The sequence below is a fragment of the Anolis sagrei genome, chromosome 12, assembly GCF_037176765.1.
Source record: "Anolis sagrei isolate rAnoSag1 chromosome 12, rAnoSag1.mat, whole genome shotgun sequence".
NCBI classification, from domain to species: domain Eukaryota; kingdom Metazoa; phylum Chordata; class Lepidosauria; order Squamata; family Dactyloidae; genus Anolis; species Anolis sagrei.
Window position 1 is genome coordinate 20,078,341 of NC_090032.1, and position 64,269 is coordinate 20,142,609.

General features: G+C 38.6%; 3 protein-coding genes across 4 annotated transcripts in view; all 3 read left to right on the forward strand.

The window, feature by feature from the left end:
* The window catches only part of MAP4K2 (mitogen-activated protein kinase kinase kinase kinase 2), a 73,048-nt gene extending 63,683 nt beyond the window's left edge, over positions 1-9,365 (forward strand). Inside the window, exons 26-31 of the mRNA XM_067472541.1 lie at positions 3-174; positions 303-371; positions 2,227-2,313; positions 4,372-4,442; positions 6,171-6,226; positions 8,465-9,365. Coding sequence (XP_067328642.1) covers positions 3-174; positions 303-371; positions 2,227-2,313; positions 4,372-4,442; positions 6,171-6,226; positions 8,465-8,552 — 543 coding nt within the window. The 3' untranslated portion in view covers positions 8,553-9,365. The remainder of the gene's footprint in view (positions 1-2; positions 175-302; positions 372-2,226; positions 2,314-4,371; positions 4,443-6,170; positions 6,227-8,464) is intronic.
* Positions 9,366-24,710: 15,345 nt separating this feature from the next.
* On the forward strand, positions 24,711-60,746 carry MAP3K11 (mitogen-activated protein kinase kinase kinase 11). Of its 2 annotated transcripts, XR_010910400.1 has the most exons (11): positions 24,711-25,513; positions 41,370-41,550; positions 41,704-41,852; positions 46,019-46,194; positions 48,047-48,287; positions 48,450-48,563; positions 50,918-51,047; positions 54,110-54,201; positions 56,220-56,588; positions 58,596-59,854; positions 59,947-60,746. XR_010910400.1 is itself a non-coding variant. In XM_060758320.2 (10 exons), exons 1-10 carry the CDS (start codon positions 24,802-24,804, stop codon positions 58,940-58,942), a joined length of 2,511 nt encoding a protein of 836 aa, XP_060614303.2. In that variant the 5' UTR covers positions 24,711-24,801; the 3' UTR covers positions 58,943-59,931. The 2 variants fall into 2 exon arrangements, 1 of the variants encoding a protein (XP_060614303.2); XM_060758320.2 differs by lacking the exon at positions 59,947-60,746 and having other exon boundaries at positions 58,596-59,931.
* Positions 60,747-63,901: 3,155 nt separating this feature from the next.
* KCNK7 (potassium two pore domain channel subfamily K member 7) overlaps positions 63,902-64,269 on the forward strand; it is an 11,811-nt gene continuing 11,443 nt past the window's right edge. The window contains exon 1 of the mRNA XM_060758319.2: positions 63,902-64,269. This exon is cut by the window's right edge and continues 806 nt beyond it. The gene's annotated coding sequence lies outside the window, so the exon portion shown is untranslated.

Here is a 64,269-nt window from a genome sequence, read left to right on the forward strand (position 1 = left end):
AGCACGTCCCAGTGTTGTTGCCCAGTCCCTTGACCTTGTTTGAACTCTTGGTGGTGGAGGCAGAGGAATTCCCGCAGGTCTGCTTGGGGGTCGCCGGTAGCGACCAGCCGGGCACCGAGCTGCATTTCAGCATCCTTTCACTCAGCACCGGGCTTTGCACCGCAACTCCCTCTGGTAGGTTTAGCATTGGGGAAGTCAAACAGCAGAGTTTCTGAATTCCCAGATAATGAGGTCAGACTAGATGACCTCAAGGGTTTGTTTCCAGTAGTTCATCAACCCTTTTGTCCCCCTCTTCCTTGCAGGTCGGCCGCTTGTTTTGGCCAGCCACGTCACGCAGATGGACCGGGACACCGTCCTGGTGTGTTTCGAACGTACGTACGTTGCTTAGTTTTTTTGTTGCCCTTGGGTTGTTGTCTCTGTTGTGGAGTTGAAAGAGAAGAAAGAGTAACACACACATACAACACCTCTGCTAGTTAGGTATATGCATTCCTTCTCTCATTGCCTCCTCCAGCTGTGCAATTGGATGTACTATCTCAAAGGCAAGTAGTTAGTTACAATCCCCGGAATATTGCAGAGTCTTGGTCACAGTTGGCAGAGATTTCATAGCACAGCCTCTGGACCTTGTATCTCACCAGTTTGAATAAGCACACTTCCTCTATCATGTCCTACTCTTCTAGCTGCGCAATGGGATGGACTTTCTCAAAGGCAAGTAGTTAGTTCCAATCCCTGAAATGTTGCAGAGTCTTGGTCACAGTTGGCAGAGATTTCATAGCGCAGCCTCTGGACCTTGTATCTCACCAGCTTGAACAAGCACACTTCCTCTATCACTTCCTCCTCATCCAAATGCGCAATGGGATGGACTTTCTCAAAGGCAAGTAGTTAGTTCCAATCCCCGGTATGTTGCAGAGTCTTGGTCACAGTTGGCAGAGATTCCATAGCACAGCCTCTGGACCTTGTATCTCACCAGCTTGAATAAGCACACTTCCTCTATCACATCCTCCTCCTCCAGCTGTGCAGTGGTATGGACTTTCTCAAAGGCAAGTAGTTAGTTCCAATCCTCGAAATGTTGCAGAGTCTTGATCACAGTTGGCAGAGATTTCATAGCGCAACCTCTGGACCTTGTACCTCACCAGTTTGAATAAGCACACTTCCTCTATCATGTCCTACACTTCTAGCTGCGCAATGGGATGGACTGTCTCAAAGGCAAGTAGTTAGTTCGAATCCCTGGAATATTGCAGAGTCTTGGTCACAGTTAGCAGAGATTTCATAGCACAGCCTCTGGACCTTGTATCTCACCAGTTTGAATAAGCACACTTCCTCTATCATGTCCTACACTTCTAGCTGCGCAATGGGATGGACTTTCTCAAAGGCAAGTAGTTAGTTCGAATCCCCGGAATATTGCAGAGTCTTGGTCACAGTTGGCAGAGATTTCATAGCGCAGCCTCTGGACCTTGTATCTCACCAGCTTGAATAAGCACACTTCCTCTATCACATCCTACTTCTCCAGCTGCGCAATGGGATGGACTGTCTCAAAGGCAAGTAGTTCGTTCCAATCCCCGAAATGTTGCAGAGTCTTGGTCACAGTTGGCAGAGATTTCATAGCACAGCCTCTGGACCTTGTATTTCACCAGCTTGAATAAGCACACTTCCTCTATCACTTCCTCCTCTTCCAGCTGCGCAATGGGATGGACTTTCTAAAAGTCAAGTAGTTAGTTCCAATCCCTGAAATGTTGCAGAGTCTTGGTCACAGTTAGCAGAGATTTCATAGCACAGCCTCTGGACCTTGTATCTCACCAGCTCGAATCAACACACTTGAGCTCTGCCTTTCGTCCAAACTCCTTTGGAGGTTGACTCTTCAGTCGTTGCTACATACAACTATTTACAGGTCTGCTATCAGCATACAGGGATAGTCACAACCTTAGCAAGACACTCACACGACGAGGATGGTGATGGATTGACAGATGCAGAGAGAGCATGGCAAGGAATCAAAGATGGCAGAGAGCAAGCACAGGGCAAAGAGGAAGTGCACGTAGAAGGGAGAAATGACTCTAGGATCCCATCTCCACTCTCTTAACCTTTTAGTGGACTGTGCTGTGAACACATGTCCATCAGAACTGTATTTTGCCATACACTTGGAGGAAGAAGCAATGCATTCTGATCTATTGCAGCATTTTCTCCCTGACAGTCTCAGTGTCTCCCTTGACTCTCTTTCTCTCCTTCCCATAGGCTGCGTGAGGGTGGTCAACCTGCGAGGGGTTCCCCAGGGCGCACTCACGCCGGAGCTCACCTTCAACTTCCCCATTGAGACCATTGGTAGGTTATTCCTCCATGCATGAGTGCCCCTCACCTGGAATGACCCCTGTGGTGCAGAGTCTTGGTCACAGTTAACAGAGATTTCATATCACTGCCTCTGACCTTGTATCTCACCAGTTTGAGGCCCCTTCTACAATGATATATAATCCAGATTCTCAAAGCAAATAATCCACATTATTTGCCTAGAACTGGATTATATGGGTCTGTCTACACTGGAATGACCCCTGTGTCCTTGAGCCAACTATGTGGTGCAGAGTCTTGGTTACAGTTAACAGAGATTTCATATCACAGCCTCTGACCTTGTATCTCACCAACTTGAGGCCCCTTCTATCCTGTTATATAATCCACATTATTTGCCTAGAACTGGATTATATGAGTCTGTCTACACTGGAATGACCCGTGTCCTTTAGCCAACGATGTGGTACAGAGTCTTGGTCAGTGTTAACAGAGATTTCATATCACAGCTTCTGACCTTGTATCTCACCCACTTGAAGCCCCTTCTGCAATGTTATATAATCTAGATTCTCAAAGCAAATAATCCACATTATTTGCTTAGAACCAGATTATACGAGTCTATCTACACTGGAATGACCCCTGTGCCCTTTTGCCAACTTTGTGGTGCAGAGTCTTGGTCACAGTTAACAGAGATTTCATATCACAGCTTCTGACCTTGTATCTCACCAACTTGAGGCTCCTTCTATACTGTTATATAATCCACATTATTTGCTTAGAACTGGATTATGTGAGTGTATCTACACTGGAATGACTTCTCTGTCCTTGAGCCAACTATGTGGTGCAGAGTCTTGGTTACAGTTAACAGAGATTTCATATCACTGCCTCTGACCTTGTACCTCACTAACTTTGGCCTCTTCTCCAGTGTTATATGATCCAGATTCCCAAAGCAAATAATCCACATTATTTGCCTAAAACTGGATTATATGAGTCTATCTACACTGGAATGACCCCTGTGTCCTTGAGTCAACAGTGTGGTGCAGAGTCTTGGTCAGTGTTAACAGAGATTTCATATCACAGCCTCTGACCTTGTATCTCACCAACTTGAGGCCCCTTCTGCAATGTTATATAATCTAGATTCTCAAAGCAAATAATCCACATTATTTGCTTAGAACCAGATTATACGAGTCTATCTACACTGGAATGACCCCTGTGCCCTTTTGCCAACTTTGTGGTGCAGAGTCTTGGTTACAGTTAACAGAGATTTCATATCACAGCTTCTGACCTTGTATTTCACTAACCTGAGGCTCCTTCTATACTGTTATATAATCCACATTATTTGGTTAGAACTGGATTATAAGAGTCTATCTACACTGGAATGACTCCTGTGTCCTTGAGCCAACAGTGGTGCAGAGTCTTGGTCAGTGTTAACAGAGATTTCATATCACAGCTTCTGACCTTGTATCTCACCCACTTGAGGCCCCTTCGATACTGTTATATAATCCACATTATTTGCTTAGAACTGGATTATACGAGTCTATCTACACTGGAATGACCCCTGTGTCCTTGAGCCAACTATGTGGTGCAGAGTCTTGGTCACAGTTAACAGAGATTTCATATCACAACTTCTGACCTTATATCTCACTAACTTGAGGCTCCTTCTATACTGTTATATAACCCACATTATTTGCTTAGAACTGGATTATATGATTATATGAGTGTATCTACACTGGAATGACCCTTGTGTCTTTTAGTCAACTATGTGGTGCAGAGTCTTGGTTACAGTTAACAGAGATTTCATATCACTGCCTCTGACCTTGTATTATCACGTGTTTACTGTATCTAAAACCACAGATTTCTCTCTCCCTCATTCATTATTATTATTATTATTATTATTATTATTAAATAATTAAAAATTAAAAATAGATCTAAATCCACAGATTTCTTTCGCTCCCATTTATTATTATTATTATTATTATTAAATAAATAAATAAATAAATAAATAAAAATTAAGAATAGGTCTAAAACCACAGGTTTCTTTCTCTCTTATTTATTGTTGTTGTTGTTGTTGTTGTTGTTGTTGTTAATGTATGGATTTCCCCGCAGTGTGCCTTCAAGACAGCGTCTTGGCCTTCTGGAAGCACGGCATGCAAGGACGAAGCCTAGAATCCAATGAGGTGAGCTCAAAACAGCATGAGATATACCCTAAGAGTAAAATAATAGCACTGCATCACATCGCTGGTTCACATCTCTCCGAAGCTCTAGGTGCTCTTACTGCCTATTACAGGGAAAACCAACTGATCCCTAATCCATCTAAAACACAGACGTGCGCCTTTCACCTTAAGAACAGACAAGCATCCCGAGCTCTGGGGATTATTACTTGGGAAGGAATCCCACTGGAGCATTGCAGCACACCCAAATACCTGGGAGTCACTCTGAACCGTGCTCTGACCTACAAGAAGCACTGCCTGAACATCAAACAAAAGGTGGGGACTAGAAACAATATCATACGAAAGCTGACTGGCACAGCCTGGGGATCACAACCAGACACAGTGAAGACATCTGCCCTTGCGCTATGCTACTCTGCTGCTGAGTACGCATGCCCAGTGTGGAACACATCTCACCACGCTAAAAGAGTGGGTGTGGCTCTTAATGAGACATGCCACATTATCATGGGCTGACTGGCACAACCTGGAGATCACAACCAGACACAGTGAAGACATCTGCCGTTGCGCTGTGCTACTCTGCTGCTGAGTACGCATGCCCAGTGTGGAGCACATCTCACCACGCTAAAACAGTGGGTGTGGCTCTTAATGAGACATGCCGCATTATCATGGGCTGACTGGCACAACCTGGAGATCACAACCAGACACAGTGAAGACATCTGCCCTTGCGCTATGCTACTCTGCTGCTGACTATGCATGCCCAGTGTGGAACACATCTCACCACACTAAAACAGTGGATGTGGCTCTTCATGAGATATGGAGTGTTCGCGCGCCACACCACTGGAGAAATTACACTGCTTAGCCGGTATTGCACCACCTGACATCCGCCGGGAAGTAGCAGCCAATAGTGAAAGGACCAAGGCAGAGACACCTCCAGCTCATCCCCTGTTTGGGTATCAGCCAGCACGTCGATGACTTAAATCTAGAAATAGTTTTCTAAGATCTACAGAGACACTCGCTGGAACACCCCAGCAAGCGAGAGTCCAAAAGTGGCAGGCCCAAACCCAGCACCTCAATTCATGGGTGATACCAGATGAGAGACTCCCCCCTGGGCACACAGAAGACTGGGCGACTTGGAAGGCGCTGAACAGACTGCTCTCAGGCACCACGAGATGCAGAGCCAATCTTCAGAAATGGGGCCACAAAGTGGAATCCTTGGCATGCGGGTGTGGAGAAGAGCAAACCACTGACCACCTGCTGCAATGCAACCTGAGCCCTGCCACATGCACAAGGGAGGACCTTCTTGCGGCAACACCAGAGGCACTCCAAGGGGACAGATACTGGTCAAAGGACATTTAACCAACTACCAAATTTGCAAAATCTGTGTGTATTTTTTTCCTTTTCCTTTTTAATCTGTGTGTTTGTTTTGCTCTGTTAGAATTGTAATACAATGGTTGCTGATGACACGACAAATAAATAAATATAACTGCATCACATTATGATTTTTGTCCCTGGGTTGTAAATCTCATTTCCTAATTGGTTCTATCATAAAAATATGGGGAAAGTTTATGAATGTCCAATTTCCTATCTAACTCCCACCCAATTTAGGTTCAATTGTTTACCTGAAATTCTTGGGACTAGAAGTGTTCCATATTTTGGAATTTTTGGATACTTGCATATTGATATCATAACCAAATATACAGGAATTTCCTGCTAAGTTTTGACTTTGTTCCTCAACAGGTAACACAGGAGGTAACGGACGAGTCCAGAGTATTCCGGGTTTTGGGAGCTCATAGGTGAGTCTATCAGCAAGTGGGATAATAATCGTCATTATTGATTAATAATAATAATAATAATAATAATAATTGATAATAATAATTCACTTTATTTCCTATTAATATAATATTTATAATAATAATAATCATTACTGATTAATAATAATATAATTTGGTAATAATAATTCACTTTATTTCCTATTAATATAATATTTATAATAGTAATAATCATTATTGAATAATAATAATATAATTTGGTAATAATAATTCACTTTATTTCCTATTAATATAATATTTATAATAATAATAATCATTATTGAATAATAATAATATAATTTGATAATAATAATTCACTTTATTTCCCATTAATATAATATTTATAATAATAATAATCATTATTGAATAATAATAATATAATTTGATAATAATAATTCTCTTTTTTCCTATTAATATAATATTTATAATAATAATAATCATTATTGAATAATAATAATATAATTTGATAATAATAATTCACTTTATTTCCTATTAATATAATATTTATAATAATAATCATTATTGAATAATAATAATAATGTAATTTGGTAATAATAATTCACTTTATTTCCTATTAAGATAATATTTATAATAATAAATTAATATTGTTAGGAAAATAGAAGGAAAATAATAATGGGAAATTTTATTTTAACTATTTTCCTACTAGCTGAATAATTTAATAAACATATAAAAATGTAATAATGAAATCTAATAAATAATATTAGTTCACTCTTATTTATTTCTCATTAAAGTTATTATTAGCACTATTGTTAAATTATTATTATAACATTATTCAGCTAGTAGGAAAATACTTAAAATACAGATTACCATTATTATTTTCCTACTATTTTCCTAACAATATTTATTATTATTATTATTATTATTATAAATATTATATTAATAGGAAATAAAGTGAATTGTAATTATCAAATTATATATTATATTATATTATATTATATTATATAATTATTATATTATATAATTATCAAATTATATTATTATATTATATATTATATTATATAATTTAATAATAATTTAACAATAGTACTAATAATTATTATATTAATAGGAAATAAAGTGAATTGTAATTATCAAATTATATAATTATTATTATTAATTATTAATAATATAATTATTATTATTAATATAATTTAATAATTATTTAATTAATAATTATTTAATAATCTTATTAATATAATTTAATAATAATTTAACAATAGTACTAATAATTATCATTGAATAATAATTCACTATTTATTTCTCAATACAGATATTATTATTAAACTCATTATTATTATTATTATTCAATAAGAATTCACTATTTATTTCTCATTAAAGTTATTATTATTAAAATCATTATTATCAAAGTATTAGTATTTTATATTATTATTAAATTATTGAGCTAGTGGGAAAATATTCTCATTAAAGTTATTATTATTAAAATCATTATTATCAAAGTATTAGTATTTTATATTATTATTAAATTATTATTGAGCTAGTGGGAAAATAATAATTTCATATAATAATTTAATTTAATGTAATAATAATATTGATTACAAATAACTAGAGTGAATTATTATTATTATTATTATTTGCTCTATTTAATAATAATAATAATAATAATAATAATAATGTAATAATAATAACATTGATTACAAATAAGTAGAGTGAATATTATTATTATTATTATTATTATTATTATTTGCTCTATTTATTTCTAGTTAAAGTGGAGTCAAACTACATTCATTCTCCAGCGTAGACTCACTCAGGCAATATAATTGTTCTCTGAATTGTGTCCGGAAACGAAACGGAGCTGTTGTAACAAGGGTATCATGTGTTTCCTGTATCCAAAGCCCTGCTTTTAAAAGCTCTGTGAAGTTTCTGCACACCATTCAAAGGCTGCCCGGCCATTGTGTTGCCGTAATCCGAACAGGATATTGTTCAAGCTTTCTGTCGCTGTGCCCAGATCGGATGCACACAGTTGGAAATGTGCAAAGACATTGCCAGTTATTAGGGCTGCTTGAACGAAAAATGCCTTTTTTGGGTTGGTCTGGATGGCCTTTGGGGGTCCCTTCCAACTTTATGATTTTGTGTATTATTATTATTATTATTATACTTTGGATGCAGCAGGGTGGCTATCAGGACGGCAGAACTGGGTTGGTCTGGATGGCCTTTGGGGGTCCCTTCCAACTTTACAATTATGTTTTTCTTCTCCAAACAAAGGGACATCATCCTCGAAAGTACTCCCACCGACAATCCAACGGCGCACAGCAACCTTTATATCCTGACGGGTCACGAGAGCAGCTACTGAGCAAAAGTTTCTGAGAACTTTCCGAAAAGTTTCCGAAGAGTTTTTGAAAAGTTTCCGAAAAGTTTCCAAGAAGTTTCCGAGAAGTTTCCAAAAAGTTTCCGAGACGTTTCCGAGAAGTTTCTGAGAAATTTCCAAAAAACTTCCGAAAAGTTTCCAGGAAGTTTTAGAGAGGTTTCCGAGAAGATTCTGAGAAAAGTTTCTGAAAATTTTTTGAGAACTTTCCGAAAAGTTTCCAAGAAGCTTCTGAAAATCTTCTGAAAAGTTTCCAAGACGTTTATGAGACGTTGCCGAGAAGTTTCTGAGAAATTTCTGAAAAGCTTCCAAAAAGTTTTCGGGAAGTTTCCGAGAAGTTTCCGAGAAGATTCTGAGAAAGGTTTCCGAAAAAATTTCGAGAACTTTCCCAAAAGTTTCCGAAAAGTTTCCAAGAAGCTTCTGAAAAGTTTCTGAAAAGTTTCTGAGATGTTTATGAGACATTGCCGAGAAGTTTCTGAGAAATTTCTGAAAAGCTTCCAAAAAGTTTTCGGGAAGTTTCCGAAAAGTTTTCGAGAAGTTTCCGAGAAGTTTCCTAGAAGATTCTGAGAAAAGTTTCTGAAAAAAATTCGAGAACTTTCCCAAAGGTTTCCAAAAAGTTTCCAAGAAGCTTCTGAAAAGCTTCTGAAAAGTTTCCAAGAAGTTTATGAGACGTTGCCGAGAAGTTTCTGAGAAATTTCTGAAAAGCTTCCAAAAAGTTTTCGGGAAGTTTCCGAGAAGATTCTGAGAAGATTCAAAAAAGCTTCCAAAAAGTTTCCGAAAAATTTCTGAGAACTCCGAAAAGTTTTCGAAAAGTTTCCGAGAAGTTTCTGAAAAGCTTCTGAAAAGCTTCCGAAATGTTTCTGAGACGTTTCTGAGAAGTTTCTGAGAAATTTCCGAAACACTTCCGAAAAGTTTCCAAAAAAATTCCGAGAACTTTCAGAAAAGTTTCCAAGAAGTTTCCGAAAAGTTTCTGAAAAATTTCCGAGAACTTTCTGAAAAGTTTCCGAAAAGTTTCTGAGAAGTTTCTGAGAAGATTCTGAAAAGCTTCCGAAAAGCTTCCGAAAAATTTCTGAGAACTTTCCGAAAAGTTTCCGAAAAGTTTCCGAGAAGTTTCCGAAAATCTTCCGAAAAATTTCCGAAGAGTTTCCGAAGACTCGCACATCTTATGCAACAGACGGTTGTTGTTGTTGTTGTTCCTGCACCTGTACGGAAGGAGATACTCCTCCTATTGTTGCCAAGAGGACAGACACTGTTTTTGGGATTCGATTGGGATTCGATTGGGATCCGTTCGGGATTTTCCTGAGATCCCGTCACCTCTCCGGACGGATCCAGCATCTTCCTGAGATATTTTTGTCGCAATAAAACCGACGGCTCGTTGTCGTCGTGGTCGGTTTTGGGGGGGATTTTGCCACCTCCCCTGCCTGATGCCTTAGGATTTGCTTGAACGCTCCCCCTTTTTTCATTTTTCACTATATGCATCCACGTGCAAGACAATCGTGCGCCACGACCCCTTCCTTTCTTTTGCACTGGAGCTTTAATTTAAAACACGTACCGTTCAGGGCACTTTTTTGAGATTCAGAGTTTATTTTCGGACGGACAAAAAGAGAGAAAAAATAGGTCAATTTATGTCTGCACTGCTGAATTACTGGATTATTGGGGTGAATAATTTATAGGATCGCGGGGCCATCGTTTTGCAGCCCTTGGCTCTTTATTGTGCTCTTTTCCTGGGCTGGAAATGCATATAATCCGCCCCAAAAAGGTTCTGAAAGTCTATATTTTGCCTTAAGATAATATGCATTGTGTTGATATGCAAACCCCACTTTAGAAGCCAGAGATTAGCCAACCAGGAATATGTTCCCTTTACTAGCATTAAAATTAACATGTATTAGATTTTCGGCCAAACCCTGCGTGCGTCTACATTGCAGAACAGTTTCTGAAAAGCTTCCGAAAAGTTTCCGAGAAGTTTCCGAGAAGTTTCTGAGACGTTTCAGAGAAGGTTCTGAAATTTTTTTTGAAAACCTTCCGAAAAGTTTCCGAAAAAATTCTGAAAAGTTTCTGAGAAGATTCCGAAAAGTTTCCAAAAAATTCCGAAACTTTTCCGAGAACTTTTCGAAAAGTTTCCGAAAAGTTTCTGAAAAGCTTCTGAAAAGCATCCGAAAATTTCCAGGAAGTTTCCAATAAGTTTCCGAAAAGTTTCTGAAAAGCTTCTGAAAAGCTTCCGAAAATTTCCAGGAAGTTTCCGAGAAGATTCAGAGAAGATTCTGAAAAGTTCCCGAAAAGTTTCTGAGAACTTTCCAAAAAGTTTCCGAAAAGTTTCCAAAAAGTTTCCGAAAAGTTTCTGAAAAGCTTCTGAAAAACTTCCAAAAATTTCCAGGAAGTTTCCGAAAAGTTTCCGAGAACTTTTCGAGAAGTTTCTGAAAAGTTTCCGAAAAATTTCTGAAAAGTTTCTGAGAAGATTCTGAAAAGCTTCCGAAAAATTTCCAAAAGATTTCTGGGAAGTTTCCAAAAAGCTTCCGAAAAATTTCCGAAACTTTTCTGAGAACTTTCCGAAAAGTTTCCAAAAAGCTTCTGAAAAGCTTCCGAAAATTTCCAGGAAGTTTCCGAGAAGATTCGGAGAAGATTCTGAAAAGTTCCCGAAAAGTTTCTGAGAACTTTCCAAAAAGTTTCCGAAAAGTTTCAGAAAAGTTTCTGAAAAGCTTCTGAAAAACTTCCGAAAATTTCCAGGAAGTTTCCGAAAAGTTTCCGAGAACTTTTCGAGAAGTTTCTGAAAAGTTTCCGAAAAATTTCTGAAAAGTTTCTGAGAAGATTCTGAAAAGCTTCCGAAAAGTTTCCGAAAGATTTCTGGGAAGTTTCCAAAAAGCTTCCGAAAAATTTCTGAAACTTTTCCGAAAAGTTTCCAAAATGTTTCTGAAAAGCTTCTGAAAAGCTTCCGAAAATTTCCAGGAAGTTTCCGAGAAGATTCGGAGAAGATTCTGAAAAGTTCCCGAAAAGTTTCTGAGAACTTTCCAAAAAGTTTCCGAAAAGTTTCCGAAAAGTTTCTGAAAAGCTTCTGAAAAGCTTCCGAAAATTTCCAGGAAGTTTCCGAAAAGTTTCCGAGAACTTTTCGAGAAGTTTCTGAAAAGTTTCCGAAAAAATTCCAAAGACTTTCCGAATCACTGGAGTTGTAGTTGGACTAAAGCACGAAAAGTTGCCGATAACTTTCCAAGAAGTTTCCGAAAAGTTTCTGAAAAGCTTCTGAAAATTTTGCATAGCCTTGGGTCATGCCAAAGTGGCACCAAACCGCATTAATTCTGCAGTGTAGACGCACCTCTTGTTGATTCCCGGCTTCCTGTGTGAATGTGTGTTCTGTCTCTGTGTCTAAATACTAGTCTCAATAGGCTTTCTGCTTGCCACTCCGAATTTTTGATGCTACGATGGAGGGAATAATAATAATAATAATAATAATAATAATAAATTATATATTATTACAAATAATATATTTCTTATTATATTATTTCTTATTGTTATGTAATTTATTATTTATTATTACTATATAATTTCTTATTATTTTTATCAAATAAATTATTATTATTTCTTATTATTCTTATTTATTATTATTATTAATCCCCAAATAATAATAAGAAATAATTTATATAATAAGAAAAAAATTATATGTCAACAAATTTATTATTAATCTGTGATTTTTATTATGATTATAAATAATAATAATAATTTATATATTATTATAAATAATATATTTCTTATTATATTATTTCTTACTATTATTAATCCCCAAATAATAATAAGAAATAATTTAGATAATAAGAAATAAGAAGAAATTATATGTCAACAAATTTATTATTAACCTGTGATTTTTATTATGATTATGATTAATAATAATAATGATATATATTATTATAAATAATATAATTTTATTATATTATTTCTTATTTTTATGTAATTATTTCTTCTTATTAAATAATTTCCTATTATTTTTATTATATAAATTATTATTATTTATTATAATAATAATAATAATCACAGATTAAAAATAAATTTGTTGACATATCATTTCTTCTTATTCTATAAATTATTATTTCTTATTATTTGGGGATTAATAATAATAAGAAATTATATATTAATAAGAAGAAATAAGAACAATGTATTGTTATTTCTTATCATTTGGGGAATTATTATTAATAATAAATTATATAATAAAAAGAAATAATAATGTATTATTTCTTATTAGTATAATTTTTAGAAATTATAAGAAATTATAATTTGGGGTTTATAATAATAATTATTATATTATCTTTATTATGTAAATTATTATTATTTATAATAATAAAAATCTCAGATTAATAATAAATTTGTTGATATATAATTTCTTATTCTATAAATTATTATTTCTTATTATTATTTGGGGATTAATAATATTAATAAATTATATATTAATAAGAAGAAATAAGAACAATTTATTGTTATTTCTTATCATTTGGGGAATTAATAATAATAATAAATTATATAATAAAAAGAAATAATTTATAGAAATTATAAGAAATTATAATTTGGGGTGTATAATAAAAATAATTATTATATACATTATTATTATTTCCTATAATATTATTATAATTTGACAAATTACTAATAATAATAATAATAAATTATATAATAATAGTGAAAGAAAAAAGTAATATTTTTATAATTTATAATTTTATTATTATTATTTGGGGGATTAATAATAATAATAGATTATTATGATGATTATTTAATTTATTTTTCTTATTATTTCCTCTGCTGGAAACTCAGAGCATCAGGTGCCAAGGACTTTTCCCTTCCCCGAAGGCTGCTAATGAATTTATTTTGTGTTTTCTAATGGCTAAAGCTGGAATTTATTGTCCTGAGCAAACAAACTTGAACAGAAAATGAATATTTATCAAATAAATCAATATTAAAATGGAATGCATGAGGCTCTTTTTGCATTGGGAGGGATTCAATAAGGAAGGTTTGCTTTGCTTTGCCCAGAACTGGGCACAAGGTTATTCCAGGTCATACATGATATCTCAAAGCGAACCCAGAAGTGCACTATCCAGACGTTGGTGGTTACCTCTATATTTTATTAGATCTGTGTATTAGCAGGGATTCAGTAGGCGGGGAAAGGAGACAGGCTTGGCGCATGCGCACAAAGCTTCCCTAATCTCGGCCTTAACCAAACTCTAGTTCTACGCATGCGCGCCAAGCCTCCAGCAGGCGGGAAAGGGAGGCAGGCTTGGCGCATGCGCAGAGAGCTTCCCTAATCTGCCTTAACAAAATAGCTTCGGGTTCTACGCATGCGCGCCTAGCCTTTAATAGGCGTGACAAAGCAGCAGGATTGGCGCATGCGCAGAAAGCTTCCCTAATCGGCCTTAGTAACTCTAGTTCTACGCATGCGCACCAAGCCTCCAGCAAGCGGGAAAGGGAGACAGGCTTGGCGCATGCGCACTAAACTTCCCTAATCTCAAAACTAGCTTCGAGTTCTACGCATGCGTGCAAGCCTTTAGTAGGCGTGACAAAGCGGCAGGCTTGGCGCATGCGCAGAAAGCTTCCCTAATCGGCCTTAACGAAACTCTAGTTCTACGCATGCGCACCAAGCCTCCAGCAAGCGGGAAGGGAAGACAGGCTTGGCGCATGCGCACTAAATTTCCCTAATCTCAAAACTAGCTTCGAGTTCTACGCATGCACGCCAAGCCTCCAACAGGCGGGGAAGGGAGACAGACTTGGCGCATGCGCAGAAAGCTACCCTAATCTTCCTTTTCTAGGTTCGCGTTCTACGCATGCGCGCCAAGCCTCCAGTAGGCGTGACGGGGCAGGCTTGGCGCATGCGCAGAAAGCTTCACTTTCGGGTTTGGCCTTTTTAAAAAGCCTGCCTTAACAAGGCTCTAGCTTCGGGTTCCACGCATGCGCGCCAAGTCTCTAGTAGGCGAAGGATGGAGGCAAGCTAGGCGCATGCGCAGAAAGCTTCCCTGAGCCACACTTCCGGGTTAGGCCTCATTTGTAGTTACCTCAGTTGCTTCCCCTCGCATGGAGAAGTTTTCCTTCGGAAAGGCTTCGAAATATGCGGAAGGGGCAGAGGAAAGGCGGATTTGTTACTATTTGTTACTATTATGGTATAATTATAGAGTTATTCGTCGCACTTTTGGGCAGAGAAGGCTTCAGCCCTCGTACAAACTAGAACTCCCACAGCCTGGGCCTTGGCAGTTCCAATTGTTTCCAAGGGACCCTCCTCTTGAGCCCCTTCCTCTTTCCCTTCTTTTACTCTTCCTTTTTAATCTCTCTCTATATAATACAATATAATAATATGATATTATAATTCTATATTTTATATATATTTTATATTATCCGCTGGAGAATGGAGAAAGGCAGGGAGCTTCAGAAAAACATCTACTTCTGCTTCATTGACTACTCTAAAGCCTTTGACTGTGTGGATCATCATAAATGGTGGCAAGTTCTTGGTGTTCTGGGCATCCCAAGCCCCCTTCCCTCTCTCCTGAGGAAGCTGTACAAGGACCAAGGAGCAACAGTCAGAACTGACCACGGAACAACAGACTGGTTCAAGATTGGGAAAGGCGTACGGCAAGGCTGCGTACTCTCGCCCAACCTTTTTAACTTGTATGCAGAACACATCATGCGAGGATATGCGGGGCTTGAGGAATGCAAGGCTGGAAGAAACATTAACAACCTCAGATATGCAGATGACACCACTCTGATGGCCGAAAGCGAGGAGGAGCTGAGGAGCCTTCTAATCAAGGTGAAAGAAGAAAGCGCAAAAGCCGGGTTGCAGCTAAACATCAAAAAAACCAAGATTATGGCAACAAGAATGATTGACAACTGGAAAATAGAGGGAGAAAATGTGGAGGCCACGACAGACTTTGTATTTCTAGGTGCAAAGATGAGTGCAGACTGTGGCCAGGAAATCAGAAGACGCTTCCTTCTTGGGAGGAGAGCAATGTCCAGCCTCGATAAAATAGTCAAGAGTAGAGACATCAGACTGGCAACAAAGATCCATTGCCTAGTCAAAGCCATGGTCTTCCCTGTAGTCACCTACAGATGTGAGAACTGGACCTCAGGGAAGGCTGAGCGAAGGAAGAGAGATGCTTTTGAGCTGTGGTGTTGGAGGAAAGTTCTGAGAGTGCCTTGGACTGCGAGAAGATCCAACCAGTCCATCCTCCAGGAAATAAAGCCCGACTGCTCACTGGAGGGAAGGAGACTAGAGACAAAGTTGAAGTCCTTTGGCCACATCATGAGGAGACAGCCAAGCCTAGAGAAGGGAATGATGCTGGGGAAAGTGGAAGGCAAAAGGAAGAGGGGCCGACCAAGGGCAAGGTGGATGGATGGCATCCTTGAAGTGACTGGACTGACCTTGAAGGAGCTGGGGGTGGTGACGGCCAACAGGGAGCTCTGGCATGGGCTGGGCCATGAGGTCATGAAGAGTCGGAGATGGGGTCACACTCCCCCTGAAGACGCAGGTTCGCAGCTTGGGTGTGACCCTGGACTCATCGCTGAGCCTGGAACCCCAGGTTTCAGCGGTGACCAGGGGAGCATTTGCACAACTAAAGCTTGTGCGCCAGCTGGGCCCGTACCTTGGGAAGTCTGACTTGGCCACGGTAGTCCACGCTCTGGTTACATCCCGTTTAGACTACTGCAACGCTCTCTACGTGGGGTTGCCCTTGAAGACGGCCCGGAAGCTTCAATTAGTCCAACGTGCGACAGCCATGATTCTAACAGGAGCGGAACACAGGGAGCATACAACCCCCCTGTTGCACCAGCTCCATTGGCTACTGATCTGCTACCAGGCTCAATTCAAGGTGCTGGCGTTAGACTATAAAGCCTTAAACGGTTCCGGCCCAAGCTACCTATCCGACCGCATCTCTGCCTATGAACCCACTAGGACTTTGAGATCTTCCGGGGAAGCCCTGCTCTCGATCCCACCTGCTTCTCAAGCACGGCTGGCGGGGACGAAAGATAGGGCCTTCTCGGTGGTAGCTCCTTGGCTGTGGAATGCCCTTCCCACGGACATTAGACTAGCACCATCTCTAATGGTATTCCGCAAAAAAAGTGAAGACCTGGCTGTTTGAGCAGGCGTTCGAATAATCAGTGCAGTGAGTGGTAATGAACATAGGAATGGAACAATGGATGACAAATCTGGATTATGTTTTTGATGATGAGACAATAGTGAATGGTTATTGTAGTAATTGTTTATTAATTGTGTAATGTGTTAGGTTGTTAACTGTTTTTTACACTGTAGCATTGAATTTTTGCTGTTCTTATTTGTTGTGAACCGCCGTGAGTCGCTTTCGGGCTGAGAACAGCGGTATATAAGTAAGGTAAATAAATAAATAAATAGATAGATATGTAGGTAGGCAGATATGTAGATCAATGTGTAGACATATAGATCGATATGCAGATAGATATGTAGGTAGATAAGACATGCAGATATATAGGTAGACATGTAGATCGATATCTAGATAGATATGTAGGCAGATAGGTATGTAGGTAGACCTGCACGTAGACAGGCAGATATGTCAGTAGACATGTGGATAGATAGATAGACAGAAGGAGAGGGACAGAAGGAAAAGGAAGGAAGGAAAGAGGGAGAGAAGGAAGGATGGAAGGAGAGGGAGAGAAGGAAAAGAAAAAGGATGGAAGGAGAGGGACAGAAGGAAAAGGAAGGAAGAAGAGGGAGAGAAGGAAGGATGGAAGGAGAGGGAGAGAAGGAAAAGAAAAAAGGAAGGATAGAAGGAAGGAGAGAGACAAAAGGAAGGAAGGAGGGAGGGAGAGAAGGAAAAGAAAAAGGAAGGATGGATGGAAGGAGAGGGACAGAAGGAAAAGGAAGGAAGGAGAGGGAGAGAAGGAAAATAAAAAAGGAAGGATAGAAGGAAGGAGAGAGACAAAAGGAGGGAGGGGGAGAGAAGGAAAAGAAAAAGGAAGAATGGAAGGAAGGAGAGGGAGAGAAGGAAAAGGAAGGAAGGAGAGGGAGAGAAGGAAGGATGGAAGGAGAGGGAGAGAAGGAAAAGAAAAAAGGAAGGATAGAAGGAAGGAGAGGGACAGAAGGAAAAGGAAGGAAGGAGAGGGAGAGAAGGAAAAGAAAAAAGGAAGGATAGAAGGAAGGAGAGACAAAAGGAAGGAAGGATGGAAGGAGAGGGAAGGAAGGAAAAGAAAAAAGGAAGGATAGAAGGAAGGAGAGGGAAAGAAGGCAAAGAAAAAAGGAAGGATAGAAGGAAGGAGAGAGACAAAAGGAAGGAAGGAGGGAGGGAGAGAAGGAAAAGAAAAAGGAAGGATGGATGGAAGGAGAGGGACAGAAGGAAAAGGAAGGAAGGAGAGGGAGAGAAGGAAAATAAAAAAGGAAGGATAGAAGGAAGGAGAGAGACAAAAGGAGGGAGGGGGAGAGAAGGAAAAGAAAAAGGAAGAATGGAAGGAAGGAGAGGGAGAGAAGGAAAAGGAAGGAAGGAGAGGGAGAGAAGGAAGGATGGAAGGAGAGGGAGAGAAGGAAAAGAAAAAAGGAAGGATAGAAGGAAGGAGAGGGACAGAAGGAAAAGGAAGGAAGGAGAGGGAGAGAAGGAAAAGAAAAAAGGAAGGATAGAAGGAAGGAGAGACAAAAGGAAGGAAGGATGGAAGGAGAGGGAGGGAAGGAAAAGAAAAAAGGAAGGATAGAAGGAAGGAGAGGGAAAGAAGGCAAAGAAAAAAGGAAGGATAGAAGGAAGGAGAGAGACAAGGGGAAGGGGAGGGAGGGAGGGAGAGAAGGAAAAGAAAAAGGAAGGATAGAAGGAAGGAGAGGGACAGAAGGAAAAAGAAGGAAAGAGGGAGAGAAGGAAAGGAAGGAAGGAAGGAAGGAAGGAAGGAGTGATCCTAAACTTTGCTAAGTGCAATCTCTCTTTTTGGGGCTGGGCCACTCTTTTGTTCCTCCCAAGCAGGAAGGCAGGCGTGGAAAAGAGGAGAGATCCAAAGAGATCCGCCTTCTCTAGGGCGGTCCGAGGGATCCAGAGCCCTCCCTTGCCCTTCCTGCTCAGTCTGGCAAGAGGAGGAAGAGATCCACCCTCCCCTAAAAGAGATCCCAAGAAGTTGCCTGGGTCTGTTTCCCTTTTGTCTTCACTTCCTTTTAGGCACCCCAGGAAGAGGAGAGGAAGACTGAACCAAGGAGGAAGACTCTGAACCAAGGAGGACCTTTCCATCAGCAAGTTCAGCAACTCAAAGAAGTTCTTGGAGGACTTTGACAGGCAAGAGCCCCAACTTAGGAAGTTTGGGGGCTTTGGAGGGAAGGGGAAGAGTGACCCCCAGGTCCAAGCGGAAACAGGAGCTCTCCTATTTACTTTGGAGGAGACCCTTTGGGGGAGGTCCAGTCGTGGGAAAATATCTCTGGAGACACTTTCGCCCAGGCAGAGGCCCTCCAGGTGTTTTGGACGTTTTGGGACTTTTACCAATATTTTGGACTTTAACCAATATTATTACTATATTATATTATATTATTATTATTAACACTGTATTATTAACACTGCATTATTACTTTAACACTATGCTATAATAATATAATATAATAATAATAACATTATTATTATTATTATTATTAGATGTATTTATATCCCGCTTTATCTCTCCCGAAGGATATTATTATTAACTATGTTATCACTTAATAACAGTAATAATAACAACATGTTAATAATAATATAGTAATAACTATATAAGTGATATAAGTTATTACTATTATTATTTAACACTGCATTATTACTTTAACACTATGCTATAATGATAATAATATAATATAATAATAATAACATTATTATTATTATTAGATGTATTTATACCCCGCTTTATCTCTCCTGAAGGATATTATTTTTAACTATGTTATCACTTAATAACAGTAATAATAACATGTTAATAATATAGTAATAACAATATAAGTGATATAAGTTATTACTATTATAATAGTAGTAGTAACAATATAAGTGATATGTTATTACTATTATTATTATTATCTCTCCCAAAGAAGACTCAAAAGTTATTACTATTATAATATAGTAATAACAATATAAGTGATATAAGTTATTACTATTATTATTATCTCTCCCAAAGAAGACTCAAAAGTTATTACTATTATAATAGTAGCAATAACAATATAAGTGATATAAGTTATTACTATTATAATATAGTAATAACAATATAAGTGATATAAGTTATTACTATTATTATTATCTCTCCCAAAGAAGACTCAAAAGTTATTACTATTATAATAGTAGCAATAACAATATAAGTGATATAAGTTATTACTATTATAATATAGTAATAACAATATAAGTGATATAAGTTATTACTATTATTATTATCTCTCCCAAAGAAGACTCAAAGCGGTTTACATGAAATTATTATTATTATTAGATTTATTTATATACCATTTTATCTCATCCGGAAGAGACTCAAAGCGGCTTATTCCTATTTCTATTATTATTATTATTATTATTATGTTTATATATACCCCGCTTTATCTCTCCCGAAGGATATTATTATTAACTATGTTATCACTTATATTGTTATTACTATATTATTATTAATATGTTATTATTACTATTATTAACATATTATTAACATATTATTACTATTATTATTATCTCTCCCAAAGACGACTCAAAGCAGTTTACATGAAATTATTATTATTATTATTATTATTATTATTAGATGTATTTATATACCATTTATCTCATCCAGAAGAGACTCAAAGCGGCTTATTCCTATTCGTATTTGTATTTTTATTTGTATTATTATTATTATTATTACTATTATTATTTCTCCCAAAGAAGACTCAAAGCGGCTTACATGAAATTATTATTATTATTAGATTTATTTATATGTAGCATTTTATCTCATCCGGAAGAGACTCAAAGCAGCTTATTCTTATTTGTATTATTATTATTATTATTATTATTATTATTATTATTATGATGTTTATATATACCTCACTTAATCTCTCCCAAAGGAGACTCAAAGTGGCTTACATGATATTATTATTATTATTATTATTATTATTATTATTAGATTTATTTATATACCATTTTATATACCATTTTATCTCATCCGGAAGAGACTCAAAGCGGCTTATTCGTATTATTATTATTATTATTATTATTATTATTATTATTATTATTATGTTTATATATACCTCACTTTATCTCTCCCAAAGGAGACTCAAAGTGGCTTACATGATATTATTATTGTTATTGTTATTATTAGATTTATTTGTATACCATTTTATATACCATTTTATCTCATCCAGAAGAGACTCAGAGCGGCTTATTCTTATTATTCGTATTATTATTATTATTATTATTATTATTATGTTTATATATACCTCACTTTATCTCTCCCAAAGGAGACTCAAAGTGGCTTACATGATATTATTATTCTTACTATTATTAGATTTATTTATACTTCATTTTACACATATTATATTGATAATAATGTTGTAATCCAATACAATATAATACTACTAATAATACAATATAATAAATATAGATTTTATATTACCTGTATTATTACTAATAATATTATAGTATGGTGGTATAGTACAATATTGGAATGTATGGTACTAATATTTATATTACATGTATTATTATTAATAATATTATTATAGTATAGTGGTATAGTACAATATTGGAATGTATGGTATTAATATTTATATTACATGTATTATTACTAATCATATTCTAGTGTAGTGGTATGGAATCTATGGTACTAGTATTTATATTACATGTATTATTACTAATAATATTCTAGTATAGTGGTGTAGTACAATATTGGAATGTATGGTAGTAATATTTATATTACATGTATTATTATAACTAATAATATTATGTTATAGTGGTATAGTACAATGTTGGAATGTATGGTACTAAAGTTTATATTACATGTATTATTACTAATAATATTATAGTATGGTGGTATAGTACAATATTGGAATGTATGGTACTAATATTTATATTACATGTATTATTATTAATAATATTATAGTATAGTGGTATAGTACAATATTGGAATGTATGGTATTAATATTTATATTACATGTATTATTACTAATCATATTCTAGTGTAGTGGTATGGAATCTATGGTACTAGTATTTATATTACATGTATTATTACTAATAATATTATAGTATAGTGGTATAGTACAATATTGGAATGTATGGTACTAATATTTATATTACATGTATTATTACTAATAATATTATATTATAGTGGTGTAGTACAATATTGGAATGTACGGCACTAATATTTATATTACATGTATTATTACTAATAATATTCTAGTATAGTGGTGTAGTACAATATTGGAATGTACGGCACTAATATTTATATTACATGTACTAATATTTATATTACATGTATTATTACTAATAATATTATTACAGTATAGTGGTATAGTACAATATTGGAATGTATGGTATTAATATTTATATTACATGTATTATTACTAATAATATCTAGTGTAGTGGTATGGAATGTATGGTACTAGTATTTATATTGCATGTATTATTACTAATAATATTCTAGTATAGTGGTATAGTACAATATTGGAATGTATGGTACTAGTATTTATATTACATGTATTATTACTAATAATATTATTATAGTATAGTGGAATAGTACAATATTGGAATGTATGGTACTAGTATTTATATTACATGTATTATTACTAATAATATTCTAGTACAGTGGTATAGTACAATATTGGAATGTATGGTTCTAATATTTATATTACATGTATTATTACTAATAATATTCTAGTATAGTGGTATAGTACAATATTGGAATGTATGGTACTAGTATTTATATTACATGTATTATTACTAATAATATTCTAGTATAGTGGTATAGTACAATATTGGAATGTATGGTACCAATATTTATATTACATGTATTATTACTAATAATATTATTATAGTATAGTGGAATAGTACAATATTGGAATGTATGGTACTAATATTTATATTACATGTATTATTACTAATATTATTATTATAGTATAGTGGTGTAGTACAATATTGGAATGTACGGCACTAATATTTATATTACATGTACTAATATTTATATTACATGTATTATTGCTAATAATATTATAATATAGTGGAATAGTACAATATTGGAATGTATGGTACTAATATTTATATTACATGTATTATTACTAAGAATATTCTAGTATAGTGGTATAGTACAATATTGGAATGTATGGTACTAATATTTATATTACATGTATTATTATTAATAATATTATAGTATAGTGGTATAGTACAATATTGGAATGTATGGTGCTAATATTTATATTACATGTATTATTATTAATAATACTATAGTATAGTGGAATAGTACAATATTGGAATGTATGGTACTAATATTTATATTAAATGTACTATTACTAATAATATTCTAGTATAGTGGTATAGTACAATATTGGAATGTATGGTACTAATATTTATATTACATGTATTATTATTAATAATACTATAGTATAGTGGAATAGTACAATATTGGAATGTATGGTACTAATATTTATATTACATGTATTATTACTAAGAATATTCTAGTATAGTGGTGTAGTACAATATTGGAATGTACGGCACTAATATTTATATTACATGTACTAATATTTATATTACATGTATTATTGCTAATAATATTATAGTATAGTGGAATAGTACAATATTGGAATGTATGGTACTAATATTTATATTACATGTACTAATATTTATATTACATGTATTATTACTAATAATATTATTACAGTATAGTGGTATAGTACAATATTGGAATGTATGGTATTAATATTTATATTACATGTATTATTACTAATAATATCTAGTGTAGTGGTATGGAATGTATGGTACTAGTATTTATATTGCATGTATTATTACTAATAATATTATTACAGTATAGTGGTATAGTACAATATTGGAATGTATGGTACTAATATTTATATTACATATCATATTATAGTATAGTGGTGTAGTACAATATTGGAATGTATGGTACTAGTATTTATATTACATGTATTATTACTAATAATATTCTAGTATAGTGGTGTAGCACAATATTGGAATGTACGGCACTAATATTTATATTACATGTATTATTGCTAATAATATTATAGTATAGTGGAATAGTACAATATTGGAATGTATGGTACTAATATTTATATTACATTCATTATTACTAATAATATTCTAGTGTAGTGTTATGGAATGTATGGTACTAGTATTTATATTACATGTATTATTACTAATAATATTATATTATAGTGGTATAGTACAATATTGGAATATATGGTACTAATATTTATATTACATTCATTATTACTAATAATATTCTAGTGTAGTGTTATGGAATGTATGGTACTAGTATTTATATTACATGTATTATTACTAATAATATTATAGTATAGTGGAATAGTACAATATTGGAATATATGGTACTAATATTTATATTACATGGATTATTACTAATAATATTCTAGTGTAGTGTTATGGAATGTATGGTACTAGTATTTATATTACATGTATTATTACTAATAATATTATATTATAGTGGTATAGTACAATATTGGAATGTATGGTAGTAATATTTATATTACATGTATTATTATTACTAATAATATTATGTTATAGTGGTATAGTACAATGTTGGAATGTATGGTACTAAAGTTTATATTACATGTATTATTACTAATAATATTATTATATTATAGTGATATAGTACAATATTGGAATGTATGGTACTAATATTTATATTACATGTATTATAATATTATAGTATAGTGGAATAGTACAATATTGGAATGTATGGTACCAATATTTATATTACATGTATTATTATTATTAATAATATTATAGTATAGTGGTATAGTACAATATTGGAATGTATGGTACTAATATTTATATTACATGTATTATTATTAATAATATTATAGTATAGTGGAATAGTACAATATTGGAATATATGGTACTAATATTTATATTACATGTATTATTACTACTAATATTATTATAGTATAGTGGTATAGTACAGTATTGGAATGTATGGTACTAATATTGTGCTGTGCCTATAAATGTCGTAAATAAGGCATAACATTTGTCCCCATTTCAGGTCTGCCAATGACCCCACATCGCGAGAGGGAAGATGTCCCGCCTAAGGTGATGTTGGCGACCTAGTTGTGGGCATGAGATGAGGTTCCGGCAACGCCATGGAGCCCTTGAAGAACATGTTCCGGAAGGCGACTCCGGCCACCTGGGGCTCCAGCCTCCGTAGCGGCGGTCCCGTAGCCTACGCAAACCCGGTCTGGACGGCACTCTTTGACTACGAAGCGGCCAGCAGCGACGAGCTGACCTTGCGGAAAGGCGACCTGGTGGAGGTGCTGTCGTGGGATGCGGCCATCTCGGGAGACGAGGGCTGGTGGGCCGGCAAGGTCAACGACAAAGTGGGCATCTTCCCTTCCAACTACGTCTCGCCCAAGACAGGGGGCTACGTGGGGCCCGAGGGGCCGCCCGAGGCCGACTTCCGCGACCTGAGGCTGGAGGAGGTCATCGGGGTCGGGGGCTTCGGCAAGGTCTATCGGGGCACATGGTGCGGGGAGCTGGTGGCGGTCAAGGCGGCCCGCCAGGACCCGGACGAGGACATCGGCACCACGGCCGAGCGGGTGCAGCAAGAGGCGAGGCTCTTCGCCATGCTGCAGCACCGCAACATCATCGCCCTCAAAGCCGTCTGCCTCCAGGAGCCGAACCTGTGCCTCGTGATGGAGTACGCGGCCGGGGGTCCGCTGAACCGGATGCTGGCCGGCCGCAGGATCCCCCCACACATCCTCATCAACTGGGCCGTCCAGGTCGCCCAGGGGATGCAGTACCTCCATTGCGGGGCCATCGTGCCCGTCATCCACCGCGACCTCAAGTCCAACAACGGTAAGTGGTATTCTGGCATGAGTCTTTGTGGCTGGATGGCCATCTGTTGGGAATGCTTTGATTGTGTCTTTCTGGACCAGATGACTCTCCCGTCTCTAGGATTCTACACTGGCCATTTAATGCAGTTTGAAGCTAGCTACATAACAAATTATTATTATTATTATTATTATAAACTACAAGAGAGGAGATTCCATCTGAACATGAGGAAGAACTTCCTGACTGTGAGAGCTGTTCAGCAGTGGAACTCTCTGCCCCGGAGTGAGGTGGAGGCTCCTTCTTTGGAAGCTTTTAAACAGAGGCTGGATGGCCATCTGTCAGGGGTGATTTGAATGCAATATTCCTGCTTCTTGGTAGAATGGGGTTGGACTGGATGGCCCAGGAGGTATCTTCCAACTCTAGGATTCTATGATTATTGAGTTGTAAGTTTTTTTGGCAGTATGTCCATGTTCTAGAAGCATTCTCTCCTGACGTTTCGCCTGCCTCTGTGGCAGGCATCCTCAGAGGTTGTGAGGTCCTGACAACCTCTGGGGATGCCTGCCATAGATGCAGGTGAAACGTCAGGAGAGAATGCTTCTAGAACATGGCCAGACAGCCCGAAAAACCTACAACAACCCAGTGATTCCAGCCGTGAAAGCCTTCGACAATACATCATGGGTTGGTCTGGATGGCCTTTGGAGGTCCCTTTCAACTTTATTATTATTTTGTGTTGTTGTTGTTGTTGTTGTTGTTGTTATTATACTTTGGATGAAGCAGATTGGCTATTAGGATGGCAGAACTGGGTTGGTCTGGATGGCCTTTGCGGGTCCCTTCCAACTTTATGATTATTTGTTGTTGTTGTTGTTGTTGTTGTTGTTATTATTATTATTTTGGATGCAACAGGATGGCTATCAGGACAGCAGAACTGGGTTGGTCTGGATGGCCTTTGGAGGTCCCTTCCTACTTTATGATTATATTGTGTTATTATTATTATTATATTTATACCCCACTTTAACTCTTGCAAAGAAGACTCAAAGCGACTTACATTAAATTGTTATCATTATTATTATTATATGTATTTATTTATTTATACCCTGCTCAATCTCTCCCAAAAGAGACTCAAAGCAGCTTACATTAAAGTATTATTATTATTTGAGTCAAAGGAGACTTCCATTAAATCATCATCATCATCATCATCATCTATTTATATTATTATATTTACTTATATCCCACTTTGTCAAAGGAGACTCAAAGCTGCTTACATTAAATAATAGTAATAATAAAAATTATTACATTAAATTATTATTATTATTATTCAATTATATTATTATATTTATTTATACCCCACTTTATCTCTCCCAAAGGATACTCAAAGCGGCTTACATTAAATAATAGTAATAATAATAATAATAATAATAATAATATTTATACCCCACTTTATCTCTCCCAAAGGATACTCAGTGGCTTACAGTAATAATAATAATAATAATAATAGTAATAACAATAATAATTGGGTTGTTGTAGGTTTTTTTGAGCTATATGACCATGTTCTAGAGGCATTTTCTCCTGACGTTTCGCCTGCATCTATGGCAAGCATCCTCAGAGGTAGTGAGGTAGGAGAAAATGCCTCTAGAAAATGGCCATATAGCCCGAAAAAACCTACAACAACCCAGTGATTCTGGCCATGAAAGCTTTCGACAATTCAATAATAATAATAATAATAATAATAATAATAATAATAATAATAATGATAAATTTATACCCCACTTTATCTCTTCCAAAGGAGACTCACAGCAGCATACATATAATAATAATAATAATAATAATAATAATAATAAATTTATACCCCACTTTATCTCTCCCAAAGGATACTCAAAGCAGCTTACATTAAATAATAATAATAATAATAATAATAATAATAATAATAATATATTTATACCCCACTTTATCTCTCCCAAAGGATACTCAAAGCAGCTTACATTAAATAATAATAATAATAATAATAATATATTTATACCCCACTTTATCTCTCCCAAAGGAGACTCAAAGCAGCTTACATTAAATAATATTAATAGTAATAATAATAATATATTTATACCCCACTTTATCTCTCCCAAAGGATACTCAAAGCAGCTTACATTAAATAATAATAATAATAATAATAATATATTTATACCCCACTTTATCTCTCCCAAAGGATACTCAAAGCAGCTTACATTAAATAATAATAATAATAATAATAATAATATATTTATACCCCACTTTATCTCTCCCAAAGGAGACTCAAAGCAGCTTACATTAAATAATATTAATAGTAATAATAATAATAATATATTTATACCCCACTTTATCTCTCCCAAAGGATACTCAAAGCAGCTTACATTAAATAATAATAATATATTTATACCCCACTTTATCTCTCCCAAAGGATACTCAAAGCAGCTTACATTAAATAATAATAATAATAATAATAATAATAATAATAATATATTTATACCCCACTTTATCTCTCCCAAAGGATACTCAAAGCAGCTTACATTAAATAATAATAATAATAATAATAATAATAATAATAATAATATATTTATACCCCACTTTGTTTCTCCCAAAGAAGACTCAAAGCTTCTTACATTAAATTATTATTATTATTCAATTATATTGTTCTATTTATTTATACCCCACTTTATCTCTCCCAAAGGATACTCAAAGCGGCTTACATAGAATAATAATAATAACAACAACAACAACAACAACTCAACAGCCAACCGAGTGTGTGCTGTGGACACATCTTGTTCTTTCTCAAATAATAATAATAATAATAATAATATTTATACCCCACATTATCTCTCCCAAAGGATACTCAAAGCGGCTTACATACAACAACAACAACAATAATAATAACAACAACAACAACTCAACAGCCAACCGAGTGTCTGCTGTGGACACATCTTGTTGTTTTTCAAATAATAATAATAATAATAGTAATAATAATATTTATACCCCACATTATCTCTTCCAAAGGAGACTCACAGCAGCTGACATTAAAGTATGACCATACCATAAAAATATACATGCAAACATTAAAACAGCATTAAAAACGACAATATTAAAAATTCACAGTCAAAAACACACTCAGAAGCTTAAAATGCCCCCGAAAGCGAACCTTAAGGAAGCCTAACCCTAAATTGCTCTGTGGCTTGTTATCATCACCATCCAAGCCTCAATGGTTTTCCTATGTCATCGTCTGCACAACAAAAACACTTTGAAACTGCATTAAATTCCACTACGTAACAACATTTGGGGGACAAAAAAAGATGGCAAATTTTTGGCAGTTTAATAAACTTTTCCCCATTTTTTTTTATGATAAGACCCAATTAGGAAATGACATTTCTGACCCAGGAACGAAAAATCCAATGTTTTGCAAATATCTGGACGGGCCATATAGGGCAGTTGGTTAGCCATTGTACTCTGTCCGTGGCTTTCAAATGGCCACGGAGGAAGGAAATGACCAGAGCCTGCCTCCTTTTCCTGTTGCGGTTCTCCAGGAACAACATTGTCTTTTCCCTTTGCTTCGTCAACACAACTGTTCTGTCGGTGGCCATTATTATTATTATTATTATTATTATTATTATTATTATATTTATTATTATATTAATTTATTATTATTATTATTATATTATAATTATTATTATATATTATATATTATTATATATAAGATACTCCGTATCTTCCCCTTGCCAATATTATTATATTATTAAATATAATAATAATAATAATAATAATAATAATTGGGCTTCTCGGCCCGTAAGCTTTAGGTAAAAATGGCCGTTTGGAAACTATCTTTGAGATAAACACAGATCTTGATAAGCGTGTACGGTCCTCTCGAGATAACGATACGGAATCAAAACAGAGTAGAGGCCAGGCAGGATAAACAAAGGAAACAAAAGGAAACGGAGAGATATAAACTGAAATAAATCTCTTTAATTTTCTCGTATGAGGCTGGATGGCCATCTGTCAGGAGGGTTTTGGTTGTGTCTTGCGTGGCAGAGGGTTGCACTGGATGGCCCTTGGGGTGTCATCCCAATCTAGGATCGTATGAGTGGGTGGATTGCCCTTGGGGTCTCTTCCAACTCTGGGATTGTATGAGGCTGGATGGCCATCTGTCAGGAGGGCTTTGATTGTGTCTTGCGTGGCAGAGGGTTGGACTGGATGGCCCTTGGGGTCTCTTCCCAATCTAGGATCGTATGAGACTGGGTGGATTGCCCTTGGGGTCTCTTCCAACTCTGGGATTGTATTAGACTGCATGGCCATCTCTCTAGAGGGATTTGATTGTGTCTTGCGTGGCAGAGGGTTGCACTGGATTGCCCTTGGGGTGTCTTCCCAATCTAGGATCATATAAGGCTGGGTGGATTGCCCTTGGGGTCTCTTCCAACTCTGGGATTGTATGAGGCTGGATGGCCATCTGTCAGGAGGGCTTTGATTGTGTCTTGCGTGGCAGAGGGTTGGACTGGATGGCCCTTGGGGTCTCTTCCCAATCTAGGATCGTATGAGACTGGGTGGATTGCCCTTGGGGTCTCTTCCAACTCTGGGATTGTATTAGACTGCATGGCCATCTCTCTAGAGGGATTTGATTGTGTCTTGCATGGCAGAGGGTTGCACTGGATTGCCCTTGGGGTGTCTTCCCAATCTAGGATCATATAAGGCTGTGTGGATTGCCCTTGGGGTCTCTTCCAACTCTGGGATTGTATGAGGCTGGATGGCCATCTGTCAGGAGGGCTTTGATTGTGTCTTGCGTGGCAGAGGGTTGGACTGGATGGCCCTTGGGGTCTCTTCCCAATCTAGGATCGTATGAGACTGGGTGGATTGCCCTTGGGGTCTCTTCCAACTCTGGGATTGTATGAGACTGCATGGTCATCTCTCTAGAGGGCTTTGATTGTATCTTGCGTGGCAGAGGGTTAGACTGGATGGCCCTTGGGGTCTCTTCCCAATCTAGGATCGTATGAGACTGGGTGGGTTGCCCTTGGGGTCTCTTCCAACTCTGGGATCGTATGAGACTGCATGGTCATCTCTCTAGAGGGCTTTGATTGTGTCTTGCGTGGCAGAGGGTTGCACTAGATGTCCCTTGGGGTCTCTTCCCAATCTAGGATCGTATGAGACTGGGTGGATTGCCCTTGGAGTCTCTTCCAACTCTGGGATCGTATTAGACTGCATGGTCATCTCTCTAGAGGGCTTTGATTGTGTCTTGCATGGCAGAGGGTTGGCCCGGATTGCCCTTGGGGTCTCTTCCCAATCTAGGATCGTATGAGACTGGGTGGATTGCCCTTGGGGTCTCTTCCAACTCTGGGATCGTATGAGACTGCATGGTCATCTCTCTAGAGGGCTTTGATTGTGTCTTGTGCGCCTGAGGGTTGAACTGGATTGCTTTTGGGGTCTCTTCCCAATCTAGGATCGTATGAGACTGGGTGGCCATCTATCAGGAGGGCTTTCATTGTAATTTGTGTGGCCGAGGGTTGGACTAGATTTCTCTTAGGGTCTCTTCCAAATCTAGGATCGTATGAGGGTGGATGGTCATCTCTCGGGAGGGCTTTGGTTGTGTCTTGCATGGCAGATGGTTGGACTTGATTGCCCTTGGGGTCTCTTCTAACTTGGGATCGTATGAGACTGCATGGCCATCTTCTGGGAGGGCCTTGATTGTGTCTTGTGCGGCAGAGGTTGCACTGGATGGCCTTTGGGGTCTCTTCCAACTCTAGGATCGTATGAGACTGCATGGCCATCTCTCAGGAGGGCTTTGGTTGTGTCTTGCATGGCAGATGGTTGGAGTGCATTGCCCTTGGTGTCTCTCCCAACTCTAGGATCCTATGAGACTGCATGACCATCTGTCAGGAGGGCTCTGATTGTGCCTTGCATGGCAGAAGGTTAGACCGGATGGCCCTTGGTGTCTCTCCCAACTCTAGGATCCTATGAGACTGCATGACCATCTGTCAGGAGGGCTCTGATTGTGCCTTGCATGGCAGAAGGTTAGACCGGATGGCCCTTGGTGTCTCTCCCAACTCTAGGATCCTATGAGACTGCATGACCATCTGTCAGGAGGGCTCTGATTGTGCCTTGCATGGCAGAAGGTTAGACCGGATGGCCCTTGGTGTCTCTCCCAACTCTAGGATCCTATGAGACTGCATGACCATCTGTCAGGAGGGCTCTGATTGTGCCTTGCATGGCAGAAGGTTAGACCGGATGGCCCTTGGTGTCTCTCCCAACTCTAGGATCCTATGAGACTGCATGACCATCTGTCAGGAGGGCTCTGATTGTGCCTTGCATGGCAGAAGATTAGACCGGATGGCCCTTGGTGTCTCTCCCAACTCTAGGATCCTATGAGATTGCATGGCCATCTGTCAGGAGGGCTTTGATTGTGTCTTGCATGGTAGAGGGTTGCACTGGATTGCCCTTGGTGTCTCTTCCAACTTGGGATTGTATGAGACTGCATGGCCATCTGTCCGGAAGGCTTTGATTGTGTCTTGCGTGGCAGAGGGTTGCACTAGGTGTTCCTTGGTGTCTCTTGCCATTCTAGGATTGTATGAGGCTGGACGCCCATCTGTTGGGAGTGCTTTCATTGTGTCTTGTATGGCAGAAGGTTGGACCGGATGGTCTTTGGGGTCTCTTCCAACTCTAGGATCGTATGAGGCTGGATGGCCATCTGTCAGGAGAGCTTTGATTGTGTTTGATTGTTATGCTCCATAACTATAGCACTCCCAGAATGTCAAGAGTTGTCTGGCGCTGACTCAAAGGGCACTTCCTGTGGGTTTCGTACTGGGAAGGCGGCGGGCGGTTTGGGCGCAAGACCCAGCATGTCCCACTTGTGCAACACGGCTCCCCGCCTCCCGCTCCGGGGTTTGGGAGCGTGACCTCCGTCACCTGGCCCGGAGGATGTGACGCGGGTTGTGCGTCCCGTTTCCTCTTGCGGGGCTTTTCCCTCTTTCTCGAAAAACAAGTCGTGCCGGACGAACCGTTCTTGGAGAGAGTTGGAGATGGAGGAAATGCTCTAGAAATAGCATATGCCGATGATATCCTTGTCAAGCATGCCAATGTTTGATGGTTTTGTAATTGATTGAGTGGTCAAACCCATAGTCCAACTCTATCGGCCCAGGTTATAAGTAGGAGTCGTTTCTGTATTTTACAAAATGCATCAGGTTGTGTGGGTGAACTACAACTCCCATCGTGCCAGGTTATCCCCATCAGTACTTCAAGTTTGATATGTTGGGCACATTTGCTCTATATCAGGTATGGACAAACCCAAGTCTGGGCTCTTTTCTCAGCTTCTATTCTTTCTCACAATTCTATCCTTCCTTCCTTCTCTCTTTCCTTCCTTCTCCCCTCCTTCTTTCTCCTTCCTTCCACCCGTTCGTCCGTCTTTCCTTCATCCCTCCTTCCCTCCCTTACCACCCACCTTCCTTCCTTCCTTCCTTCCTTCCTTCCTTCCTTCCTTCCCTCCCTCCCTTTTGTCTTTCCTTTCTTCTCTTTCCTTTATCCTTCCCTTCCTTCCTTCTCTTTTTCCTTCCCCCTTCCCTTTCATCTTTCCTTCCTTCCTTCCCTTTTCCTCCCTTCCACCCTTTCATCCTTCCTTCCTTCCTTCTCTTTTCCTACCTTCCACCCTTTCATCCTTCGTTCATTCCTTCCTTCCATCCCTCTCTTCTTCCTTCCTTCCTTCCTTCCTTCCTTCCTTCCTTCCTTCCTTCCTTCCCTTTTGTCTTTCCTTTCTTCTTCCTTTCATCCTTCTCTTCTCCCTTCCTTCTTTTTTCCCTTCCTCCTTCCCTTCCATCCTTCCTTCCTTCCTTCCTTCTCTTTTCCTCCTTTCCACCCTTTCGTCCTTCCTTCCTTTGTTCATTCCTTCCTTCCCTCTCTTCTCCCTCCTTTCCTTCCTTCTTTCCTTCCCTTTTGTCTTTCTTTTCTTCTCTCTTTCCTCTATCCTTCCTTTCATCCTTCTTTCCCTCTCTTTTCCTCCCTTCCTTTTCTTCTTCCTTCCTTTCTTCCTTCCTTCCTCACTCCGCTCCCCAGACCCGAACCTGCGATCTTTCGGTCAGTAAGTTCAGCAGCTCAGTGGTTTAATCCACTGGGCCACTGGGGGCTCCCAATAATAATAATAATATAAACAACAACAACAATAATCATTTACTATTATTATTATTATTATTGACACAAAAGCACAGTATGTCACAGCAAATGAGATCTCTATGCTGGATTTCGTATCACAAAATCACAAGTCGAACACTTCCCAAGCGTCTAGGACCGCGTGATGTGTTGTTATTATTATTATTATTATTATTATTATTATTATTATTATTATTATTATTATTTGTCATAGAGATAAAAGCATACAAATAAATATATTATTATTAATATGTTAATATATTAGCTATGTTTTAGTGTCTAAAACATAGCTAACATATTATTAATAATAATATATTGATTATTAATATGCTAATTCAGGCTCTAATATGATCCTGAACTTTTGACCTGAGGTTTGGGCATCATTGCATTGGCTATCGGTGGCCAAAGTGACCATTTTCCATTTTGCCCAATCGCAAACCGGAACTCCCGGACGTCTCGGTCAGACCGCACTGTTGTGAAACCACACGCCGAAAGTCCCGGCTTTTCGGTTGTGCAACCGTCACCCTGGGAAACCTCAGGTACACACAACATTAGACTTAGGTGGAGTCTCTTTCTCTGGCTGTTTTGAAGCAGAGGCTGCATGGCCATGTGTCGGGGGGGATCGAATGGAATCAGGCTGGCTGTTCTTTGGGGCTGGGCAACAAATCAGCCTTTTTCTTGCTCAAGTGAGGCAGAAAAAATCCTATAATTTGAGTAAGGATAGGCCTGCAAACAACCCACAATTTACTGCCGTCTTGTTGTGTCCAAAATAAGAGAGTTGCCCGAAGCAACCGCCTCACTCCGCTCGAACCAGGAAATCACGAGGGCCCTTGAAATTGTAGGCTTGAGCATGCTACAAAGGTCTCCCTTGCCTCTTGTTTTATGCTAGCCGTCCCCTGTCATGGGTTGCTGTGGCCCAGTCCTTGTATATGTGTTTATGTCTGTGTATATATTTGTGTATATGTGTATTTATGTGTGTATATATATATGTGGTTGTTAGGCTTGGGCAATCCATGGTTCTAAATGGTTCTAAAGTACTTACAAAACTAAAGTTCTGGTGGTGAAAATTTCAGAACTCTAACAAAACTCTCAAAATTTCATAATAAATGGCAGTTCCTAATTGGTTCTGTCATTAAAATCACCAATAATGAAATAATAATTAAATTTTGAAAGTTTTGTTAGAGTTCTGAAATTTTCACCACCAGAACTTTAGTTTTGTAAGTACTTTAGAACCATTTAGAACCATGGATTGCCCAAGCCTAGCGGTTGTATTTATGTTTGTGTATTTGTGTTTATATGTGTATGTATGTGTATATGTGTGGAGGTGTATATGTATGTGTATATTTGTGTGTGCTTGCATATATATGTGTGTGTCTGCATGTATGTGTTCACGTGTATATGTATATTTCTGTGTTTATATGTTTATATATTGTTTAACTGTATGCTTGCGTATATGCATATATGTGTGCATGTATGTGTATATGCATATGTGTATGTATGTATGCGTATATGTGTGGTGTATGTGTATGTGTATATTTGTATGTGATTGCATATATATGTATATTTCTGTGTTTATATATGTATACTGTGTATATGTGTGTGCTTGTGTATATGCATATATGTGTATATGCGTGTGTATATTTGTGTATATGTGTGTAGGTGTATATGTATGTGTATATTTGTGTGTGCTTGCGTACATGTGTGTCTGTATGTATGTATGTATGTGTGCATGTGTATATGCATATTTCTGTGTTTATATGTATATGTATATTGTGTTTATGTGTATGCTTGTGTATATGCATATATGTGTGCATGTATGTGTATATGCATATGTATGTGTATATGTGTGGTGTATGTCTATGTGTATATTTGTATGTGATTGCATATGTGTGTCTGTATATGTATATTTCTGTGTTTATATATTATACTGTGTCTATGTGTGTGTATGTTTGTGTATATGTGTGTAGGTGTATATGTATGTGTATATTTGTGTGTGCTTGCGTATATGTGTGTCTGTCTGTATGTATGTGTGCATGTGTATATGTATATTTCTGTGTTTATATGTGTATATGTATATTGTGTATACGTGGGTGCTTGTGTATATGCATATATGTGTGTATGTATGTGTATATGTATATATGTGTGTGTTTGTGTATATGTGTATATATGTGTGTAGGATATATGTATGTGTGTGTATATATATATTTGTGTGTGCTTGCGTATATATATATGTGTGTGTATGTATGTGTGTATGTGTATATGTATATGAATGTATGTGTATATGTATATATGGTTTATTTTTGGGAGTTTAAAGTCCGTTCTTCTGGGGTTTTTGTGTGTTTTTATGAGTGATGGTCACTTGTTGGCCTGACAGATATATTATATCCAAATTTGGTGTCAATTCGCCCCGTGGTTTTTGAGTTATGTTAATCCCACAAACGAACATAACATTTATTTGTATTTATATTTATATATATACACACACACATATATATACATACATATATACATTTTCACAATATGCGGCATGAATCCAATTAATCTATATCTAATAAAAGTCAATGATTGTATGTGTGTATGTATGTATGTGGCAGCTTTCTGATTGGCTGCCACTTCCACCGGCCACTGCGACCTGCACGAGCAACGGTCCTGGACCAAATTCACATATCCTGAGACCACTGCGACACTCACCAATGGCGGATCAAGATCGAACTTGGCACACACAGCCCCCATGACCCACTCTACATCCTGGTGTGGTTTGGAAGAATTTGGACCATAGATGATGGGAATTGTAGTATCTTCATTCATTTCTTGAGACCATTGCGACCCACACCAATGAATGATCACGATGAAACTTGGCATAGAGAGCCCCCATTTCCCCTACAGCCTGGTGCAGTTTGGAGGAGGATGGACCATGGATGATGGGACTTCCAGTACCTTCACTCACTTCCTGAGACCACTGCAACCCTCATCCAATGACTGATCAAGACCAAACTTCGCACCATGACTCACTCTACATCCTGGTGCGGTTTGGAAGAGTTTGGACCATGGATGATGGGAATTGTAGTATCTTCATTCATTTCTTGAGACCATTGCGACCCACACCAATGAATGATCACGATGAAACTTGGCATAGAGAGCCCCCATTTCCCCTACAGCCTGGTGCAGTTTGGAGGAGGATGGACCATGGATGATGGGACTTCCAGTACCTTCACTCACTTCCTGAGACCACTGCAACCCTCATCCAATGACTGATCAAGACCAAACTTCGCACCATGACTCACTCTACATCCTGGTGCGGTTTGGAAGAGTTTGGACCATGGATGATGGGAATTGTAGTATCTTCATTCATTTCTTGAGACCATTGCGACCCACACCAATGAATGATCACGATGAAACTTGGCATAGAGAGCCCCCATTTCCCCTACAGCCTGGTGCAGTTTGGAGGAGGATGGACCATGGATGATGGGACTTCCAGTACCTTCACTCACTTCCTGAGACCACTGCAACCCTCATCCAATGACTGATCAAGACCAAACTTCGCACCATGACTCACTCTACATCCTGGTGCGGTTTGGAAGAGTTTGGACCATGGATGATGGGAATTGTAGTATCTTCATTCATTTCTTGAGACCATTGCGACCCACACCAATGAATGATCACGATGAAACTTGGCATAGAGAGCCCCCATTTCCCCTACAGCCTGGTGCAGTTTGGAGGAGGATGGACCATGGATGATGGGACTTCCAGTACCTTCACTCACTTCCTGAGACCACTGCAACCCTCATCCAATGACTGATCAAGACCAAACTTCGCACCATGACTCACTCTACATCCTGGTGCGGTTTGGAAGAGTTTGGACCATGGATGATGGGAATTGTAGTATCTTCATTCATTTCTTGAGACCATTGCGACCCACACCAATGAATGATCACGATGAAACTTGGCATAGAGAGCCCCCATTTCCCCTACAGCCTGGTGCAGTTTGGAGGAGGATGGACCATGGATGATGGGACTTCCAGTACCTTCACTCACTTCCTGAGACCACTGCAACCCTCATCCAATGACTGATCAAGACCAAACTTCGCACCATGACTCACTCTACATCCTGGTGCGGTTTGGAAGAGTTTGGACCATGGATGATGGGAATTGTAGTATCTTCATTCATTTCTTGAGACCATTGCGACCCACACCAATGAATGATCACGATGAAACTTGGCATAGAGAGCCCCCATTTCCCCTACAGCCTGGTGCAGTTTGGAGGAGGATGGACCATGGATGATGGGACTTCCAGTACCTTCACTCACTTCCTGAGACCACTGCAACCCTCATCCAATGACTGATCAAGACCAAACTTCGCACCATGACTCACTCTACATCCTGGTGCGGTTTGGAAGAGTTTGGACCATGGATGATGGGAACTGTAGTATCTTCATTCACTTCTTGAGACTATTGTGACCCACACCAATGACTGATCAAGACCAAACTTTGCACCATGACTCACTCAACATCCTGTTGTGGTTTGTGGGATGATGGACTATGGATGATGGGACTTGAAGTACCTTCAGTCACTCCCTGGAACCACTACGACCCACACCAATGATGGATCACGACTGAACTTGGCATACAGAGCCCCCATGACCCACTCTACATCCTGGTGTGGTTTGTGGGATGATGGGCCATGGATGATGGGACTTACAGTACTTTCACTCACTTCCCAAGACCGCTGCGACCCTCATCCAGTGACCGATCAAGACCAAACTTCACACAGAGCCACCATGACCCACTCTACATCTTGGTGCAGTTTGGAGGAGTATGGATCATGGATGATGGGACTTCAAGTACCTTCACTCACTTCTTGAGACCACTGCGACCCTCATCCAATGACTGATCAAGACCAAACTTCACACCATGACTCACTCTATATCCTGGTGTGGTTTGTGGGATGATGGACCATGAATGATGGGACTTCCAGTACCTTCACTCACTTCCTGAGACCACTGCGACCCTCATCCAATGACTGATCAAGACCAAACTTCACACCATGACTCATTCTACATCCTGGTGTGGTTTGTAGGATGATGGACCATGGATGATGGGACTTGAAGTACCTTCACTCACTTCCTGAAACCACTGCGACCCACAACAATGACGGACCACGACCAAACTTGACATATGGAACCCCCATGACCCACTTTACTTCCTGGTGCAGTTTGGAGGAGGATGGATCATGAATGATGGGACTTAGAGTATCTTCTCTCACTTCTTGACACCACTGCAACCCTCATCCAGTGACCGATCAAGACCAAACTTCACACACAGAACCACCATGACCCACTCTACATCCTGGTGTGGTTTGTGTGATGATGGACCATGGATGATGGGACTTGAAGTACCTTCACTCACTTCCTGAAACCACCACTATGTCAAGAAGTGCAAGCACAACTCTGCAAAAGTTATGGGATGTCAGAAGGAGGGCGTGATGTTATTCCAAAGGGGTTTTCCCTTGTCTGGAGTGTGTGTGTTTTCCTCCCCTTTTTTTCCATCGCAGTCTCCGAAACAATGACCCTCGGCTTCCTCCGGTGCCGCTTCCTGCGCCAAGTCCATCCTGGCTCCTTCCCAAAACCCAAGGAAAAGAGAACAAGGCATCCAGGATGCCGAGCCGCTCTTGGGCCAAACGGGGTTTGGAGGGCTTTCGGGCCGGGGTGGCCCCACCTCGGCGTGGGCCACAATGGGACGATTCTCCGGCCAGCTTCTCCGGCACAATGGACCGCTCAGTGACGCGGCCTCCCGGGGAAATGCTTGAGTCGCCTACGGGTCACGGGGCCGAGTCGCAGCATCAGGGATGGAAAGTGCATTCGGCTTCGGGGCGGCCCTTGGAGATGCCAGACACTGGAGGAGGCCTTCTTAAACTTTTCCCACTCGTGATCCCTATTTCACCCCAGACATTTTTATTTTTATCCTAGCAACTACAACTCCCAAATGTCAAGGTCTATTTTCCTCATACTCCATCAGTGTTTATACTTGGGCATATTGAGTATTTGTGCCAAGCTTGGTCCAGATCCATCATTGTTTGAGTCCAGAGTGCTCTCTGGATGTAGGTGAACTACAACTTCCAAACTCAAGGTCAATGCTCACCAAACCCTTCCAGCATTTTCTGTTGGTCTTGGGAGTTCTGTGTGCCAAGTTTGCTTCAATTCCATCATTGGTGGAGTTCAGAATGCTCTTTGATTGTAGGTGAACTATAAACCCCAGCAACTACAACTCCCAAATGTCAAGGTCTATTTTCCTCATACTCCACCAGCGTTTACACTTGGGCATATTGAGTATTTGTGCCAAGCTTGGTCCAGATCCATCATTGGTGGAGTTCAGAGTGCTCTTTGATTGTAGGTGAACTATAAATCCCAGCAACTACAACTCCCAAATGTCAAGGTCTATTTTCCTCATACTCCACCTGTGTTTACACTTGGGCACATTGAGTATTTGTGCCAAGCTTGGTCCAGATCCATCATTGGTGGAGTTCAGAATGCTGTTTGATTGTAGGTGAACTATAAATCCCTGCACCTACAACTCCCAAATGTCAAGGTCTATTTTCCTCACACTCCACCAGTGTTTACACTTGGGCATATTGAGTATTTGTGCCAAGCTTGGTCCAGATCCATCATTGTTTGAGTCCACAGTGCTCTCTGGATGTAGGTGAACTACAACTCCCAAAACTCAGGGTCAATGCCCACCAAACCCTTCCAGTATTTTCTGTTGGTCTTGGGAGTTCTGTGTGCCAAGTTTGCTTCAATTCCGTCATTGGTGGAGTTCAGCGTGCTCTTTGATTATAGGTGAACTATAAATCCCAACAACTACAACTCCCAAATGTCAGAGTTTATTTTCCTCATATTTCACCAGTGTTTACACTTGGGCATATTGAGTATTTGCGCCAAGCTTGATCCAGATCCATCATTGGTGGAGTTCAGAGTGCTCTTTGATTGTAGATGAACTATAAATCCCAGCAACTACAACTCCCAAATGTCAAGGTCTGTTTTCCTCATACTCCACCTGTGTTTACACTTGGGCATATTGAGTATTTGTGCCAAGCTTGGTCCAGATTCATCATTGGTGGAGTTCAGAATGCTGTTTGATTGTAGGTGAACTATACATCCCAGCAACTACAACTCCCAAATGTCAAAGTTTATTTTCCTCATATTCCACCAGTGTTTACACTTGGGCATATTGAGTATTTGTGCCAAGCTTGGTCCAGATCCATCATTGGTGGAGTTCAGAATGCTGTTTGATTGTAGGTGAACTATAAATTCCAGCAACTACAACTCCCAAATGCCAAGGTCTATTTTCCTCATATTCCACCAGTGGCACAAGACCACCAGTGTTTACACTTGGGCACATTGAGTATTTGCACCAAGCTTGATCCAGATCCATCATTGGTGGAGTTCAGAATGCTCTTTGATTGTAGGTGAACTATACATCCCAGCAACTACAACTCCCTATATATGTACGCAATGCTCTGAAGCTGCCACTAGAGGGAAATGTATACATAGTAAATATAACCTTTAATTTATTGTTGAAGGCTTTCATGGCCGGAATCACTGGGTTGTTGTAGGTTTTTTCGGGCTATATGGCCATGTTCTAGTGGCATTTTCTCCTGACGTTTCACCTACATTTGTGGCAAGCATCCTCAGAGGTAGTGAGGTCCTTTAATTGCCTTTCCTTTATGTTTCCCTGCCTGTAGTCTTGCTGGCGGAATATGTGGACGATGGGGACGTCAGTGGGAAGACTCTGAAGATCACGGACTTCGGCCTGGCCCGAGAGTGGCACAAGACCACCAAAATGAGCACGGCCGGCACCTACGCCTGGATGGCCCCCGAAGTCATCAAAAGCTCAACTTTTTCGCGGGGCAGCGACGTCTGGAGGTGAGAGAGCGAGGCCACCCCTTTTTCAAAGCATGAGTCTCTTGAAGGGAAATAATATCTATTCACTGCGCCTTGCTTTGCTCTTACGGCTTCGACCGCAAGAAGGTGGGGGTCCGGCCTTCATTGCCTTTCCCTGTCTCCGTTCCTTAACAGTTACGGGGTCCTCCTTTGGGAACTCCTGACCGGCGAAGTCCCGTATCGGGGCATCGATGGCCTTGCGGTCGCCTACGGTGTTGCCGTCAACAAGCTGACGCTGCCTATTCCGTCCACCTGCCCAGAGCCTTTCGCGCGCCTCATGGCAGGTAAGCAAGGAAAGCACAACAGGGGGAATTTTATGTATTTCTGCAAAGGCCGATTATATGTCTGAAAAGTCGCAACTGGACCTGAAATCACCCAAAAAGCCCTTCCTAGTTCCTTGTGGCCAAATTTGGTGGCCATTCGTCCAGCGGACAGAGCATTTTTATATATATAGATTATTATTATGATATATAATATCCCTCTCACTTCCTGTTGTCGGATGTTTAACTTGAATGTGCACAGGGACTGCCTGTGTTTGTCTCTGTGTGTATACACACACACACACACAATATATATAATAATTATAATTATAATTACAACAATATTAATAATAATATTCCTCTCACTTCCAATTGTTTCGCCCCTGTTCTATGAGTCAGATGTTTGTAACTTGGGGAATCTCTATATAAAATAATAATAATCCCAGGGAGAAGCGCAACCCTGGAGAAGGTAGGAAGTGGTAGGCTCCATGACAGACCCCTTGGTCTTAAGGTCCTGCTGATCAATGCCAGATTCATCAATGGAAATACCGCTGCCATTCAGGACCTGATCCTGGATGAGAGGGCGGATCTGGCTTGCATTACCGAGACCTGGTTGGACGAGCTGGGGGGGAGTAAATCTCACCCAGCTGTGCCCACCGGGTTTTGGAGTGCATCAGCAGGCCAGACTGGGGGGGGGGGGGAGGAGGGGTTGCAGTAATCTATCAGCAATCCATCGCCATGGTCAAATGCTCTGTTCCGCAATCACCTGGGTTCGAGTGTGTCCACCTGAGGATGGGAAACCGTGACAGCTTGGGGTTTCTGCTGGTGTACTGCCCACCCCGCGACCCAGCAGTTTCCCTGCCTGAGCTAGCAGAGGTCTCTCCAATTCAGCCTTGGCCTCCCAGCGCCTGGTGGTGTTGGGAGATTTTAACATCCATGCTGAGTAGGGCTGGGCGGTTTCATTCGTTAATTTCATAATTTGTTATTAATTCGTATTTAAATTAGATGAAGGAATTAGATGAAGGAATAGTGTGAGGAGTAAATTAGATTCGAAACAATTTTTTCAATTTATTTCGTAATTATTTTGTTATTATTTCGAAATTTTTTTGTAATTTTTTCATAATTTTTTCGTAATTATTTTCGCATGTCTGGTGCAAGTTTTATAGTTGTTGTTTGTTTTATCACACCAACAGTCAACAACACAAGGAGAGGGAAACTTCAGAAGTTCCCCCTGTCCCATTTGGAGGTTTTTTTAGCATATTGCGCAATCGCATCCGCCATTAACGAATCGATTCGAAATTAACGAAATTTCGTAAATAACGAAACTTTGAAATCTCAAATTTCGGAAGTCTTTAGAATTTAGAAACGCTAGCGCTCCCTGGAAACGAATCAAGTTTAGAAACAATTTTTTCCGTGGTTACCCAGCCCTAATGTTGAGACCTCTTTGACTGGTATGGCTCAGGACTTCATGGCCGCCATGACGACCATGGGGCTCTCACAAATTATATCTGGACCCACCCATCAGGTTGGACATACACTCGACCTGGTTTTTGTGGCGGACAATGAAATGATCAGAGTGGAAGAACAAAACATCCTTTGTCATGGTTTGATCACTATCTGATCAGTTTTAGACTTTATGCGACCCTTAACCTCCACGGGGTGGAGGACAAATTAAGATGGTCCGCCCTAGGAGACTGATGGATCCGGATGGTTTCCTGAGGAATCTTGGGGGTTTTCCTGCCATGGAGCCTGGCGATTCTGTCGACGCCTTGGTCGATCTCTATAACAGGGAGATGACCAGGGCGATAGATACGATTGCTCTCGAACGCCCCATCTCGCTGCGTCGCGACACGCCATCTCCCTGGTTCACCAAGGAGTTGACCATGATGAAACACACGAGAAGGGGGCTAGAGCGCATTTGGAGGAAATCTCGTGACGTGTCTGACCAAGCACGGGCTACAGCCTCCCTTAAGGCGTATACCGTGGCTATACAGGTAGCCAGGGAGTCTTTCACGACTACCCATATATCATCTGCAGCAAATAGATCATTGGAGCTGTTTCGGGTTGTCGGGGAACTCCTCCATCCACCAGTGGTGGAGTGGACTTTTGATGACCCAGCAACTCGGTGTCGCGAGTTTGCACACCATTTTGCAGACAAAGTTGCTCAGATACGTCTTGAGCTGGACGCCAATTCCATCACAGTACCAGGGGAAGTGATTGAGGCATATGCTTGTCCAACCTTGTGGGATTCTTTTAGGCTTGTTCTTCCTGAGACCGTGGAAGAGGTCCTTGGAGCTGTGAGGGCGACCATGTCTGCTTTGGACCCTTGCCCGTCTTGGCTAATTAAATCGGCCAGGGAGGGGTTGGTTGATTTGTTTGTGTTGATCATTAATGCATCACTGGAGCAGGGGGTTTTTCCATCTCAACTGAAACAAGCTGTTGTTCGTCCACTCCTCAAGAAGGTCTCCCTCAACTCCACGGTGCTGAACAATTACCGACCGATCTCCAACCTCCCTTTTTTGGGCAAGATGCTGGAGCGGGTGGTCACCTCCCAGCTCCAGGGCTTTCTAGATGACAACAACTACCTAGATCAGTCACAGTCTAGTTTCAGGCACTGAGACAGCCTTGGTCGCCTTGGTGGATGACCTCCGTAGAGAGCTGGACAGGGAGAGTGTGACTCTCTTGGTTCTCTTGGACATCTCAGCGGCTTTCGATACCATCGATCATGGTATCCTTCTGGGACGACTCTCTGGGATGGGTCTTGGGGGCACGGTTTTGTCGTGGCTTCGGTCCTTCCTGGAGGGTCGATCCCAGATGGTGAATCTGGGAGACGCCTGCTCGGATCCCTGGCCTTTGACCTGTGGAGTCCCGCAAGGCTCTATTCTGTCTCCCATGCTTTTTAACATCTACATGAAACCGCTGGGAGAGGTCATCCAGAGTTTTGGAGTTAGGTGCCACCTCTACGCAGATGACACACAACTCTACTACTCATTTCCACCTAACTCGAAGGAAGCCCTTCGAGTGCTGGATGAGTGCTTGGCCTCTGTGGCTGTCTGGATGAGGAGGAACAAGCTGAAGATCAATCCCAACAAGACAGAGGTCCTCCTGGTCGATCGTAAACTTGACCGGAGTATTGGGTGGCAACCTGTGCTGGACGGGGTTGCACTCCCCCTGAAGCCACAGGTCCGCAGTTTGGGAGTCCTCTTGGACTTATCGCTCACGCTTGAGGCTCAGGCATCGGCGGTGTCCAGGAGGGCTTTCGCACAATTAAGACTCGTGCGCCAACTGCGACCGTACCTCACGAAGGCTGATCTGGCCGGGGTAGTCCATGCCTTGGTCACCTCTAGACTGGATTACTGTAATGCGCTCTACGTGGGGCTGCCCTTGAAAACAGCTCGGAAATTCCAACTGGTCCAATGGGTGGTGGCCAGGATGTTAACTGGTGCTCCTTACAGAGAGAGGCCAACCCTCCTGTTCAAGGAACTCCATTGGCTGCCATTTACCTTCCGATCCCAATTCAAGGTGCAGGTGCTTACCTACAAAGCCCTAAATGGTTTGGGACCAGCCTACCTGCGTGACCGCATCTCCGTTTATGAACCCACGCACTCCCTCCGTTCATCCGGAGAGGCCCTGCTCGCGATCCCACCTGCGTCACAGGCGCGTTTGGTGGGGACGAGGGACAGGGCCTTCTCTGTGGTTGCCCCCTGACTTTGGAACACCCTCCCCAAAGACATCAGACTAGCCCCCACGTTGGCAGTCTTTAGGAAGAGCTTGAAGACCTGGCTATTCCGATGTGCCTTTCCGGAATAGGAAAACTCCAGCATTATGTCCCAAAAGCACTTTATTAGAATTTTAAGATTCTCTGCACATTGCACTTGCCCTGAAATCCAACATACCACCTTCGGGAGATGCTAGCGGGGTACAAATAAAGTTAAATAATAATAATAATAATAATAATAATAATAATAATAATTTCCATAGAGACTTTACTATTCTATCTAATTACGCCTCCCTTAGTTAGAAGGGGTTCGGTTCTTTATTGTATTGTTTATGGGAGGGAACCATAGATGCTGTTTTCCTTTAAGAAAAGGAAAGTTTCTTTATTACTCTACTCAGTTCCTTGTGAACTGTAAATCCCCCCTTCGAGAATGAGCACAGGGGATAGGACAGCCATCTTTTCATCCCAACAGAATGCTGGGAGCAAGATCCCCACCGGCGCCCCAGTTTCGCCACCATCCTTTCCCAGTTGACGGTGCTGGAGGCCCAAGTCCTCCACGACCTGCCCCAGGAATCTTTCCACTCCATGCAGGACGACTGGAAAGTGGAGATCCAGGACATGTTCGACGAGCTGCGGGCCAAAGAGAAGGTGAGGAGCACCCGCGGAGGGAGAGCTAGAGCACACTGCTGAGTTCAAGTTGCCCAGGAGGGAGTCTCTCATCCAGAGGATCTGGGTTTGAGCCTGCCACTTTTGGACTCTCACTTGCTGAGGTGTTCCTGCGAGTATCTCTGTAGATCTTAGGAAGCTGTTTCTTGATTTAAGGCATTGGCGTGCTGGCTGATATCACTGCCTTGGTCCTTTTATTACAGCCAGTTAAGGTTGTCCTAACGGTGACCGGCACAAGGGGTGCAGTGCCTAAAGACCTTGGCCTGCACTTAAACACAATCGACGTTGACAAAATCCCCATCACCGATGCATCACATAGTCCTAGACACTTGGAAAGTGTCTGACGTGTGATCCAATACAACCGAGTGGACTCATCTTGTGTTGCTAATAATAATAATAATAATAATAATAATAATAATAATAATAATAATATAATGTGTAGCCCCTGGTGGCACAGCTTGGTTAAACCACTGAGCTGCTGAACTTCCTTTAAGCAGAACCCAAAGAGTTTCAGGTAGCTGGATGGATGGATAGATGAATAGATGGGTGGCTGAATGAATAGATAGATAGATGGATAGATTGATAGATGGATAGACCGATGAATAGATGGATAGATGGATGGGTGGCTGGCTGGATAAATGGATGGGTGGATAGATGAATGGATGGATGGGTGGCTGGATAAATAGATGGATGGATGGATGGATGGATGGATGGGTGACTGAATGGATGGATGGATAGATGGATGGATAGATAGATAGATAGATAGATAGATAGATAGATAGGTAGGTGGGTGGGTGGGTGGCTGGGTGGCTGAATGAATAGATAGATAGTTGGATAGATGGATGGATAGAGAGATGGGTGGGTGGGTGGCTGGATAAATAGGTGGGTGGGTGGATGGGTGGGTGGCTGAATGGATTGATGGATGGATGGATGGATAGATGGATGGATAGATGAATAGTTGGATAGATGGGTGGGTGGGTGGGTGGGTGGATTAATAGATGGATGGATAGATAGATGGATGGATGGATGATGGATGGATGGATGGGTGGGTGGCTGAGTGAATAGATAGATGAATAGATGGATGGATGAATGGGTGGCTGAATGGATGGATGGATGGATGGATACATAGATGAATGGATGGATGGATGGGTGGGCGGATGGATGGATGGATGGGTGGCTGAATGAATAGATACAAAGATGGATAGATAGATGAATAGATGGATAGATAGATGGATGGGTGGATAAATAGATGGGTGGATGGGTGGGTGGATAGATGGATGGATGGATGGATGGATGGATGGATGGATAGATAGATAGATAGATAGATAGATAGATAGATAGATGGGTGGGTGGATAAATAGATGGACAGATAGATGGATGGATGGATGATGGATGGATAGATGAATAGATGGGTGGATGGATGGGTGGGTGGGTGGATGGGTGGCTGAATGAATGGATGGATAGATAGATAGATAGATGGATAGACAGATGAATAGATGGATAGATAGATGCATGGGTGGCTGGCTGGATAAATGGATGGATGGATAGATGAATGGATGGATGGGTGGCTGGATAAATAGATGGATAGATGGATGGATAGATAGATGGATGCGTGGGTGGCTGAATGAATAGATGGATGAATAGATAGATAGATGGATGGATAATAATAGTAGTAATATGCTGTAATTCCTAAGTGTAGACACTTTAGTGTAGGTCCCCAGCCTTTCCTCCCATATGCAAAGCTTTCCATCCAACCGATCCCCAAGCAAAATGCAGAAGAGGTCCTTCCTGGTCCGATTGTGGGTGCCATTCCTCTTTTTGGCGGCCTTTCCAGGAGCTGCTGAGCCGCGAGGAGGAGCTGAAGCAGGCGGCGCTGAAGCAGAAGTCCCAGGAGGAGTTCCTGCGCCAACGGGAGCACGAGCTGGCCCAATGGGAGCTGGAGGTCTTCGAGCGGGAGCTGAGCCTCCTCATCCAGCAGATGAACCGGGACCGGCCGCACGTCAAGAAGCGCAAGGGGACCTTCAAGAGGAACAAGCTCAAGGGGCGCGACTCCGAGCGCATCAGCATGCCTTTGGGTACGGATGGAGGGATACCCAATGGATGGCAGCCTAGCGGAATGGGGTTGGACTGGGTGGCCTTTGGGGGTCCCTTCCAACCCCAGGATACTATAGTGCAAATAAGCAGGACTGCAGGTATGGGTCCCACAGTGTCCTTATTTCTCTTCTTGCCTTTTTCAGATTTCAAGCACCGCATTACGGTGCAAGCTTCGCCCGGTTTGGACAAAAGGAAGGACATCTTTGAGGTGGGGGCCGGCGGCTCCCCTACTTTCCCCCGCTTTCGAGCCATCCAGTGTGAGTAATGTTTTATTTGAATTTAATATTATATTTTAATATTTCATATAATATTTATTATTTATTTCATTTTAATATATTTTTATTATTTTTCTGGACTATTTTGTTTTATTGTTTTATTTTAATATAGAGTATTTTATCATTACTCTTTTATGTATTATTGTATTTCGTTTCCGGATTTTGTTTTAACATTTTGTATTTTGCCATTTTATTTTTTATTTCTTATTTTATTTTATTTTATTTTCTACTTTAATATTTTGTATTTTGTTATTTTGTTGACTATTTTGTTTTATTTCTTATTTTATTTTAATATTTCCTATTTGAATATTTTCTAATTACTATTTTATGTATTACTGTATTTCGTTTTAACATTTTTTGTATTTTGTAATTTTATTTACTGTTTTATTTTTATTTCGTTTTTTATTCCATTCCATTTCATTGTTTTGCTATTTTATTTTTATTTCTTAGTTTATTCCATTATTTTATTTTAATATTTTGTATTTTGTTATTCTATTCATTATTTTATTTCATTGTTTTAATATTTACTATTTTATTTTATGTCATTTTATTTTATTATTTACTATTTTGTTTTATTTCTTATTTTATTTTAAAACTTAGTATTTTAGTATTTTATTTATTACTATTTTTTGTTTCATTTCATTGTTTTGTTTTTCACATTTTGTATTTTGTCATTTTAGTTATTTCTTATTTTTATTTCTTATTTTATTCCATTGTTTTATTTTAATATTTTGTATTTTGTTATTTTATTCATTATTTTATTTTATTGTTTTAATATTGACTATTTTATTTTCTCTCATTATATTATATTATTTTATTATTTACTGTTTTGTTTTCTTTCTTATTTTATTTTAATACTTTGTAGTTTAGTATTTTATTTATTATTAGTATATTTTGTTCCATTTCATTTTTTTGTTTTTCACATTTTGTATTTTGTCACTTTAATTATTTCTTATTTTTATTTCTTATTTTATTCCATTGTTTTATTTTAATATTTTGTAATTTGTTATTTTATTCATTATTTCATTTCATTGTTTTAATATTGACTATTTTATTTTATTTTTTTCTCATTATTTTATTTTATTATTTTATTTACTATTTTGTTTTATTTCATATTTCATTTTAATTTATTTAATATTTTGTATTTAATTGTTTTATTTATTATTTTGTTTTATTTCTTACTTTATTTTAATACTTTGTATTTTAGTATTTTATTTATTATTAGTATTTTGTGTATTATTTTATTTTGTTTCATTTTTTTGTTTTTCACATTTTGTATTTTGTCATTTTATTTATTTCTTATTTTTATTTCTTATTTTATTTTAATACTTTGTATTTTAGTATTTTATTTAATATTAGTATTTTTATTTCATTTTTTTGTTTTTCACATTTTGTATTTTGTCATTTTAGTTATTTTTAATTCTTATTTTATTTTATTTTTTGTTATTTTGTCCATGTTTATTTTATTTTATTTTAATATTTTATTTCTCATTATTTTATTATTTTATTTAATATTTTGTTTTATTTCCTATTTTATTTTAATACTTTGTATTTTAGTATTTTATTTATTATTAGTAATTTTTATTTCATTTCAATTTTTTTTGTTTTTCACATTTTGTATTTTGTCATTTTAGTTATTTTTAATTCTTATTTTATTTTAATATTTTGTTTTTTGTTATTTTGTCCATTTTTATTTTATTTAATTTAAATATTTTATTTCTCATTATTTTATTATTTTATTTAATATTTTGTTTTATTTCCTATTTTATTTTAATACTTTGTATTTTAGTATTTTATTTATTATTAGTATTTTTATTTCATTTCATTTTTTTGTTTTTCACATTTTGTATTTTGTCATTTTCGTTATTTTTAATTCTTATTTTATTTTAATATTTTGTTTTTTGTTATTTTGTCCATTTTTATTTTATTTTAATATTTTGTTTCTCATTTTTATTTTATTATTTTATTTCCTATTTTGTTTTATTTCTTATTTTATTTTAATACTTTGTATTTTAGTATTTTATTTATTATTAGTATTTTTATTTCATTTCATTTTTATTTCATTTTATTAGTTATTTTTAATTCTTATTTTAATATTTTGTTTTACTTTAATATTTTAATTCTCATGATTTTATTTTATTATTTTGTAATTTATTATTGTTTTATTATTATTTTAATTTAATTTAACAGAATGAGGCATGACCAGAAAGTACTTCATCATTCACAAATCTTCTTGCATTGGGATAACTATTCCTTCCATCTCTGTGCATGGACTGTCTTTGTATGTCTTGGAAATGTCTATTTCCAATATCGATTTCCTTCTCTCCCAACCGCAGTGGAGCCAAGTGAAAACGACCAGAATTGGGGGCGGCAGTCGCCCCGACGAGGAGGGGACGAGACCTGGAACGGACGCACAAAGAGCCCGGGCTCCCCAAAACCGTGGGACGGCATCACACAGAATGGCAGGTATGGGGCACCCCTTCCTTTTCCCCCTACCCCACTCCTACCCCATTTCCTGCCTTTTTGGGCTAGGCAAGAAATGTAATGCAATAGAATATAATACAATAATACAATAAAAATATAATATTATATTTCATAATAATTTAATAATATAATATGATATGATAATAATAAATGAAATAGTAAATGAATCAAATAAGCAATGAAATAATAATAATAAATATTATAATAAATATAATATAATACGATGTAAAGTAAAGTAATGTCATCAAATAACCCGGACAACACAAGTATATAATAAATAAAATTTATTATAAATTTTACATAATAAATAAAATAGTAAATAAATCAAATAGGAAATGAAATAATAATAATAATAATAATAATAATAATAATGTAATAATATTATTTAAAAATAATATTATATGATATGATAATAATAAATCAAATAAGCAATGAAATAATAATAATAATAAATATTATCATAATAAATATAATATAATACGATGTAATGTAATCAAATAACCCAGACAACGCAGGGTGCTGGTATATAATAAATGAAATAGTGAATAAATCAAATAGGAAATGAAATAATAATAATAATAATAATGTAATAATATTATTTTAAAATAATAATATATGATATGGTAATAATAAATCAAATACTGAATAAATCAAATAAGCAATGAAATAATAATAATAATAAATATAATAATAATAAATATAATATAATACAATGTAAAGTAAAGTAACGTCATCAAATAACCCGGACAACGCAGGGTGCTGGTATAGAATAAATGAAATAGTAAATAAATCAAATAGGAAATGAAATAATAATAATAATAATAATAATGTAATAATATTATTTTAAAATAATAATATATGATATGGTAATAATAAATCAAATACTGGATAAATCAAATAAGCAATGAAATAATAATAATAAATATAATAATAATAAATATAATATTATACGATGTAATGTAAAGTAATGTAATCAAATAACCCGGGCAACGCCAGGTGCTGGTATATAATAAATGAAATAGTGAATAAATCAAATAGGAAATGGAATAATAATAATAATAATAATAATAATAATGTAATAATATTATTTAAAAATAATAATATATGATATGGTAATAATAAATCAAATACTGGATAAATCAAATAAGCAATGAAATAATAATAATAATAATAAATATTATCATAATAAATATAATATAATACGATGTAAAGTAAAGTAATGTCATCAAATAACCCGGGCAATGCCAGGTGCTGGTATATAATAAATGAAATAGTAAATAAATCAAATAGGAAATGAAATAATAATAATAATAATAATGTAATATAGAATATAATTATAATATAATATAATAATATATTATAATGTAAAGTAAAGTAATGTAATTAAATAACCCGGGCAACGCCGGGTGCTGGTATATAATAAATGCAATAGTGAATAAATCAAATAGGAAATGAAATAATAATAATAAGTAATATATAATACAATTATAATATAATATAATAATATATTATTATGTAAAGTAATGTAATCAAATAACCCGGGCAACACCGGGTACCCAAGCTGGTATATAATAAATAGTAAATAAATCAAATAGGAAATGAAATAATTATAATATAATATAATATAGTAATGTAATGTAAAGTAATGTAATTAAATAACCCGGGCAATGCCGGCTACTCAAACTGGTATAGAATAAATGAAATAGTGAATATATCAAATAGGAAATGAAATAATAATAATGTAATGTAATATCTATATATATATATCTGTAAGGGGCGTCCAACGGGACAGCAAAACTCAAAAAACCCCCAACGAAAATTAACCAAAATTCCCATGCACATACCTCAACCCACAAGGTACAAACAAATCGAATCAAAATAAAAAACAACACAACAACACACTCACAAAAGGACAAAACAACTGAGCATGCGCAATGGCGCAAAGTCCCCGGCGCGCACATGGCCAAACGGCCAACGCACCCTCCGCACCTCCCTCCCTTTGCAACACCGGGTGCCCAAGCTGGTATATAATAAATCAAATAGTAAACAAATCAAATAGGAAATGAAATAATAATAATAATAATAATAATATAATAATATATTATAATGTAATGTAAAGTAATGTAATATAATAAAATAACCCGGGCAACGCCAGGTACCCAAGCTGGTATATAATAAATAGTAAATAAAACAAATAGGAAATGAAATAATTATAATATAATATAATAATATATTATAATGTATTGTAAAGTAATGTAATATAATAAAATAACCCGGGCAATGCCAGGTGCCCAAGCTGGTATATAATAAATAGTAAATAAAACAAATAGGAAATGAAATAATTATAATATAATATAATAATATGTTATAATGTATTGTAAAGTAATGTAATATAATAAAATAACCCGGGCAACGCCAGGTACCCAAGCTGGTATATAATAAATAGTAAATAAATCAAATAGGAAATGAAATAATTATAATATAATATAATAATATATTATAATGTAATGTAAAGTAATGTAATATAATCAAATAACCCGGGCAATGCCAGGTGCCCAAGCTGGTATATAATAAATAAAATAGTAAATAAATCAAATAGGAAATGAAATAATAATAATAATAATAATGTAATATATAATATAATATAATATAATATTACACTATAATATAGTATAATATATACTATATATAATATAAACTACACACACACACAAACACACACACACACACACATATATATATATAAAGTGAAAGTCTTATTGTGATATAATATCTAATGTAACCTTTTTTTGGAATCTCTGTCTTGGCTGTTCCCCAAATTGTGGGGCTGAAAAAATTGCAGACCCCCCCCCCCCCCCCAATTGTCCATCATTGTAGGATGATTCTATGATCACGGATTCTATGATCGCAGAGCTGCATGGCCATCTGTTGGGAGGGTTTTGATGATGTCCTTCATGGGAGAATGGGGTTGGGCCGGATGACCTTTGGGGTCCCTTCTGATTCTGTGGTTCCACCACTTCTGGGTGGACTCTGCCCCATTCCAGGAGGCGATCGCGATTGGAAGAAACGACGTGGTACATGGAAGCGGAGCCACTGCCAATCCCTGCGCTGACCCAGACCCAACCCAGCCCAAACGGTGTGTGCTTTGGTTGTCGTCCAGCTACATTTTGCGTTCCTGGTTTGAAAGTTTTGTTTCCTGTTTAATTGTGCGGTCCTTACTTTGAAAGTAGTGGTCGTTATGCTCCAGAAACTTTGTTTTTGTGGCACAAACTCTGTTGGATCGGTTGCAATGTTTTCTATTGCTTGTGAAAACTTTAGAAATTTCCTAAAAATCAGTGGATGAGTGAAACGTTCTGAAACTTGGGGAACTTAGAGTGGTCAATGTGTGCTACACTCATAGCAGGTTTCGTCCCGATAGCCCTAAAACTGAGGGAAAGAGGAGTAGCCATGAAGCTGCAAAGTCAATCAGTGAGGGTATCTGCATAGTGATAGTAAGTGGAGTGTCTATATCCCTGTGGAATAATTTCCTGGGTGGGAGGACGAACCCTTGTCTGTTTGAAGCAAGTGTGGACATTGCAGTGAGCAAGCTTGAATAGCATTGAGTAGCCATGAAGCTGCAAAGTCAATCAGTGAGGGTATCTGCATAGAGGTAGCAACTGGAGTGTATATCTCCCTGTGGAATAATATCCAGGGTGGGAGAAAGAACCCTTGTTTGATAAAATCAAGTGTGGATGTTGCAATGAGCAAGCTTGAATAGCATTGAGTAGCCATGAACTCTGCAAAGCCAATCAGTGAGGGTATCTGCATAGAGATAGCAAGTGGAGTGTATATCTCCCTGTGAAATAATATCCAGGGTGGGAGAAAGAACCCTTGTCTGTTTAAAGCAAGTATGGATATTGCAATGAGCAAGCTTGAATAGCACTGAGTAGCCAGGAAGCTGCAAAGTCAATCAGTGTATCAAGGGCCAGTCAATATCTCCCAAACGGAGGGTGCCTCCAGGGTACAGAAGCCAGGCTACCTCTATGCAGATACTCTCACTGTTTGACCGTCCTCCACTACATAATAATAATAATACTAATAATTATTATTATTAGTAGTAGTATTATTATTAGTAGTAATTATTGTTAGCATTAATTATTAATTAATAGTATTAATTAATTATTAGTACTAGTATTATTAGTATTATTATTATTAGTAGTTATTAACATTAATTATTAATTATTAGTGTTAATTAATTATTAATACTATGGTTAGTATTATTATTATTATTAGTAGTAGTAATTATTTATAGTATTTATTATTAGTAGTAGTAGTGTTAGTATTATTATGAGTAATTATTATCTGCATTAATTATTAATTACTAGTGTTAATTAATTATTAATAGTATGGTTAGTATTATTATTAGTAGTAGTAGTAATTATTTTTGTATTTATTATTATTATTATTAGTAGTAGTTTTATTAGTGTTATTATGAGTAATTATTATCTGCATTATTAATTAGTATTAATTTATTATTTTTAGTAGTATTAGTAATTATTCTTAGCATTAACTATTAATTATTCATATTAATTCTTAATATTAGTATTATTATTAATTATTAGTAGTAGTAGTAGTAGTAATAATTATTCTTAGCATTAATTAGTAGTATGATTAGTATTAGTAATTATTAGTATTATTATTAGTAGTATTAGTAATTATTCTTAGCATTAACTATTAATTATTCATATTAATTATTAATATTAGTATTATTAGTTATTATCAGTATTATTATTAGTAGTCGTAATTATTGTTAGCATTAATTGTTAATTATTAGTATTAATTAATTAGGAGTAGTATGATTAGTATTATTATTAGTAGTAATTATTTTTAGTATTATTATTACTAGTAGTAGTAGTAGTAGTTTTATTAGTATTATTAGTAGTAGTTATCTGCATTATTAATTATTAGTATTAATTTATTATTAGTAATTATTATTAGCATTAACTATTAATTATTCATATTAATTAATTATTAATATTAGTATTATTAGTAGTATTATTATGACCCAGTGGAGGATTGTGTTCCAAAAAGGATCCACTTCCTCATCTATTGGGCTTATGGGCTAATAGGTTCGGTCCCGGCTAAAGGCTTGCCCCGGTTTCCTTGTCCCAACAGGCACTGTCCTTCTCCAAAGCCCGGAAACGGAGGATCCGGTCCCGGAACGCTCCCCTTCCTCCTCCTCCGCCTCTTCCTCGGCCGCTCCGCGCCTCCTGCACCGGGCGTTGTTGCGGGGCAGTGCCCTCCTGGCCTCGCTGGGCTTGGGCCGAGAGCTGCCCTCCAGCCCCCAGGAGCCCCCTTCCCCGCAGAAGGACCCCTCTCCTCCTCCTCCTCCTCCTCCGGCTTTGCAGGTGGAACCCTGCCCAGAAGAGCCCCCCACCGACCTCCTCGTCGACCTGGACTCGCCTCCGCTTTGGGCCCAGACGTCACCCAAGGTCCCCAGGCTCGTGGAGGGACGTGGCGGCAACAACAAGGCACAGAAATGGGGTGAGTGTGCAGAGCCTGCTTCCCAGGATGGCCATCTGTTGGGAGGGCTTTGATTGTGACTAAATGGGGTTCCAGCTCGAGGATCCTCTAGCTCTGCAGCCTTCCTTCTACATAAAATTGGAAATATCTATGAACCTGGATGGCCATCTGTCTAGACGGATTTGATGGTGTCCAGCTTTGTGATTGGATGAGGTTGGAGACTCTATATCGAACTCTAGGATTCTATGTCTGGGTGGATAATCTTATTATTTTATTTACTATTTTTTTGTTTTCTTTCCTTATTTTATTTTAATGTTGTGTACCTTGCATTTTATTATTTAATCTCCTATTTTATCTTTTATTTATTATTTTATTTTGTTTCATTCTTTTATTTTAATTATTTAATTCATTTTCTTATATTTTTTCTGTTTTGTGTCATTATTTTATATTAGTGTTTTGTACATTTTATTATTTCATTTCCTATATTTATTTATTGTTTTGTTTTGTTTATTTAATTAATTTTATTATATTTTGTATTTTGTTTTATTTTTACTCATTACTGCATTTTTGTTTTGTTTTAATATTTTTTGTTTTATGTTATTTACCGTGTTGTTTTTTATGTTGTTATTTTAGTATTTAGTATTTTATTTTTGATTTTAATATTTTCTATTTTATTCTTTTTTCTATTTTTTCATTCTTTTGTCTTAATGTTTTGCATTTTATTATCTTTTTGCTATTTTTTCATCCTTTTGTTTTAATCTTTTCTACTTTCTTCTTTTCTATTTTTATTTTATTTTATGTTTTAATCTTTACTCCGTTTTCGTTATTTTCTTTTAATATTTTGTGTTTTATTATGTGATTTACCATGTTAATTTTTATTTTGTTATTTTAATTTTGTATTTTATTTTTTATTTCGTTCTTTTATTTTAATATTTTCTATTTTATTCTTTTCTATTATTTTTTCATTCTTTTGTTTTAATATTTGGCATTTTATTATTTTTTGCTATTTTTTCATCCTTTTGTTTTAATATTTTCTATTTCATTCTTTTATTTTCTATTTATTTTATTTTATTTTTTAATCTTTTCTATTTTATTCTTTTATTTTTTTATTTTTTACTTTTATTTCATTCTTTACTTTAATATTTTGTATTTTATTTTTTGCTATTTTTCATTCTTTTGTTTTAATCTTTTCTATTTCATTATTTTATTCTTTTATTTTTCTATTTTTATGTTTTAATCTTTTCTATTTTATACTTTTATTTTTTACATTTATTTTATTTCATTCTTTATTTTAATATTTTTGCATTCTATTATTTTTATTTTATTTCATTATTTTATTTTTATTTTATTTATTTTATTTCATTCTGTTACTTTTACATGTTGCATTTTATTTTTTGCTATTTTTTTCATTCTTTTGTATCTATTTCATTTTTATTTTTTATTTTCTATTTTTTTAATTTTATGTTTTAATCTTTTCTATTTTATTCTTTTATTTTCTACTTTTATTTTCTTTCATTCTTTATTTTAATATTTTTCAATTCTTTTTTATTTTATTTCATTGTTTCTTTAATATTTTGCATTTTATTTTTTGGCTATTTTTTCATTCTTTTGTTTTAATCTTTTCGGTTTCATTCTTTCATTCTTTTATTTTTCTCTTTTTATTTTATGTTTTAATCTTTTATTTTATTTCATTCTCTATTTTAATATTTTTGCGTTCTATTTTTTTTTTACTTACTATTTTCTTTCTTTTTTCTTTCCCATTCGAGTGTGAAGTCACAGCAGCTTATCTTTGCATTTATGATTAATCCCACCGTCTTGTGTTGTGATTTTGTTGTGTGTGTTCCAAAAGTATTCGTGACATTTTTGGCGTAGTCGGCAGGATTCCCGACCTCTTATTGATCCTGTTGTTTTTGTTGTGTGTGTTCCAAAAGTATTCGTGACATTTTTGGCGTAGTCGGTAGGATTCCCGACCTAGTTGGCAGGATTCCCGACCTCTTATTGATTCTGTTGTTTTTCTCGTTGTTGCAGACGGCGCCCTTCCTTCTCCGTCGTCGCCCCGGAGCCCCCGTTCCCCACGCCCGTCCCCCCACGCCGCCCTCATCTCCCGACCACGTCCGTCTCCCGTCCGCAACCGCATCGACCCTTGGAGTTTTGTGTCTTCGGGTCCCCGGGCCTCGCCGGTCCCATCCCCCCGCCTTCGGCCACGCGGGTCCAACGCCCCCCAAAGTGCCAACAACCCCTTCGCCGCTGCGGCGCCCGACCCGTTTGCCGGCGAAGGTGGTTTCCCGGCCTGCGACCCCTTCCACGTCGCATCCCGTTTGCCGCCCAAAGAGGAGCCCGCCGTGGCCGCCCCGGCTTGGTGGACCCCCAAGTGAAAGGGAGCCGAGGAGGAAGTCCCGACTTCCGGATGCATATTTCGTTGGGGAAGTCTTGAACTGCGATGGGACGAGAAGGGGAACGGGGTGAGCCATCAACGTCTTGCCATAACCATCTCGACTCCCTTGTCTCCGCTGCTCTTTCCAGGATGTGACACCCCGTTGCAGTGCGGAAAAGTAGTTCTGTGATACCGAGCGAGGCAGGACTGAGGGGGGGGGGGGTGTTTCTTGCAGACACTTACCTGTTGTCGATCAATCATCTTTCCCTTCCGATCTCAGGGGAAGCGTTCCCCAACCGGCAGCTATTCTCCTCGCCCGTCCCTTTTTGTGCCTTCTCCGCACTCCGTTGCCACTTTTGTCGACGACTGTTCCTTGGCTGCCGAGCGAGTTGGGAAGGGACCCCCAAAGGTCATCTAGTCTGACCCTTTCTTCTATGCAGAGGGACGCTGTCAAAGTCCTCCCGACAGATGGCCAGGCAACCACTTAGAGTTGGGAAGGGACCCCCAAAAGTCATCTAGTCTGACCCTTTCTTCCGTGCAGAGGGACACACCCAAAGCACTCTTGACAGATGGCCGGGCAACCATTTAGAGTTGGGAAGGGACCACCCAAGGTCATCTAGTCTGCTCCTTCAAGAGGGGTCCATCAAAGCACTCCCGACAGATGGCCGGGCAACCACTTTGAGTTGGGAAGGGACCCCCAAAGGTCGGCTAGTCTGCTCCCTTCAAGAGGGGTCCATCAAAGCACTCCTGACAGATAGCCAGACCACTTTGAGATGAGAAGGGACCCCCAGTGGTCGGCTAGTTTTCTCCCTTCAGGAGGGTTCCATCAAAACACTCTCAACAGATGGCCAGACGACCACTTAGAGTTGGGAAGGGACCTCCAAATGTCACCTTGTCTGGTCCCTTCAGGAGGGTTCCATCAAAGCACTCTCAACAGATGGCCAGACGACCACTTAGAGTTGGGAAGGGACCCCCAAAGGTAATCTAGTCTGCTCCTTTCAGGAGGGGTCCATCAAAGCACTCCCGACAGATAGCCAGAGGACCACTTAGAGTTGGGAAGGGGCCCCCAAAGGTCATCTAGTCTGGTCCCCTCTTCCATGCAGAGAGACACAATCAAAGCACTCCTGACAGATGGCCAGGCAACCACTTAGAGTTGGGAAGGGACCCCCAAAGGTCGTCTAATCTGCTCCCTTCAGGAGGGATCCATCAAAGCATTTCTGACAGATAGCCAGATGAACACTTTGAGTTGGGAAGGGACCCCCAAAGGTCAGCTAGTCTGCTCCCTTCAAGAGAGGTTCATCTAAGCACTCCTGACAGATGACCAGTCATCCACTTTGAGTTGGGAAGGGATCCCCAAAGGTCATCTAGTCTGGTCCCTTCAGTAGGGGTCCATCAAAGCACTCTGGACAGATTTCCAGAGGACCACTTAAGAGTTGGGAAGGGACCCCCCAAGGTCACCTAGTCTGGTCCCCTCTTCCATGCAGAGGGACACCGTCAAAGCACTCCCGACAGATGGCCAGACTCGGGGTCGGGAGGAGAGTTGGGTTGACGCTTGATCTGAAACAGCTCTTTGGGTCCGCATCTCCCGACCGCCGGCAGCCACCGCAAGCACTTTGGACGTGCCGTTCTACTGTGTTCCTCGTCTTCCTCTGCTACTTGAAAACAATCGTTCCGTGCGCCCGGCTCCCTCGTGTCCCACTTCCGCAACACACGAGAAGGGAGCCAACTGTTTCCAGCCCGCTTGCCGTCCTGCGGGATTTGGGCCCAAACCTGTGAAACGAGACCAAATAAACCTCCAACTTCTGCCTCCGTGTGCCTTGTGTCGTCCTTGGTCCATCAACATACGGTGGCCTTGAAACAAGTCACACTCTCTCAGCCACAAAAGTTGGGTGTCAGTCACTAAGTATCTCATAATGGTTCCAACACACGATGAGACCACAAGCGTGAAATAAATGCAAATTATTATTATTATTATTATTATTATTATTATTATTTACCTGCCACGCGTTGCTGTGGTTAACCGTCCCTCTCTCTTTCTTTCTTTCTTTCTTTCCCTCCTTCCTTCGCTCCCTCTTTCCTTCCTTTTTTTTTCTTTCTTTCTCTCCTTCCTTCTTTCTCTACCTTTCCTTCCTTCCCCCTTTTCTTTATCTTCTTCTTTCTCTCATTCCTTCCTTCCCTACCTCTTTCAATCTTTCCTTCCTTCCTTCCTTCACTTTTTGCTTCCATCCTTCCTTCTCTCTTTCCTTCCCTCCCCTTTTCTTTCCTTCTTTCCCTACTTCCTTCTCTACCTTTCCTTCCTTCCCCCTTTTCTTTATCTTCTTTCTCTCATTCCTTCCTTCCCTACCTCTTTCCTTCCTTCCTTTCTTCCTTCGCTTTTTGCTTCCCTCCTTCCTTCGCTGCCTCTTTCCTTCCTTCCCTTTTTTCTTTCCTTCTCTCCTTCCTTCCTTCTCTACCTTTCCTTCCTTCCTTCCCCCCTTTTTCTTTAGTTCTCTTTTCTCTCATTTCTTCCTTCCCTCCTTCCTTCCTTCATTTTTTGCTTCCATCCTTTCTTCTCTTTCCTTCCCTCCCTTTTCTCTCCTTCTTTCCCTTTTTCCTTCACTCCCTCGCTCCTTCCTTCCCTTTTTTCTTTCTTTCTCTCCTTCCTTCTCTACCTTTTCTTCCTTCCCCCTTTTTTATCTTGTTCTTTCTTTCTTTCCTTCTTTCCTTCCTTCCTTCCTTCCTTCCTTCCTTCCTTCCTTCCTTCCTTCCTTTGTTTTTTGCTTTCATCCTTCCATCTCTTTCCTTCCCTCCCTCTTTCTCTCCTTCTTTCCCTCCTTCCTTCACTCCCTCTTTCCTTCCTTCCCTTTTTTCTTTATCTTCTTCTTCCTCTCATTCCTTCCTTCCCTACTTCTTTCCCTCTTTCTTTCCTTCCTTCCTTTGCTTTTTGCTTCCTTCCCTCCCTCCCTTTTTCTCTCCTTTCCCTCCTTCCTTCACTCCCTCTTTCCTTCCTTCCCTTTTTTCTTTATCTTCTTCTTCCTCTCATTCCTTCCTTCCCTACTTCTTTCCCTCTTTCTTTCCTTCCTTCCTTTGCTTTTTGCTTCCTTCCCTCCCTCCCTTTTTCTCTCCTTTCCCTCCTTCCTTCACTCCCTCTTTCCTTCCTTCCCTGGTTTTAACTATGAGTTGTATGTAATTTGAGTGTTAGAAACTCAGGGAGCGCCTATATTATAATAATAATAATAATAATAATAATAATAATAATAATAATATACTCTTGTCACATCCCTGTCCTTACTATGAGTCGTATGTAAGTCGGGTGTTAGAAACTCAGGGAGCGCCTATATAATCATCATCATATTGTTGTCACATTCCTGTTCTTAACTATGAGTCATATGTAAGTCGGGTGTTAGAAACTCAGGGAGCGCCTATATAATCATCATATTGTTGTCACATTCCTGTTCTTAACTATGAGTCGTATGTAAGTCGGGTGTTAGTAACTCGGGGAATGCTTGTATATATATTTAATAATAATAACAATAATAATAATAATAATACTCTTGTTGTCACATCCCTGTTGTGAAAAACACCAGAACCAAGACAGTAAATAATGAACGCCACCCGGGCACAGGAGGTCTCCAAGCAGTATTATTATTGTTTCCCCATCGTGGTCCCTGTGAATCGCACATATGGTATTTTCTACGCCTGAGCAGACTGCTTCGGAATCTCATACCTCTCCCAATACAATTTAAAATATAGAGATATGTAAACAGAATTAAATCCAAACAGTAGTAAACATCCACGTTCAAAACCCCTTAACCCATATTCGAAGTGAGTGCGGCGGTGCGGGGTGGGCGGCATCTCGCCAGACGTGTTCGGTTTTACGAAAGGCGTGAAGCAACACGAACCTGTTGGTTTCACTTATTCCCCACTTTCCCAACCGGTTTCCTCGAGGCACTTTGGCTAAAGGAAATACCACGTCACCAATCATTATCTCGGTGGAAAATTCTTATTTTAAAAAAAGTCATTAAAATGGCCAAAAAGAGGGCAAGAGAGTCCCAACCGTGAGCGATGTGCCGCATTAATTCTATTATGTGGGCACACCTTGTGCAAAAGGATGCTGGCACGGGGCGGGTCCGAAAGGGAGGGAGGGACGGGGAAAAGGAAGCCGGGAACGCCCTGGGCTGCGGACAGAGCTCACCTGCGAGAGAGATCAAGTGACGGAACTTACCTGGGAGAGAGCTCACCTGAGATAGAGCTCAATGGACGGAGCTCACCTGGGATAGAGCTCAATTCACACCTTAACTGGGACATAGCTCAATTGCCAGCTCACCTGGGCTAGAACTTGACAGCTTACCTGGGAGAGAGCTCACCTGAGATGGAGCTCACCTGGAATAGAACTCAATTGACAGTTCACCTGGGACAGAGCTTACCTGAGGTAGAGCTCAATTGACGGAGCTCACCTGGGGCAGAGCTCACCTGGGATAGAACTCAATTGACAACTCACCTGGGAGAGAGCTCACATACAGAGCTCATCTGAGATAGAGCTCAGTTGAAGGAGCTTACCTGGGACAGAGCTCAATTGAGAGAGCTCACCTGGGGCAGAGCTCACCTGGGATAGAACTCAATTGATGGAGCTCACCTGGAATAGAGCTCAATTGACAGCTTACCTGGGACAGAGCTAAATTGAGGGAGCTCACCTGGGGCAGAGCTCTCCTGGAATAGAACTCAATTGACAGTTCACCTGGGACAGACCTCAATTGACAAAGCTCACCTGGGGCAGAGCTCACGAGATAGAGCTCAGTTGAAGGAGCTCACCTGGAGCAGAGCTCATCTGGGATAGAACTCAATTGACAACTCACTGGGGAGAGAGCTCAATTGAAGGGGCTCACCTGGGATAGAGCTCAATTGACGGAGCTCACCTGGGATAGAGCTCAATTCACAGTTTACCTGGGGCAGAATTCACTTGAGATAGAGCTCCATTGAAGGAGCTCATCTGGGTCAGAGCTCACCTGGAATAGAACTCAATTGACGGTTCACCTGGGAGAGAGTTCACATACAGAGCACACCTGAGATAGAGCTCAATTGAAGGAGCTTACCTGGGTCAGAACTCAATTGACGGAGCTCACCTGGGGCAGAGCTCACCTGAGGTAGAGCTCAATTGATGGAACTCACCTGGAATAGAGCTCAATTTATAGCTCACTTGAGATAGAGCTCAATTGAAGGAGCTCACCTAGGATAGAGCTCCATTGACAGCTTACCTGGGGCAGAGCTCTATTGACAGAGCTCACCTGGGCTAGAACCTGACAGCTCACCTGGGAGAGAGTTCACCTGAGATAGAGCTCAATTGAAGGA

What these genes read in the sequence shown, in the direction of transcription:
- MAP3K11 (XM_060758320.2), top strand. Translation starts at nt 24,802, where the DNA reads ATGGAGCCCTTGAAGAACATGTTCCGGAAGGCGACTCCGGCCACCTGG. An exon ending in GCGCATCAGCATGCCTTTGG is followed by an intron (nt 48,288 to 48,449) that starts GTACGGATGGAG and finishes TGCCTTTTTCAG; the next exon opens with ATTTCAAGCACCGCATTACG. An exon ending in GGCATCACACAGAATGGCAG is followed by an intron (nt 51,048 to 54,109) that starts GTATGGGGCACC and finishes GCCCCATTCCAG; the next exon opens with GAGGCGATCGCGATTGGAAG.